We start from the raw sequence: 70,834 nt of genomic DNA, 5'->3' as shown, positions 1-70,834 counted from the left end.
AGGAAATGGAAAGACAGCAGCTGAAGAAGCCAAAACACAGCCCATAGCATTAGCTGGGATGTTTTGCATTCAGGATGAGCTTGTCAGTGATTAATCACCTCTGCAAGGGATGCCTCTGTCAGCCTGGGGCAGTAAGGGTGCATGATAAAAGCCAGCCCAGCTCCTCACTCTCTCATCCACTTCTCTTGTCTCCTTCTTCTTGGGAATCAGGTGAGTTTGAAGCCTCTTCTCTTTCTCTGCTTTCCCTAAAAGGAGGTCTCACCTCAAGGGACCTCTTAGTTGACAGCAGCTTTGTTCTGTGCCAGATCATGGGGCAGCTTGTTATGAGAGAGGGAGCTGAGGAGAAGGCTAGACATGGAGGGAGGCTGGGACTGTAGTGACCTGGCTTCTGGACTCAGGGACTAACCAGAAGTTTCACAGGAGTCGGTGATTCTTTTTAGACCTGGCTCAACAAAGTTAAGAAGCCCTCATAAGTCTTTTCACAGCCTCCGCCTCCTGTCCGTTCATGTTCTTTGGGTCCCCCATGGTGTGGGGCCGGGTTACTCCTCACTCATTCTCATGTTTTGCTTCCTCCCCGCCCCCTCTCCAGGTGCAGCTCCAGACTCAAGACATGTCCTGCTATGACCAGTGCCAGTCTTGCCAGCCCTGTGGCCCCACCCCACTGGCCAACAGCTGCAACGAGCCCTGTGTCAGGCAGTGCCAGAGCTCCACCATCGTCATCCAGCCCGCCCCTGTGGTGGTGACCCTGCCTGGCCCCATCCTCAGCTCCTTCCCACAGAACACCGTTGTGGGCTCCTCCACCTCCGCTGCTGTTGGCAGAATCCTCAGCTGTGATGGAGTGCCCATCAACTCTGGCTGCTGTGACCTCTCCTGCATTTCCAGTGGCAGCAGATGCCCCCCGTGCTAAAGATGCTGGCAATGGCCTCGGCTACGGACCCGTAGGAATTTAGATCGTGATGCCGGACAGACAATCAAACTTCATGCCATTGTTTCCAGATGTTGTTTTCAGGTCATCTCTGGCTTGTCCTTCAAGGGCAGGCTGAAAGGTGTCTTTCTGAACACATGAAAAATGTGTACTTTTCCTCTCTTCCACTCACCCCTTTTTTCTCTTTGTTTTGTGCTCCCCTCAAATACTGCTGTGAGGACCCCAGAATGCAACCTGGAGTGAGCTGCTAAGCTGTCCCCTCTTTTGGAACAGCTGTACAGGAAAAGGGGAACAGATTCTTGGCTGCTCCTGCTCCTGGGCATACTGGGGCCTCCAGCTGGAGTGACCTTATTTCCCTCTTTAGACTCATTAAAGAATTCTGCAAGCCTGCCTGTGTCTCATCTTTCCACCTACATACTGCCTGCTGAGGGAGAAAACCATTGCTTTGTGGAAATCCCATGTGAAGGTCTGGGAGTTACAATTCAGAAAGGATATAAAGCTTCTGGAGAGGGTCCAGAGGAGAGCCATGAATGTGCTGTAGGGTTTTGAGTGGAAGCTGTAATAGGACTGGCTAAAGTCACTATGTCTGTTCAGTCTGGAGAAGACACTGACAGGAGAGCTCATCATGGTCTACAGCTTCCTCACAAGGGGAAGGTGAGGGGCAGACACTGATTTCTTCTCTCTGGTGGCCAATGACAGAGCCCAAGGGAAAGGCAAGAGGATGTGCCAGGGGAGGTTTAGGCCAGATATTAGGAAAAGGTTCTTCGTCCAGAAGGTAGTGGAGCACTGGAACAGGCTCCCCAGGGAGGTGTCACAGCCAAAAGCCGGACAGTGTTCAAGAAGAGACTGGACAACCCCCTCAGACTCATGGTAAGACCTGTGGGCTTACAACTACAGAACAGGTTCACTGGCTTCAACATTAAAGAGGTGCCAGATGTGCCTTGAAGCAAAGCAACTGGTCCACCTGACCCTAAATCACGCATGGCTACCGGGAGGAAGCGGTGAGTGATCCTTATAGGTGATTTTGTGCTGCAGGGGACAGAGACACCAATCTGTCAACCTGGCCTATCATCTAGAGAGGTTTACTACCTGCCAGGGGCTCATGTCTGGGACGATGTGGAGGAACTGCCTAACCTCACTTGGCTCTCTGACTGTTACCCCCTGCTGTTATTCCTTATGGGCATGAATGATACTGGTAGGGGAAACCTGGACAATACCAAAAGTGATTACAGAACTCTACAGAAAGCTAGGCAGGGGCGTGGGGGTCCAGGTGGTGTTGTCCTCAGACAGGCCGGTGTGAGTAGAAGGGAATTGATAATGCAGGTCAAAACTTGGCTGGAGCTACTGACAGGGTTTTAGGTCCTACAGCCATGGGACCCTGTTTGAAGAGCAGCATCTGCTCAGGAGAGATGGGATCCATCTCATCAAGTGGGGCAAAGGTGTGTTTGCCATTAGGATGGCTGACCTGATAAGGAGGCCTTTCTACTAGGAAAGATGTGGGAGGGAGAGAGCATCCAGCAGCCCTGTGAGGGATTGATGGAGACAGCTGATGAGCAAAGGGCCTGGGGCGATGTTCCAGGAAGGGATCACAATATCAAGAAAAGAGAGCTTAAGGAGGCTCATGAGGTTCAGCAAGGCAAAGTGAAGCGTCCTGCACCTGGGTCAGGGCAATTCCCAGTATCAATACAGGTTGGGCAATGAAGGGATTGAGAGCAGACTTCTGGAGAAGGACTTGGTGACACTGGTGGGTGACAACTTGGACATGCGCCAGCAACGTGTGCTTGCAGCGCAGAAAGCCAGTTGTATCCTTGGCTGCATCAAAAGAAGTGCAGCCGGCAGGTGAAGGGAAGTGATTCTCCCAGGTCCTTGGCTCTTCTGACATCCTACCTGGAGGACTTTGACCAGTTCTGGGCTTCTCAATAAAGAAAGACATGAACCTGCTAGAGTAGGACCTCCAGGCGATGGCCACAAAAAAATTCAAGTACTGGAATAGCTGTCTGATGGAGAAAAGCTGAAGAGAAGGCTGCAAAGAGACCTCATTGTGGTCTTTCAATATATTAAGGGGGAGAGAGACCACCTATGTCCTCCTTGTCGCTCGGTAGGAGGCAGAACGAGGCACAGACCAAGGTACCTGGAAGCAGGAGTCAGCATGAGTCCCTCTCCCCACAGGGGTTCACTGTCCCCTTCTCCAAGGCCATGGACAAGGCAAAATGTCTCTGAGAACAGTACCAGCTGCAAACACTCCTACCCAGAGTCAGACACAAGCCTGTTTACCATGATCTTCTCACTAACCCTTAAGGTATTATGATCGTCCCCTTGTGTAGGGATGACACCTCCTGTAAAGGTGAGAAGATCATCATATAAACTGAGGGATGTTTCTGCCTACAGGGAATGAGACTCCTTAGGGGAAGCAGTGAAAATTATTTGGAGAGTGTAGAGGGCAAGGATGTTCATGGGAAGGAGCAGAGACATTAAGAAGCAGCCCCGGGGGGCCGAGGCGGCAGCACCCCCTGGCGGGTCGACCGGGACTGTGCTCCCGCCCCCGTCACACCCGTCCGGCCCCGCCCGCGGCGGTTCGTGTGCGGTCAGAGCCCCGGCTCCTCTCCCCGTGTCTCCCACGGCGCAGTAATACACCGCCGCGTCCCCGCGCCGGGGCCGGGAGAGCCACAGGGCGCTGGACCGGCGGTCTGCCGCCACCGACAGCCGGCCCGGAGGGTCCGACAGCGCTTTAGAGCCTTGAATACCGCTCACGAGGAATGCGGGGCCACGTCCCGAGATTTGACGGTACCAGAGGATGAAGTCAGTGGTCCGTATGTTGGGATGTGAGCAGTTGATGCTGATTTCGGTGCCCTCGATGGTCTCTGCCAACGGTTCCTGCTGCACCTCCGCTCTGCCCACAGCCACTGCCGGGGAGAAAAATAAGAAATACACCTGATAAACTGTACAGCCCTGCCGGCTGTTTCCCAGGACAAATCCCACAGAAGAAGTCAGGAACATAGAGAGATGATGAGGAGAAGAGTTTACAGAAGCTGTCAACATGTGCTGTAACAGAAATGTCCATTAATAGTTGGTCGAGAGATGAATGCGTGAATGATGGGTGGAAGAGTAGAATAATTAAAAAAGCAGAAAATGGGGGCAAAGGAATGATAAAAATAAAATATCATGGTGAAGGAATGACTTCATGAGTTACAAGGAAAGACTCAGAGGAAAGAGGGGAAACGGGGAGTGCTGGACAAAGAATGTAACAATTAATTTTCTAGAGGGAATGTGGGATGGAAGGGAGACTGGTTGGGGTCAGATATCCGTGAAAAAGCCAGAGGAGACGACAGCATCGAGGGACCTGCAGGAGCCACCCCAGGCTCAGCCCCGGAGCCACCCAGCCCCGTCAGCCCCGCGCACCCAGGAGCACCGCGACCAGTCCCGCCAGCCCTGCACCCCGGCACCGCCGCATCCCGCCGCTCCGCCGCCTGCGCCCTGCTCCCCCCGGCTGCCCCAGGGGCTCCTCCTTTCCCCGTCCCTGTTCTTGTCAGTGTCCCTCTCCCTCTCCTCTCCTCTCCTCTCCTCTCCTCTCCTCTCCTCTCCTCTCCTCTCCTCTCCTCTCCTCTCCTCTCCTCTCCTCTCCTCTCCTCTCCTCTCCTCTCCTCTCCTCTCCTCTCCTCCCCTCTCCTCCCCTCTCCTCCCCTCTCCTCCCCTCCCCTCCCCTCCCCTCCCCTCCCCTCCCCTCCCCTCCCCTCCCCTCCCCTCCCCTCCCCTCCCCTCCCCTCCTCTCCCCTCCTCTCCCCTCCTCTCCCCTCCTCTCCCCTCCTCTCCTCTCCTCTCCTCTCCTCTCCTCTCCTCTCCTCTCCTCTCCTCTCCTCTCCTCTCCTCTCCTCTCCTCTCCTCTCCTCTCCTCTCCTCTCCTCTCCGCCACCAGCTCCGCCCCGGAGCTGAGCCCTGCGTCAGTGCTGCTTAGGGTTTCGCTCTCCAAAAACCCCTTTTTGGAGCGGGGTCTCGCCCCGGGGCTCTGCACGGCCACAACTTTGGCTCCTGGGAAATGGGCTCGTCTACTCCTCCAGCAAGAAGAATCCCGCACAGCGCCAGCTGCAGCCTGGGGCAGCTGCAGAGCCCTGACTAAGGAGATGAACCAGCTTCCCAGAGCTGTCTCCAAGCTCAGGGGCGGGAAACACCAGCCACTGATTTCCTGCGGTTGGCAGTGGGGAGGTTGAGAGCCTCCCTTCAGCTGCCTCTGTGTAGTCCCAGCACAATGACGGAAAGTTGTGCTGTGGCAGAGGGGATGTGAGGATTATTGTGTCCATGGACATGAAGGGGTCAGGGAGGGCAGGGGAGGGAGGGGATTACAGATTCAGAATGTAGGTGAGAAGTCACCTCCAGCGGTCTTCTACATCACCCTTGTGCTCAGGACAGATCCCGTTCGATCATGTTGCTTGAAGTCACATTCAGTCCATTCATGAACACCTTTCAGGACGGAAAATGCATAGACTTCTGGGCATATTTACTCTGTCCTCTGTGCATGCTTTTCTTTGTTGGCCTTAGTAACAGAGAGAAGGTGGGGGACAAGTTTGGTTGAAGCAGCAGGTGAAAATCCATCTTCCAGACAGCAGTTATTGTCCCTAGGTCGGAGAGATCCGTATAACACAATTCCTTTTAGGAGGTGGGGGCAAGTTTCGTGGAGGCAGCAGGTGAAGTCCACACAGCAACTATCGTTACCAGTAGTCCCTGGGTTAGAGAGACCTGTGCAACACAATTCTTCTCCTCAGGCTTTTCTCCAAGTCATTGTCGAATTCTTTCTATCAGGGCATCTCTCCTTGATGGCGATGTTCAGGCAAATACTGTTCTTCGGACCAACTCTTACACGCTGCTACAATCCTGCCCTAGAAATCCTGGGGCCTTTCATGCCAGGGATCGTAAGAAACCTTCCCTGGGGAATGGGCATGGAACAAACCTGGAAGTGAAAAGGCAACAGTCTTGGAAAGTAAAGCACAGCCCATCTCATTAGCTGTGCTGGTTTGCATTCAAGATGAGCTTGTCAGAAAAGTGTTACCTTTGCCAAGGATGTCTCTTGTTCCTGTGGCAATGAAAAGCATGTATAAAAGACAGCTGAGTCCCTCCTCCCTCATTCACTTCTCTTGCCTCCTTCTGCTTAGGCACCAGCTGAGTCTGAAGCCTCTTCTCCTGAGCTGAGCTTCTCCAATGGAAATCTCAGCTCATATTTACTTTGTCTTCTGTCATTGGAGAGGGAAGTGAGGAGAAGGTCTACTTAGAAAGGATGGGATATGGTTGACAGGCAGCTGTTTTTCTTCATTGGGAGAGATCGTTCCTTTGCCTGGCTGCTCCTTGTCCAGAGGTCCCTTCCAACCTCAACTGTTTTGTGATACTCTTGTGCTGTGAGAGCAGCTATATGCTTAACAGCTCGATGTTCCTGGCATTAGAAGGGATGTAAGATTAGCCATATTATCATCTCTTTAGCCTGAGTACTAATAAATGGCATTTCAAGCAATGCTTTGGAAAGGCTGAGTGACTTTCTTACAGGGATCAGTCAGTACCATTTCTGGTGTCCCAGCCTCGGTGTTTACAGCCTGTGGGGAGACTGGTTCATCCCAGGCACACCGTGCTCTGCTGCTGTGCGAATACATCACTGAGGCACCACTCCCTCTGCAGAACTGGGGCCCATCCCACAGCTACCTTAAGGAAATCACTAAGGACAGCTGGGAGCATTGAAAGCTGGAGGAGTTTTTGGAATCGTAATATGGGAATCCTTTGTGGCTGCAGCAATACAGATGCTCTCTGGATTTAATGCTATTCCTGACCCACAGACATGGCTGGGTCATGATATGGGGGGGTGGCTAAGCCTGTGTCTGCACATGGACTTCGTTGGAAACGTGTGTGCACCTGCGTCTTTAGAAGTGCACACCTTTGAGCTACTCTTTGGGTGTATAAAAGCCCACATGTGTGGTTGTGTTTGTGTTCACGAGATTGTGTGTGCATGAATATCTGTGTGTTCATGCCTGTAAGTGTGCACACCTCTGTGTGTATACAAGTGTGCATGTGTGTGCCCCCATGAGAGTATGTCAAAGGTCTTGCTAAATCAAGGTACACCCCAGCCAGTGCCCCTCCGCTTCCCCACAGTTCCAGTCACCTCCTCACAGGAAGAAATGAGGTTGATGAGGCGTGATTTGCTCTCAGAAAATCCACATGAGCTGCTCCCAACTCCCTTCTGGTCTTTCATGGGTTTAGAAAAGTCTTCTAAGAGTATTTCCTCCATCTTCCTACCAGGGACTGAGTAAAGACTGAGCAGTCAGCTCATGGAACACCCTTTGTTGCATCTCAAGTGATCCCTTGAACCTGTGTGTGTCCAAATGTTAGTAAGAGCTCCTTAGTTCGTTCTTGTTTTACTGTGGGTGCTGCTTCATTGTCATAGAGTGTATGGGAAGTCTCAGGGATGTGGTAGGCCTGGAGAGAAAGCATACAAATTAAACCTGAGGACAAATAGGCGTTGAGTACATCAGCCTTTTCATCATCATTATTCACCAGGTCCTTCTCCTCACCAGGTAATGAACCCTCATCACCTGAGCCTTCATTTTGCTGCCAATAAGCTCAGAGATACCTTTCTTGATTCACTTTACCCATCTTGCAAGATTCTACTCCACCTGTGCTTTGGCTTTTCTTGTCCCACCTTTCCACATATTGCAGAGGACTGTCATTGTGCTCTGAGAATGCTGTCCTTGAAGGTTTGTCAGCTCCTTGGGAACCTCTGTGTTCCAGGGCAATTTCCCAGGGCATCCTGCCGAGCAGGTAGGTCCATAATGACTTTAAACAGTCACCCTGTCCATCTTGGTCAGTCCTCTGTGGACCCTGAGCTCCACAGTCTCCTGGTCACTGCAGGCAAGGCTGCCCTTGAACTCTACATCACCCAATAATTTTTCCTTATTTGTGAGGAGCAGGCCCAACAGAGCCACCCCCCTACTCCATTCGTGGATTGCTTGCATTAAAAGGTTTCCTTCCATACTCCTCAGCCAATGTCCAGGTTTGCTTCTGCCCATCAATTTTGGTCCCGCAGCCGATGCTGAGGTGGTGAAAGTCCCCCACGGCTACCAAGGCCTGTGACTGAGAGGTTTCCCCAGATGCCTGAAGAAGGGGTCATCTGCCTCCTCTTTTTGAACAGGAGGTGTGTAGCAGACAGGTAACTACACCACAGCTGGGCCACAGGGGAAGTGTGAGAGCCTCCCCTGACATGCTGTCCCCCCTGCATACCACTTCTACTCCTTCTGACATCTCTTCTTTAGTCTCTGGTGGATGTTCCCCTCCAGACCTATTTTAATCTCCTTCTCCCTAATTTAGCAGGTGTTTGCAAAGACTCTCTTGCCTCACCATGCCACATCCCACTGCTGCCATGCAGGCTGCCCAAATGGCCTCTTGAGGGAGGATTCCCTTCTGACTTCTGTGCCTTGCTTTGTGTCTCACTAAATGGAAGTAATTACGGGGTTATGAGCAAAGTGGATCAAGATCCCTTCAGGGGACATGTCCTTCTAGCCCTGCAGGACCAACTCAGATTCCGGAGACATCCTTGTGTGGAGGCTCTTTCAGCCCAGACTCAGTGGCCTGGAGGGAAGGGCCTCACAGGCCAACCTTTGTTACCAACATAATTCATAGAATCATAGAATCATTTGCATTGGAATGGACATTGAAAGATCATCTAGTCTAATTCCACTGCCATGGCCAGAGACATCTCTCATTGGATCAGGTTGCTTAAAGCCCCATCTAACCTGACCTGGAACACTTCTACTGATGGGGCATCTACAATATCTCTGGGCAACTCCTTCCAGTGTCTCACCACCCTCATTGGAAAAATTGTCATCCTTATGTCCAATCTAAATCTACCTTTTACAGTGTACAGCCATAGCCTCTTGTCCTGTCATTAGGGGCCATACTAAAATATCTTTCTCTTTCTCATAAAACCCCCTTTAAGTATTGAATGAGTGAAATCATGTCTCCCTAGAGCCTTCTCCTCTCCAGGCTAAACAACTCCACCTCTAGCCTTTCTTCATAGGAAGGGTGTTCCAATCGTCTGATCATTTTCATGTTCTCCTCTAAACTCACTCTTAACAGACCCTACAGACTCTTCCCAGAGTCTGTGAAGAGACACCAGCTCACATGCAGGACTTATCTCATCCCAAAGCAGTCGTGCACTGTAAATGGGACAAATAATCTTTCTCGAGACACAGATCCTGCAATTGCTGATTGTGGTTTCACTCCAGTTGGTATAAGGTCATGGTCAACCCTACACACCTGCTGTTGGCCTGGCTTGGCTTGCTTCATCATACAATGAGAAATGAACCTACAGGCTGTCCTACCAGAGCCTACAAGCAGTTCCATCCCATGGTTACAGCCCATATCTGTGTCCATGGTACTCAGGAACAGATAGACAGAAGGAAAAGGACTTCTGTGAGGGTGAATGGGCTCAGGCTGGGCACAGACCAGTCTTCCCTCAACCACACTGAATCCCTGGAAACAAGACTTGCAGAAGTTGAGTCTCCCAGTTCCAGTTCCTGTGTGGTGACTGTGCACAGCATAGACAGCTCCACATTGGGTGTCCTGAGGCTTCTCAATTAACTGTAGATTACTACAGGTCTAGATATGTATGTGTATGTATGTGTGTTGCCTGTTGAGTGTATGTCAGGTGTCCCTTACTGGACTCTTCCATCATGGTCGCTGAGTCCTCTGCCCACAATGGTGTGTTTTGCATGGGAAGTGCTTGAGCTTTTCATCCGGTCACACAAAAGATGCCTTCACTAGGGAATGTGCTTGACATACAGTAGGAAATGGAGAGACAGCAGCTGAAGAAGCCAAAACACAGCCCATAGCATTAGCTGGGATGTTTTGCATTCAGGATGAGCTTGTCAGTGATTAATCACCTCTGCAAGGGATGCCTCTGTCAGCCTGGGGCAGTAAGGGTGCATGATAAAAGCCAGCCCAGCTCCTCACTCTCTCATCCACTTCTCTTGCCTCCTTCTTCTTGGGAATCAGGTGAGTTTGAAGCCTCTTCTCTTTCTCTGCTTTTTGTAAAAGGAGGTCTCACCTCAAGGGACCTCTTAGTTGACAGCAGCTTTGTTCTGTGCCAGATCATGGGGCAGCTTGTTATGAGAGAGGGAGCTGAGGAGAAGGCTAGACATGGAGGGAGGCTGGGACTGCAGTGACGTGGCTTCTGGACTCAGGGACTAACCAGAAGTTTCACAGGAGTTGGTGATTCTTTTTAGACCTGGCTCAACTAAGCTAAGAAGCCCTCATAAGTCTTTTCACAGCCTCCGCCTCCTGTCTGTTCATGTTCTTTGGGTCCCCCATGGTGTGGGGCCGGGTTACTCCTCACTCATTCTCATGTTTTGCTTCCTCCCCGCCCCCTCTCCAGGTGCAGCTCCAGACTCAAGACATGTCCTGCTATGACCAGTGCCAGTCTTGCCAGCCCTGTGGCCCCACCCCACTGGCCAACAGCTGCAATGAGCCCTGTGTCAGGCAGTGCCAGAGCTCCACCATCGTCATCCAGCCCGCCCCTGTGGTGGTGACCCTGCCTGGCCCCATCCTCAGCTCCTTCCCACAGAACACCGTTGTGGGCTCCTCCACCTCTGCTGCTGTTGGCAGAATCCTCAGCTGTGATGGAGTGCCCATCAACTCTGGCTGCTGTGACCTCTCCTGCATTTCCAGTGGCAGCAGATGCCCCCCGTGCTAAAGATGCTGGCAATGGCCTCGGCTACGGACCCCTAGGAATTTAGATCATGATGCCGGACAGACAATCAAACTTCATGCCATTGTTTCCAGATGTTGTTTTCAGGTCATCTCTGGCTTGTCCTTCAAGGGCAGGCTGAAAGGTGTCTTTCTGAACACATGAAAAATGAGTACTTTTCCTCTCTTCCACTCACCCCTTTTTTTCTCTTTTTTTTGTGCTCCCCTCAAATCCTGCTGTGAGGACCCCAGAATGCAACCTGGAGTGAGCTGCTAAGCTGCCCCCTCTGTTGGAACAGCTGTACAGGAAAAGGGGAACAGATTCTTGGCTACTCCTGCTCCTGGGCATACTGGGGCCTCCAGCTGGAGTGACCTTATTTCCCTCTTTAGACTCATTAAAGAATTCTGCAAGCCTGCCTGTGTCTCATCTTTCCACCTACATACTGCCTGCTGAGGGAGAAAACCATTGCTTTGTAGAAATCCCATGTGAAGGTCTGGGAGTTACAATTTAGAAAGGATATAAAGCTTCTGGAGAGGGTCCAGAGGAGAGCCATGAATGTGCTGTAGGGTTTTGAGTGGAAGCTGTAATAGGACTGGCTAAAGTCACTATGTCTGTTCAGTCTGGAGAAGACACTGACAGGAGAGCTCATCATGGTCTACAGCTTCCTCACAAGGGGAAGATGAGGGGCAGACACTGATTTCTTCTCTCTGGTGGCCAATGACAGAGCCCAAGGGAAAGGCAAGAAGATGTGCCAGGGGAGGTTTAGGCCACATATTAGGAAAAGGTTCTTCATCCAGAAGGTAGTGGAGCACTGGAACAGGCTCCCGAGGGAGGTGTCACAGCCAAAAGCCGGACAGTGTTCAAGAAGAGACTGGACAACCCCCTCAGACTCATGGTAAGACCTGTGGGCTTACAACTACAGAATAGGTTCACTGGCTTCAACATTAAAGAGGTGCCAGATGTGCCTTGAAGCAAAGCAACTGGTCCACCTGACCCTAAATCATGCATGGCTACCAGGAGGAAGTGGTGAGTGATCCTTATGGGTGATTTTGTGCTGCAGGGGACAGAGACACCAATCTGTCAACCTGGCCTATCATCTAGAGAGGTTTACTACCTGCCAGGGGCTCATGTCTGGGACGATGTGGAGGAACTGCCTAACCTCACTTGGCTCTCTGACTGTTACCCCCTGCTGTTATTCCTTATGGGCATGAATGATACTGGTAGGGGAAACCTGGACAATACCAAAAGTGATTACAGAGCTCTACAGAAAGGTAGGCGGGGGCGTGGGGGTCCAGGTGGTGTTGTCCTCATACAGGCCGGTGTGAGTAGAAGGGAATTGATAATGCAGGTCAAAACTTGGCTGGAGCTGCTGACAGGGTTTTAGGTCCTACAGCCATGGGACCCTGTTTGAAGAGCAGCATCTGCTCAGGAGAGGTGGGATCCATCTCATCAAGTGGGGTAGAGGTGTGTTTGCCATCAGGATGGCTGACCTGATAAGGAGGGCTTTCTACTAGGAAAGATGTGGGAGGGAGAGAGTATCCAGCAGCCCTGTGAGGGATTGATGGAGACAGCTGATGAGCAAAGGGCCTGGGGTGATGTTCCAGGAAGGGATCACAATATCAAGAAAAGAGAGCTTAAGGGGGCTCATGAGGTTCAGCAAGGCAAAGTGCAGCATCCTGCACCTGGGTCAGGGCAATTCCCAGTATCAATACAGGTTGGACAATGAAGGGATTGAGAGCAGACTTCTGGAGAAGGACTTGGTGACACTGGTGGGTGACAACTTGGACATGCGCCAGCAATGTGTGCTTGCAGCGCAGAAAGCCAATTGTATCCTTGGCTGCATCAAAAGAAGTGCAGCCAGCAGGTGAAGGGAAGTGATTCTCCCCTGTCCTTGGCTCTTCTGACATCCTACCTGGAGGACTTTGACCAGTTCTGGGCTTCCCAATAAAGAAAGACATGGACCTGTTAGAGTAGGTCCTCCAGGGGATGGCCACAAAAACAATTTAAGTACTGGAATAGCTGTCTGATGGAGAAAAGCTGAAGAGAAGGCTGCAAAGAGACCTCATTGTGGTCTTTCAATATATTAAGGAGGAGAAAGACCACCTATGTCCTCCTTGTCGCTAAGTAGGAGGCAGAACGAGGCACAGACCAAAGTACCTGGAAGCAGGAGCAGCATGTGTCCCTCTCCCCACAGGGGTTCACTGTCCCCTTCTCCAAGGCCATGGATGAGTCACCTCAAGGTAAAATGTCTCTGAGAACAGTACCAGCTGCAAACACTCCTACCCAGAGTCAGACACAAGCCTGTTTATCATGATCTTCTCACTAACCCTTAGGGTATTACAATCGTCCCCTTGTGTGGGGATGACACCTCCTGTAAAGGTGAGAAGATCATCATATAAACTGGGGGATGTTTCTGCCTACAGGGAATGAGACTCCTTAGGGGAAGCAGTGAAAATTATTTGGAGAGTGTAAAGGACAAGGATGTTCATGGGAAGGAGCAGAGACACTGAAGAGCAGCCCCGGCGGGCTGAGGCGTCAGCGCCCCCTGGCGGGTCGACCAGGACTGTGCTCCCGCCCCCGCCACACCCGTCCGGCCCCGCCCGCGGCGGTTCGTGTGCGGTCAGAGCCCCGGCTCCTCTCCCCGTGTCTCCCACGGCGCAGTAATACACCGCCGCGTCCCCCCGCCGGGGCCGGGAGAGCCACAGGGCGCTGGACCGGCGGTCTGCCGCCACCGACAGCCGGCCCGGCGGGTCCGACAGCGATTTGATTCCTTTTTGAACAAACGTGAGGAATGCGGGGCCTCGGCCCGGGAGCTGACGGTACCAGTAGATGTAGTCGGACAATTGTATGTTGGGGTGTGAGCAGTTGATGCTGATTTCAGTGCCCTCGGTGGTTTCTGCCAACGACTCCTGCTGCACCTGGCCTCTGCCCGCAGTCACTGCCGAGGAGAAAAAGAAGAAAAAAAAATCGTTAGATCCTGCTTTCTGCCCAGCCCTGTCCACTGTTTCTCAGGACAAGTCCTGCAGAAGCTGTTAGGAACATAGATGTGATGTGGAAAAGGTTCCCAGAGGACGTCAACATGTGCAGTAATGGACAAAGAATAGAGTGACGAGTTTTCTAGAGGCAATGTGGAAAGGACAAGATGGTGGTTCGGAACCAGAGATCCATGAGGAAGCCAGAGGGGATGAGAGCATCGAGGGAACTTGGGGGGACACCCAGGCTCAGCTCCGTCCCCCACCCAGCCCCGCCAGCCCCGCGTACCCAGGAGCACCGCGGCCAGTCCCGCCAGCCCTGCGCCCCGGCACCGCCGCATCCCGCCGCTCCGCCGCCTGCGCAGTCCCGGCTCTCTGCTCTGACCGCACCGACTCGACTCCCCTCCCCTCCCCTCCCCTCCCCTCCCCTCCCCTCCCCTCCCCTCCCTTCCCCTCCCCTCTTCTCCTCTCCTCTCCCTTCCACTCCCCTCCCCTCCTCTCTCTTCACCTCTTCTGCGCCAGAGCCACTCGGAGTCTCGCCCTCCAAAAGACCCTTTTTGAAGCGGGGTCTCGCTCCCGGTCTCTGCACGGTGACAGCTTTGGCTCCTGGGAAATGGACTCGTCTACTCCTCCAGCAAGAAGAATCCCGCACAGTGCCATTTGCAGCCTGGGGAACAGCAGGACCCTGACCGAGGAGATGGACCAGCTTCCCAGAGCTGTCTCCAAGCTCAGGGGCGGGAAACAGCAGCCACTGATTTCCTGCGGTTGGCAGTGAAGACGCTGTCTCCCTTCAGTTCCCTCTATGTAGTCCCAGCACAATGCCTGAAAACTGTGTTGTCGCAGAGGGTGTGTGAGGATTATTGTGTCCTTGGACATGAAGGGGTCAGGGAGGGCAGGGGAGGGAGGGGATTACAGAATCAGAATGTAGGTGAGAAGTCACCTCCAGAGGTCTTCTACATCACCCTTCACAGTATCACAGAATCACAGAATGTTAGGGATTGGAAGGGACCTCAAAAGATCATCTAGCCCAATCCCCCCGCCGGAGCAGGAACACTTACATGAGGTTACACACGAATGTGTTCAGGCAGGTTTTGAATGTCTCCAGAGTAGGAGACTCCACAACGCCCCTGGACAGCCTGGTCCAGGCTCTGTCATCCTTACTGAGAAGAAGTTTCTTCTCAAATTTAAGTGGAACCTCTTGTGTTCCAGTATGAACCCATTCCCCTTTGTCCTACCATTGGTTGTCACTGAGAAGAGCGTGGCTCCATCCTCTTGACACTCACCCTTTATATATTTGTAAACATTAATAAGGTCACCCCTCAATCTCCTCTTCTCCAAGCTAAAGAGCCCCAGCTCCCTCAGCCTTTCCTCATAAGGGAGATGCTCCACTCCCTTAATCATCTTTGTGGCTCTGCGCTGGACTCTCTACAGCAGTTCCCTGTCCTTCTTGAACTGAGGGGCCCAGAATTGGACACAATATTCCAGGTGTGGTGTCACCAGGGCAGAGTAATGGGAAGGAGAACCCCTCTCAACCTACTAACCACCCTCCTTCTAATACATACCAGGATGCCATTGGCCTTCTTGGCCACAAGAGCACAGTGCTGGCTCATGGTCACCCTGCTGTCCACCGGGACCCCCAGGTCCCTTTCCCCTACCCTGCTCTCTAATACGTCATTCCCCAACTTATACTGGAACCTGGGGTTGTTCCTACCCAGATGCAATACTCTACACTTTTCCTTTTTATATTTCATTAAATTTTTCGCCACCCAACTCTCCAACCTGTCCAGGTCTCTGGATGGCAGCAGAGCCTTCTGGCGTGTCAACCACTCCTCCCAGTTTGGTGTCATCAGCAAACTTGCTGACAGTCACTCTATTCCCTCATCCAAATCATTGATGAATATATTGAATAATACTGGCCCCAGTACTGACCCCTGAGGCACTCCACTAGATACAGGCCTCCAACTGGACTCTGCCCCATTGACCATGACTCTCTGGCTTCTTTCCTTCAGCCAGTTCACAGTCCGCCTCACTACCTATTGTCCAGACCACACTCCCTCAGTTTAGTTGTGAGGATGCTGTGGGAGACTGTGTCAAATGCTTTACTGAAGTCAAGGTAGACCACATCCACTGCTCTGCCATCATCCATCCACCTCGTTATATCCTCAAAAAAAGGTGATGAGTTTGATCAAACATGACTTCACCTTGGTGAAGCCATGTTGATGGCCCCTAATGACCCTCCTATCTTTGATCTGTTTTGAGATGGCACCAAGAATTAGTTGTTCCATCACTTTCCCACGGATGGAGGTGAGGTCCTCCTTCTGGCCCTTTTTGAAGACTGGAGTGACATTTGCTTTCCTCCAGTCCTCAGGTAGCTCTCCCGTTTCCCAAGACCTGGCAACGATGATGGAGAGTGGTCCAGCAATGATGTCAGCCAGCTCCCTCAGCACCCACGGGTGCATCCCATATGGACCCATGGATTTATGGATGTCTATATTGCCTAACTGCTCCCTAACCCTGTCCTCGTCAACCGAGGCAAACTCCTCCATTGTCCTACCTTCTTCTGGGGCCTCAGCGGTACGGGGCTCCTTAGGACAGCTTCCGGTAGAGTAGACAGAGACAAGGCATTCAGTAACTCTGCCTTCTCTGTATCTTCTGTCACCGGGGCACCCACCTCGTTCATCAGTGGGCCTACCTTGCCTCTGGTGTTAGTTTTATCTGCTACATATTTGAAAAAGCTCTTTCTGTTGTCGTTGACCCCTCTCACCATGTTTAATTCTAAGGAGTCCTTAGCTTTCCTAGTTGCCACCCTTGTGCTCAGAATGGATCCCGTTCGATCGTGTTGCTCAAAGTCACATTCAGTCCATTCTTGAACACCTCTAAGGATGGAAAATGCACAAACTCCTGGGCATTTTTGCTCTGTCTCCTGCAAACTTCCATCTTCTTCTATTCTGCTGAAAGAGTATTTGTAGAAAGGAAGAGTCTGTCCTCTGAGGCATTTCCAAGATGAACAGAGACAGTTCTCTCAGTCTCTCCTTGAATATCATACTCATCAGCTCCCTAATTTATGTGGTGGCCTTTGTTGAACTCAGTCCAATGTGTCAATACCCTTCTCGTGCCAGGGACCACCCCCAGGACTCAGTATTCCAGATGTGATCTCGGAAGTGCTAGAGAGGCAGAATCATTCTTCTGGACCTGCTGTCAGCAATTTGAATAACACAGCTCAGGATGGAGTCAGTCCTGTTTGCTGCAACGGCACACCACTGTCTCATACTCAGCTGGGTGTCTCTTAAAACCCCACATCATTTTCTGTGGATATGTGTGTCATATAGCCAGCCCTGGCCTGCATGACTAAACCGGCCTTTTTTCCCCTCATCTGCAAAACCTTGCCCTTACACTTTTTGGCATTCATGAGGTTATAGTCAGGCAACACATCTAGCCTGTGCTGGTCCTTTGAACAGGTGCCATTTCTGATAATAACAGCCCATTCCCCTTGCTCGTTGTTTTCCACAGATAACAGTGTTCCTTACTTCTCACACCTTATGGTGTTCATTAAAATATTAAACAGTATTGGTCCTACTACTGATCCCTACTACCAGACACCACTAATGTGTGTCAGCCAGTTAGGCTTTGCAGCAAGATCACAACTCTCTGAGCCTCGTAGTCCAGCAGAGTTTCCACTCAACTTGTCATCCACTTACTGATCCCAGTCATCTCATATTTAGCCATGAAGGAAGTACAAGACACACAGTCAAAGGTCTTGCTAAGCTCTAGGTGCACACATTCCCTGTCCTTCCCATGTCCACAGTGCCTATTACCTCATGAGAAAACAATGACATTGGTTGACCTCAGATGCACTAGAGCTCAAAGCAGCTTCTTGGGGAGGGGAATCAGCCCTGGCTGAGCTCATGTCACTGATGTGACTAAAGGGAAGGGGGAGAGTCCTCAACTGCACTACCTGCAAATTGGATCTGAGCTCCAAACGACAGACATTCAGGAGACGAGGCTTAGAAAAGGTATCCACTGAGCAAAAATCTTGTCAGAGAGAGGGACAGTGGTTGACTTTTGGGGATGTGTTCCCAAATCCAGTGTGATCTGTGTTGCATCTCAGAAACCTTCAACAGTAAATTGGAAGCACATCCACCCAGGGGTGGTCAGCACATGGTTGGTTCTGCTTGCCCATAAAGCAAACCCCATCCCTTTGAATGGTCTAGAGGTGGGAAGAGCAGCTCTGTCCTGACCTGGAGATGCAGGAAGGGGAGACTTCCAGACACACCGAGACACTCCCCATGTTGTTACACTGAATTAAACCAAGGATTCAAACTGGATTGAAATCATCCTTGTTGTGACCTGAAATAGGTGACACCAGAGTGCAGGATTTGGAGTGCCTGGAAAAAGAGGACTCAGGAGGCAGTGGCTACATTTCAGGGCCTCTTTCCTAGACAGATCTCTAACAGGCTGGTGCCATCAGCACTCAGCTGCACTCAGGCACCTTCTGACCCTGGGACCCTGCTGCTCTGTGCTCATTGAGATAACAGTGAGGAGCGTCTCTGCCATGACAAGCACATTCCCTCATAATGTGTAGCATACAAAGATACACACACACACAGCCTCATGCATGCCAGTTTGCAATTATAAACAAATTTGTGCTCCCACATATCTGCACAAACCTGTCTGTGTACAAGTACACAGAGAAAAAGAACACCCATAGCAACAACATGATCCATGGTGCTGGACAAGTTCATGGACTCTGTTCAGGACCCAAGGGACTGGGCAGTGTTAGGCAAGATGGAGTCAAAACCAAGCAGCACAACACATGCCCCTGAGAAGGAACCAACAAGGGGTCATAAGGCTGAGCTGAGGAGGCAAGGAAAGATGAGGACTTCACTCATCCTGATGCATGGAAACCCACAAGCATCCAGCTAAGGACAATGGGACCATCTTCCTGAGAACAGTTTTTAAACAAGCCCCAACAGAGTTTCCCAGAATATCATCTTTTGCCCATCTAGACCCCTTCAGCACTTGAGCTGAGACTTCTGCCTGTAGTGTTGCATTCCTGCCCTAGAAATCCTGGGGCCTTTCATCCCAGGGATCAGAGGAAACCTTCATTGGGGAATGGGCATGACACAAGCCTGGAAGTGAAAAGGCAGCAGTCTTGGAAACTAGAGCACAGCCCATCTCATTAGCTGCGATGGTTTGCATTCAAGATGAGCTTGTCAGAAAATTGTTGCCTCTACCAAGGGTGCCTCTTGTCCTGCAGCAATGAAGGGCAGATATAAAAGGCAGCCCAAGTCTCTGCTCTCTCATCCACTTCTCTTACCTTCTTCACTGGGAATGAGGTGAGTCTGAAACCTCTTTTCCTCCTGTGTAAACCTTACGTCTCTCATTGATGGACATCTCTGCTCATATTGGCTATGTCCTGTCCTTGGGCTTGCATCTTCTTGTCATTGGAGAGGGAAACAGGCAGAAAATCTGCTTAGACTGAGGCTGGGGTATGGCAGAGGGGTCTTTTGGTTTACACACTAGGAGAGGGACTCCTTGTGTGAGGCTGCTCCTTGTAGGGCAATGCAGATTTTGTGTCTCCTGGCACATCTGCCAGCTCCCCACTCAGAAGTGGCCTTGGCTTCTTTGCCACAGGGTAACCAAGCTGCTTCTTACACACTTCTATGCTCTGCTTTCTCCCTGCCCTCTCTCACAGCTTCATCTCCACCCTCAGGACATGTCCTGCTACAATCAGTGCCTGCCCTGCCAGCCCTGCGGCCCAACCCCACTGGCCAACAGCTGCAATGAGCCCTGTGTCAGGACTCTACCATCGTCATCCAGCCGGCCCCTGTGGTGGTGACCCTGCCTGGCCCCATCCTCAGCTCCTTCCCACAGAACACCGTTGTGGGCTCCTCCGCTTCTGCTGCTGTTGGCAGAATCCTCAGCTGTGATGGAGTGCCCATCAACTCTGGGTGCTGTGACCTCTGATGGCATTTCCAGCCGCTACTTTGGCAGAAGGTACCTCCACTGTTAAAGTTGCCAGCAAAGCCCAAGGGAGACACATTGAGCAACTCAAAACATGGTGTTGGGCCAAGGATCTAGATTTTGGTTACGTTTTCAGTACAGCTGGATGGCTTTGCATTTCTTTCCTTTTTTTGTTGATTGCTTTGGATTTCCCGTGGCAACGAGTCTCCCCCAGGGCCCTTCTGGTGGGAATCATCTGTCCCATCTTCCTCTATTGAGCAGGCAGATGAACATCATGCACAAACTTCTTCATGACCACGGACTGCAGACTTGTGGATTCCTCTGGGGATTCCTGCACTGCTGTCCTCCACTTGCAGTGACTTTGTTTGCCTCTTTTGACTCATTAAAGTTCTGCTGCATTCAAGCCTGGTCTCCATGTGGTCATTCCCTCTGTGGACACTCCCCAAGCTACCAAAGGAGAAGGGTATGTGCTGGTTTGACTGAAAATGAGTTAATTTTCTTAATGCAGTTAGAAACCTTTCTTTTTCATAGCCAGCGTGGTCATTATTCAGACTTAGTTTGAGAACAAGGAATAACACCCCGGGACAGAGTCTATGTTTTTAATTGTTCTTGTCTGAGAGTCAAGGATATTCTGAGCTCTACCCACACGTGTGGGGCATTGAGAAAGGGGGCACTGATGGGGCAGACCTTAACTGACATCCAGACTGATCAAAAAGAGTTTTTCATCCCATTAGTTTCATGCTTCATATTTAAAGGGAGTTTGGATCTTCTGGTCTCTCTCGCATTCTTCTTGCTTTGCACTTTTTGTCAGACCTGGAGGGGTTCTCTTCCTTAGTTTTGTTAGTTTGACCTTATGCCATCCTGCACATTTGCAGAGGCCTCTGGACATTTTTGCCTCTTTTTTTTTTTTTTTTTTTCCCCTCTTTTATCGCTCTGGGATTGTCTTTGGGACCAGGTGCTGTTTTCTGGGAGTGGTTGCTTGGTGTGGACAGAATTTGTGAGGAATTGCATTGTTTTGTTCTCTATTTCTATTATTATTTTTTTTTTGGTAGTGTATTATTATTGTGTTATTTCATATAAGCTGTATTTATCTCAGTCCAAGTTTCTCCTTTCCCTTTTGATTTTCTCCTCTGTTTGGGGGGTGGGGATCAGTGAGTGAGTGGCTATTGCGGTTGTGTTTCTAGCTCGGGTTAAACCAGGACAGGTGTTACCCTGGGGTGGAAGGGGGTGAGGGCACAAGGAGATCCTTCTCCATTGACAGAGGAATGGGAGGCTGGAACACTCAGCAGTGGCTCCTCTTTTAGAATCATATCTTGGAAAGAACTCTGAATGTTGACCAAGTCAGCATGGGTGGAGAAATAGCAAGGTAGTTAAAGCATTTATCAGTATGATGTTTGAATAGTCAGCTAGGATGAATCAAATGAATGGTCGTGCAGTGTATTCTACATTGAAGTCTGAGACAAGTTGGGATTCCCCTTGGGTAAGGTTGAATGAAGAGCAGTTTGTTTCAATAAGCCTGGATATGTATCATATTATTTTAAGTGGTCTGGAGGAGAAAATGAGGTATAATGGCTCTTGGTTAATGGCACTTAGGGTGTAGGTTTTGCTCAGTGTGATTGTGGATAGGGGAATAATGGCTAGTGGTGCTTCGTAAGAAATGGTTTGTACCACTGCTCATAGTGCTCCAGCTAAAGCATATTTTGAGTTTGAGGCCCAGCTGGACCATAAGGTTGAGTACAGTGCTTAATTTGACAGAGCTGGGAGGAAGAGGAGCCCTAGATTTAGGTCAATAAGAGAAGGGAAGGGAAAGGAGAATTCAGATATTTGGGTGCTAGTATGGGAGTTCTAATGAAGTCTTTAAGAAATAGCTCTACTCTGTCTGCTACTGGTTGTAGTAGCCCAAAGGGCCTACAATGTTTGGACTTTTCAGGCTTGCATGTAGCTTAGGTCCCTCCATTGCACTAGTGATAAGAACACTACAGCGATTAGGATTGGTATGGTGTATGACACGGATATGGTAGAGTAAATTAGGGTAGGAGGTTCATTCGCAGGTAAGTGAGAAGAGTGAGGGAGAAGATTTACCAAACTCTGCCATGCTAGTGGTCCTTTTCTAGGACAAGGGTAGTTGTGGGTGGTCTTTTGGTAATTTGATTGAAGTCATTACTTAGAGAGGAGGCATGCTTGTAGTACTGGCCTCACACTTCCAGCGCTTTCATGAAACCTTAATAACAGCTGTACCATTATGATGTCTTGATTCATAACTGATGTTGCAAACCCCCTCACCAATATGGACTCTTGGAGAGGATTGCATTGTTCTCCCTGGGGAAGCTTAGTCTATTGATCAATTATTTTGTGTCTGGATGCTATTAGAATGCTGAGGGGTTGCTCTTGGTTAAGAGTTGTGTTCTTATGTTTGGAAGGTCTGTTTTTTCCAAAGTCACCCCAAACAAAAAATGTGGGCCAGTGATTAGATGGGCAGTGAGCCCGACAGGATTAACTTCATTGTGTGTTGGCCACTGGTTTTTAAGTTCCACAGGGCCTTCTCATCTTCTGTGTTTATTCCTGCTTTTTCACAAGAAGTACAATTTCACTGATGATCTCTAAGAAACAGTTAAGAGCTCATTTAGCCATTCATGCAAATATCGAATTACGGGACAATGGATTGTGCTACCTTCACACGGTAATGATACGGCGACCGTTATTTCTGCAGGCATCCCGGAGGGAGTGCGGCTGGTGCCGACGCGATCCCGCTGCCGATCGGGCGGCGAAACTTCCCCGGGGCCAGGCGGGACGAGGCGGCCAGAGCGGCATCGCCCCATGGCGGGTCCGGCTGGGACTGTCCCCCGCCCCCGCCACACCCGCCCGGCCCCACCCGCGGCGGTTCGTGCCCGGCCGCAGCCCCGGCTCCTCTCCCCGTGTCTCCCACGGCGCAGTAATACACCGCCGCGTCCCCGCGCCGGGGCCGGGAGAGCCACAGGGCACTGGACCGGCGGTCTGCCGCCACCGACAGCCGGCCCGGCGGCTCCGACAGCGCTTTGGAGCCTTTAAAACTGCTCCCGAGGAGGTCCGGACCTCGGCCCGGGAGGAGACGGTAACACAGGATGAAATTACTGGTCTGTATGTCGGGGTGTGAGCAGTTGATGCTGATGCCGGTGCCCTCGGAGACCTCTGCTGACGGCTCCTACTGCACCTGGGCTCTTCCCGAAGCCACTGCCGGAGAGAAAAAGAAGAAAAAATCCTCAGAACCTTAAAACTCCTCAAATCCCCGAAGCCCTGCTTGCTGTCTCCTGGAAAAAATCCCGCAGGAACTAAAAGAGCTGATGGGAAGGGTTTCTAGAAGATGTGCACACACGAGTAAGGGTAGTGTCCATAACATTTGGTGGAGAGATGAATGCATGAACGAAAGGTGGAAGGGTGAAATCACTTAAGTAAGGGGAATAAAAGACTAATAACGGGGAAGGGGAAGGGGAAGGGGAAGGGGAAGGGGAAGGGGAAGGGGAAGGGGAAGGGGAAGGGGAAGGGGAAGGGGAAGGGGAAGGGGAAGGGGAAGGGATGACTGCGTGAGTTCTAGGGAGAGACACAGAGGCAAGAAAGGAAACAGGGAGGATTGGACAAAGAAAAGAGCGATGATTTTTCCGAGGAAATATCCGACGAAGTGGGGGTTGGTTCGGGGCAGAGATCCAAAAGGAAGCCAGAGGAGACGACAGCATCGAGGGAACTGCTGGTCCACCCCAGACCCAGCACAGTCCCTACGCAGCCCCGTCCCCCACGTAGCCCCGCCAGCCCTGCGCACCCAGCAGCACCGCAGCCGGTCCCGCCAGTCCTGTACCCCGGCACCGCCCCATCCCGCCGCTCCGCCGCCTGCGTCTCACTGCCCCTGCCAGCCCCGGCTCCCTGATCCGGCCGCACTGTCTTTTCCTCTCTCCTCTCCTCTCCTCTCCTCTCCTCTCCTCTCCTCTCCTCTCCTCTCCTCTCCTCTCCTCTCCTCTCCTCTCCTCTCCTCTCCTCTCCTCTCCCCTCCTCTCCCCTCCTCTCCCCTCCTCTCCCCTCCTCTCCCCTCCTCTCCCCTCCTCTCCCCTCCTCTCCTCTCCTCTCCTCTCCTCTCCTCTCCTCTCCTCTCCTCTCCTCTCCTCTCCTCTCCTCTCCTCTCCTCTCCTCTCCCCTCCTCTCCCCTCCTCTCCCCTCCTCTCCCCTCCTCTCCCCTCCTCTCCCCTCCTCTCCCCTCCTCTCCTCTCCTCTCCCCTCCTCTCCTCTCCTCTCCTCTCCTCTCCTCTCCTCTCCTCTCCTCTCCTCTCCTCTGCTCTCCTCTCTTCTCCTCTCCTCTCCTCCCCTCCCCTCCCCTCCCCTCCCCTCCCCTCCCCTCCCCTCCCCTCCCCTCCCTCTCCCTCTCCCTCTCCCTCTCCTTCTCCCCTCTCCTTCTCCCCTCTCCTTCTCCCCTATCTCCTCTCTACCAGCTCCGGCGCCGCTTGGGGTGTTGCCCGGGCTCACAGGGCTCCGGGGCTCTGCACACCACAACTTTAGCTCCTGGAAAATGGACTCTACCCCTTCTCCAGCATGAAGAAGCCCGCAAAGCACCAGTTGCAGCCTTGGGCAGCTGCAATGCCCTAACACAGGAGATGGACCAGCTTCCCAGAGCTGTCCCAGAGCTCAGGGGCTGGAAACAGCAGCCACTGGTTTTCTGGCTCCTCCAGGATGAAGATTACAGAAGGTCTCAGAGAAATTCTTTCCTATTCTCATTTGTTTCTTTTAGCTTGTTGCTTAAGTAGGTCTCCCCATGTTCCAGAGCACTGCTTGTACTTCTGTTGCAGAGGACTTCCACAGTGTAGTCCATCTTTTTCCTTTGAACATGCAGTTCCTGGACTTGCTGGTAACAATTTGGCTAAGAGAGATCCCTGTACTGCCTGTTCCCTGCACTTGGGTGTCATTTCTAAACTTGCCGCATGTGCTGACTTCATTGCTTTGTAAATGTTCTTTCACTCAGAGCACAGCAACCTCAGGCTCCATGTTCCTTCCACTCAATACCTGTTCAAGGTGAGGACTCAGCCCCTGCCTGACACAACACCTGGTCAATGGGCTCACAAGGACATTTGTCCTGGGCTTAGAGAGGAGGGGGGGCTCTGCCACACCCCAGACACCATTGATATAGTATCGGAAGTAGATCCACTCAGTGTTGGCCAGCACATGGTCAGCAGGATCTCTCAGCCTTTCTTCTTACCCATAAAGCAAACCCCCTCCTTCTGAACTCTCTTGCTCTGGGGAGAGCAGCTGTGTCTTGGCCTGCAGAAATGGGGAGGAGGGACTGCTGGCCATGCTGAGACACTCCCAGTTTTGTCACAATGCAGTAAAGTAAGGATTCAAGCTGGAGTGAAACCATCCTTGTTGGGATCTGAAATGAGCAGCAAGGGAATGAGAACATTGGGTGGGCATGAGGGCTCAGGAGACAGGGATTTCATTTCATTGCCTCTTCCCTGGACAGATCTCCAGCAGGCTGGTGCAGTCACCACTGACCTGCACTCAGGCTCCTTCTGACCCTGGGAACCTGTTGTTCTCTGGTGCTCATGGAGAGAGCAGTAGAGAGTTTCTCGGTTGCCAGCAGCACATTCCCTTGTGATTAGTGACACACAAGGACACTCACTCACAAGCTGATGCACATCAGCATGTAATCATGCACAAATTAGTGCTCTCACGTGAATTCACACAAACATAACAGCTCACAACAGCACACATGACAAGAACATACACAGGAAAACAACCAACCATGGAATCTGCTGAGGACGCCTGGGGAAAATTGCAGCAGGGTTAGAGCATTCTGGGGAAGGACAAGGTCCAAGGAAAGCCCATGGCATTGATTCTGTACTCACAGACTACACAGACAGAAACGTGGAAATTATTTTTTCCCTAGAGCAGTGTTAAGCGTGATGGGGTCAAAACCAGTAGCACAATGCACACATCTGGGGAGGAAACAAGAAGTAACCATCGAGGTAGAGCTGAAGAATGAAGGAAAGAGATGGATGTGGCACATCCTCATTCATGGTAACCCTTGGGCTTTCAGCTGATCAGAAGAAGCTTTTATTGAGGAGCAGACATGGCACACGCCTGGAAATGAAAAGGAGGCAGTGATACAAATCAAAGCCAAGTCCTTGCTCCCTCATCCACTTCTCTTGCCTTCTTCTGCTTGGACACCAGCTGAATCTGAAGCCCCTTCTCCTCCTCTTTCATAGTGTGATCTCTCCTCGATGGAAAGCTCATCTCATATTGGGTTTGTCCTCTACTTCCCTCTGGAGTTTCTTGCCGTCGGAGAAGGAAGTGGGGAGAAGGTCTCCTTAGAGAGTACATGGTTGAGGAGATGTTGCTTTTTCTCATTTGGAGAGATCCTCCCTGTGCCTGCCTGCCCCTAGTGCAAGGAAGAGGATGAGGCTCTGGGCACAGATTCCAGCTCCCCACTCAGGATTGGCCTTGGCTTTTTGTGACAAGGAAACGAGGTTACTCCTCACTTCACCCATTTGCCCCTGATTCTCTCCCACGTGCATTTCTGGTCCCAAGAAATATCTTGCTATGACCAGTGCCTGCCCTGCCAGACCTGCAGCCCAATCCCACTGGCCAACAGTCCTGTGTCAGGCAGTGCCAGAACTCCAATGTTGTCATTGCACTGGGCCACAGGGGAAGTGTGAGAACCTCCCCGACGTCCTGTCCCCCCTGCATACCACTTCTACTCCTTCTGACATCTCTTCTTTAGTCTCTGGTAGGTGTTCCCCTCCAGACCTACTTTAATCTCCTTCTCCCTCATTTAGCAGGTGTTTGCAAAGACTCTCTTGCCTCACCATTCCACATCCCACTGCTGCCATGCAGGCTGCCCAAATTAGCTCTTAAGGGAGAAGGGTTCTTTTATGACTTCTGTGCCTTGCTTTGTGTCTTACTAAATAAAAGCGATTAAGGGATTATGAGCAAAATGGATCAAGATCCCTTCAGGGGACATGTCCTTCTAACCCTGTGGGACCAACTCAGATTCTGGAGACATCCTTATGTGAAGGTTCTTTCAGCCCAGACTCAGTGGCCTGGAGGGAAGGGCCTCACAAACCAACCTTTGTTACCAGCATAATTCGTAGAATCATAGAATCATTTGCATTGGAATGGACACTGAAAGACCATCTGGTTCAATTCCACTGCCATGGCCAGAGACATCTCTCATTGGATCAGGTTGCTTAAAGCCCCATCTAACCTGACCTGGAACACTTCCAGAGATGGGGCATCTACAATATCTCTGGGCAACCCCTTCCAGTGTCTCACCACCCTCATTGGAAAAATTGTCACCCTTATGTCCAATCTAAATCTACTTTTTACAGCTTACAACCTGTTGAGGGTTTTGATTGTGGGGTGACAATAAAACCGTGGCAGATGCACTGTTAACCCCCTCTCCCCCACTTTCCCCCTTCTCTTGCCCCTCCCTCTCCCCTCTTCCCACTCAGGACAGGTGATCAGGAGAGAAAGAAGGACAGAGGGAAGAGAGTTGGAAAAATTCAAAATGTTTTCCTAATACTACTAATAAGAATAGAGAAAAGAAATACAAAATATGCATAACCAATCTTCAAAGTCCCAGCAACTGCAGAGCTGGCACCCGAACTCCTGGATGGACTCTGTAGCCAATCGGAGCTGGATTCAGTCTCTCACTAGGCTTCAGTTCACAGGGACGACTAGCAAGGTCCTCTCCTAATGTTGGACATAAGGAAAAGGGAAGAAAGGGACGAGATTCTTGTGATCTCCCACTTTTACATGAAGTATTCGTGTGAATGGAATGTTATACACAGTTGGTCAGTTTCTTGGTCACCGGTTTCTTGTAGCCCCTCCCGCAAGATGTCCATCTGTGCCTATCAATAAGTTTGCATTCCATTGCTATGTTTGCCAAAGCATGTATCTGGTTGTCCAGGAAAATGCAGCTGACATGAAGCTTTAACTGACAGGCAAATTCACTAAAACAGACACTTGTTTTTTAACAAAACCAGAACACAACCATAGCTTCTCCTTCTTTCATTAGAGGACCTTGTAAAATATATTTCTTTGTCTTTCTTATAATCCCCCTTTAGGTATTGAATGAGTGAAATGAGGTCTCCCTAGAGCCTTCTCCACTTCAGGCTGAACAACTCCACCTCTCTCAGACTTTCTTCATAGGAGAGGTGTTCCAACCCTCTGATCATTTTCGCGGCCTCCTCTGAACTCACTCTTAATAGACTCTACGGACTCTTTCCGCAGTCTGAGAAGAGACATCAGCTCACATACAGGACTTATCCCGTCCCAAAGCTGTCGTGCACTGTAAACGGAACAAATAATCTTTCTGGAGACAGATCCTGCAATTATCAATTGTGGTTTCACTCCAGCTGGCACAAGGTCATGGTTAAGCCTGTACACCTGCTGTTGGCATGGCTTACTTCATCATACGATGAGAAACGAACCTACAGGCTGTCCTACCAGAGCCTACAAGCAGTTCCATCCCATGGTTACAGCCCATATCCATGTCCACGGTACTCAGGAACAGACAGGCAGAAGGAAAAGGACTTTCATGACGGTGAATGGGCTCAGGCTGGGCACAGACCAGTCTTCCCTCAACCACACCGAACCCTTTGAAACAGGACTTGCAGAAGGTGAGTCTTCCAATTCCAGCACATGTGTGGTGACTGTGCACAGCGTAGACAACTCCACATTGGGTGTCCTGAGGCTTCTCAATTAACTGTAGATGACTACATGTCTAGATATGTGTGTGTACGTGTGTTACCCTTAGAGTATATGTCAGGTGTCCGTTACTAGACTCTTCCATCATGGGAGCTGAGTCCTCTGCCCACAATGGTGTGTTTTGCATGGGAAGTGCTTGAGCCTTTCATCCGGTCACACAAAAATGCCTTCACTAGGGAATGTGCTTGGCATACAGCAGGAAATGGAAAGACAGCAGCTGAAGAAGCCAAAACATAGCCCATAGCATTAGCTGGGATGTTTTGCATTCAGGATGAGCTTGTCAGTGATTAATCACCTCTGCAAGGCATGCCTCTGTCAGCCTGGGGCAGTAAGGGTGCATGATAAAAGCCAGCCCAGCTCCTCACTCTCTCATCCACTTCTCTTGCCTCCCTCTTCTCGGGAATCAGGTGAGTTTGAAGCCTCTTCTCTTTCTCTGCTTTCCCTAAAAGGAGGTCTCACCTCAAGGGACCTCTTAGCTGACAGCAGCTTTGTTCTGTGCCAGATCATGGGGCAGCTTGTTATGAGAGAGGGAACTGGGGAGAAGGCTAGACATGGAGGGAGGCTGGGACTGTAGTGAGGTGGCTTCTGGACTCAGGGACTAACCAGTAATTGCATGGGAGTTGATGATTCCTTTTAGACCTGGCTCAACAAAGCTAAGAAGCCCTCATAAGTCTTTTCACAGCCTCCGCCTCCTGTCTGTTCATGTTCTTTGGGTCCCCCATGGTGTGGGGCCGAGCTGCTCCTCACTCATTCTCATGTTTTGCTTCCTCCCTGCCCCCTCTCCAGGTGCAGCTCCAGACTCAAGACATGTCCTGCTATGACCAGTGCCAGTCTTGCCAGCCCTGTGGCCCCACCCCACTGGCCAACAGCTGCAATGAGCCCTGTGTCAGGCAGTGCCAGAGCTCCACCATCGTCATCCAGCCCGCCCCTGTGGTGGTGACCCTGCCTGGCCCCATCCTCAGCTCCTTCCCACAGAACACCGTTGTGGGCTCCTCCACCTCTGCTGCTGTTGGCAGAATCCTCAGCTGTGATGGAGTGCCCATCAACTCTGGCTGCTGTGACCTCTCCTGCATTTCCAGCAGCAGCAGATGCCCCCCGTGTTAAAGATGCTGGCAACGACCTTGGCTACGGACCCCTAGGAACTCAGATCATGGTGCCGGACAGACAATCAAACTTCATGCCATTGTTTCCAGATGTTGTTTTCAGGTCACCTCTGGCTTGTCCTTCAAGGGCAGGCTGAAAGGTGCCTTTCGGAACACATGAAAATGTGTATTTTTTCTCTCTTCCACTCACTCTTTTTTTCTCTCTGTTTTGTGCTCCCCTCAAATCCTGCTGTGAGGACCCCAGAATGCAACCTGGAGTGAGCTGCTAAGCTGTCCCCTCTTTTGGAACAGCTGTACAGGAAAAGGGGAACAGATTCTTGGCTGCTCCTGCTCCTGGGCATACTGGGGCCTCCAGCTGGAGTGACCTTATTTCCCTCTTTAGACTCATTAAAGAATTCTGCAAGCCTGCCTGTGTCCCATAGGTTGTCTTTCCACCTGCATACTGCCTGTGGAGATAGAAAGCCATTGCTTTGTGGAAATACTGTGTGCAGGTCTGGGAGCCAGAGTTTGAAAAAGATATAAAGCTTCTGGAGAGTGTCCAGAGGATGGTCTTGAAGTTGCTGAAGGGTTTTGAGTGGAAGCTCTGTGAGGAGTGGCTAAATTCACTATGTCTGTTGAGTCTGGAGAAGAAGACACTGAAGGCAGATCGCATCATGGTCTACAACTTCCTCACAAGGGGAAGACTAGGGGCAGACATTGATCTCTTCTCTCTGGTGGCCAATGACAGAACCCAAGGGAATGGCAAGAAGATGTGCCAGAGGAAGTTTAGGTTGGGCATTAGGAAAAGGTTCTTCATGCAGGGAGTGGTGGAGCTCTGGAACAGGCTCCCCAGGGAGGTATCACAGCCAAAAGCCTGACAGTGTTCAAGAAGAGACTGGACAACCCCCTCAGACTCATGGTGAGAACTATGGGGTTGTCATATGCAGGAACAGGAGTTGGACTCGATGATCTTTGAGGGTCCCTTCCAACACAGGACATTCTATGATTCTATGGATTGGGTGGAAGCATACATAATTCGTCACTCCTAGAAGCACTGGAATGTGGGACACATTACAGTGGCTCCTTTTCCTGGCACTGCCTCTTGAAAGTGAGGAAGACAACCCTGATTACTGCATAGCCAATGGGCACCAGTCCTTGCCTTGTTGCAATTTTGCGAAGAAATACCCCATTGACACTGGAGAATGTCATATGAACAGGAATGCTGACAATTTCTGTCTTCCAGAGAGGATCTGTGGGCATGTGGGAGGCCCCAGGGAGGTCAGCAGTCCCAGAGACTCTTGGGGAAGAGCACTTCTCTTGCTTTGGGCACAGCTGTGCTGGGCAAGGTGGCTCAGAAGAAGAAACTGGCAAAGGATGGCTGGAATTGGGAAAGGGTAAATAGCCTTGGGGATGGCCCCCCGTCTATACTCCATGTGTCCTTTCCACCCATCACCCAATCAGGAACCAAGACCAGCACGTCTGTACATGGACAGCAGGGACAGCATCCCCATGCAGGTGCATCACCCTTCAGCAGAGCATCTGGCATGGCCCACAGGTTGCTGATATTTTCCCAAAACCAGGGTTGTTTCCCGGGGCACAGCTGAACCAGATTCTATGCACAGAGTTGAGATATTGTTTATTACAGAGTTGCACAAATCCAGATACCAGAATAAATCCAGTATGACAGAGAGAAAAATAACAGTTATTACATTTAAAATCTTAACAATGTATCCACACTTTCAGGGTAGTCCTTAAGAGCCAACTAGTTACACATTTCCATATTTGTTACATAACCATTTTAGTATACAATGAGCAACGTTCAGGTAAAGGACACTTTATCTAACAGTCTCAAGATATACATTGAAAGAAGACTCAGTTAATTGTGCAAGCTCCAGAATGTCTAAAGCTGCAAGGTCACTGTAGTTTCTGATTAGGTGTTTTTTAAGTCACTCTTTCCTTTGTTAGAGGAACAGATTGACCTTAATCTGAGAGGGTTTACACATCTAAAGGTTAGCAATTGCTGACTGATACATTCTTTTAAGTGGTAATGACTACACCAACTTATGTAGGGCTGAAGTGTTGACAAGTCAGTTCAGGTATCAGCTGCAGCAGGCCACACATGGGAGTCCCCTGTCCCTGTGATCCCATCATCTCTGTGGGTGAAGGCAGTCCCAGGACAGTGACTGATGCCCAAACTTGCAACAACTGCTTAGTGCTGCCTTGTCTTCTGATTCTCCCCCCATCCCACTACGGGAAGAGCGAGCAGGTGGTTGTGTGGTGCTTTGTTACTGGCTGGAGTTAAACCACAGCACTTCCTCAAGCACAACTTTTCTGAGGCCCAGGAACTCTACAGTCCCACAAGTGTCACAACCCAGCTCTGGCCCAGAAAGGTTCTGTATGAGAGTAGAATCTCCCAGCTTCAGTGGGACACAGCAGTGACAGAGGGATTTGATTCTACACTCAGCAGGATCTGTGAGCTGTCCCTGAATGCACAGGGCACACATCAGCCCAAACACAGGGCACAACTTGAGGTGCTTTCTCTCAGGAACCCAAGTCCTTCAGCATTCCCAGGGCTCTGAGGCTGAAGCGGCCCTTGTGCTCTGTGCAGAACGGCTGCTCTCCACAGACTGGCCAAGGCCTTCCCACAACTGCAGACTCTGTGGTGCTGGGTTTGCCCTGACACAGACCCCACATGCCACAGGACCGAGGCAGAAGACAGAGTGATTCCTGCATGGGGTGAGGACTGGGGACACCTATCCCCAGGCCAGGTTCTGTGGAAGTGAGTGCTGGATCAGATGGTAACACAGGGACAATGATCTTCAGGACCAGGAACTGCTCTTCAGCACTGTGAGGGGCAGTAAAAAGGGTTTTTAAAAATAAGTTAAAGGCAAACAAAAAATAACTTTGGCCCATTACTTGATGAGCATGGGCAACATATAGTACTAAAGACAGAGGCAAAAAAGCATTGAATGATTCCACTTTTACTTCACCCCATCAGTCAAGTGGCCATCTTCAACAAGGATCGGTCCAATGTTTCCTTTAAACTTTGTATTGTTACTACTGTACTTAAAAAAGTCTTTCTTGTTGCCTGAAACAACAGGACCAATTTCAACTCTAATTGAGCTCTGGCTTTTCCTGTCTTCTCCCTGGATATGTCAACCACAGCTCTGTAATCTTCCTGTGAAACACAGGGACTGCACGATTTCTTTTTTCTCTTGAGTTCTACAAGGAGTTTCCTGTTCAACCAAGCTGGTCTTCTGCCCTGCTTTCTTAAGTTAGGACACAATGGAATTGCCTGCTCCTGTGCTTTTTAAAGGTAGTTCTTAAAAACAACCACCACTTGTGGATTCCAAAGCCCTCAAAAGTAGATTCCCAGGGAGCAATTTCAAGATGGAAGCTGGTCACTTCTGGGACCAAGTGGGGGTCCTGCCCCAACCAAGGGCTTACACTTACAGAATAGGTTCACTGCCTTCAACATTAAAGAGGTGCCAGATGTGCCTTGAAGCAAAGCAACTGGTCCACCTGACCCTAAACCACGCATGGCTACCAGGAGGAAGCGGTGAGTGATCCTTGTGGATGACTTTGTGCTGCAGGGGACAGAGACACCAATCTGCCAACCTGGCCTATCATCTAGAGAGGTTTACTACCTGCCAGGGGCTCATGTCTGGGATGATGTGGAGGAACTGCCTAACCTCACCTGGCTCTCTGACTGTTACCCCCTGCTGTTATTATGTGTGGGCATGAATGATATTATTTGGGGAAACCTGGACAATACCAAAAGTGATTACAGAGCTCTGCAGAAAGCTAATCAAGGGTGTGGGGGTCTAGGTGGTGTTGTCCTTAGTCCTGCTGGTGTGAGAAGGGATTTGATAACACAGGTCAAAAATTGGCTGTGGAACTGGAGCTGTTGACAGGGTTTAAGGTCCCACAGCTGTGAGACCCTGATTGGTGGACACAGTTGATGAGCAAAGGGCCTGGGGTGATGTTCCAGGAAGGGATCACAAGATAAGAAAAAGAGAGCTTAAGGGGGCTCATGAGGTTTAGCAAGGCAAAGTGCAAGGTCCTGTACCTGGGTGGGGGAAATTTCCAGTATCAATACAGGTTGGAGAATGAAGGGATTGAGAGCAGCCCTCCGGAGAAGGACTTGGTGACACTGGTGGGTGACAACTTGGACATGCGCCAGCAATGTGTGCTTGTAGCGCAGAAAGCCAATTGTATCCTTGGCTGCATCAAAAGAAGTGCAGCCAGCGGGTGAAGGGAAGTGATTCTCCCCTGTCCTTGGCTCTCGTGACATCCTACCTGGAGGACTTCGACCAGTTCTGGGCTTCCCAATAAAGAAAGACATGGATCTGTTAGAGTAGGCCCTCCAGGGGATGGCCACAAAAAAATTCAAGTACTGGAATAGCTGTCTGATGGAGAAAAGCTGAAGAGAAGGCTGCAGAGAGACCTCATTGTGGTCTTTCAATATATTAAGGGGGAGAAAGACCACCTATGTCCTCCTTGTCGCTCGGTAGGAGGCAGAACGAGGCACAGACCAAGGTACCTGGAAGCAGGAGTCAGCATGAGTCCCTCTCCCCACAGGGGTTCACTGTCCCCTTCTCCAAGGCCATGGACAAGGCAAAATGTCTCTGAGAACAGTACCAGCTGCAAACACTACTACCCAGAGTCAGACACATGGCTTCTATTTGGCAGGAGGACATCCAGCCCAAGCCTCTTTATCATGATCTTCTCACTAACCCTTAGGGTATTGCAATCATCCCCTTGTGTGGGGATGACACCTCCCATAAGGGTGAGGTGATCATAATTGTGAGAGTTGCACATCCCCCTGAGATCTGGAGCCTTCAAAGGGGTAGCACCTTTTGTGCCCTGCTTTTCCTGACCTACATACACACCTAGGGTGGTACCAATGTGCTGATAGTCCCTAGCCTGGGACAGGGTGACTTCACCTCTACCAGCTGGTGGGGCAGGAGCGGTGGGACCCTGAGTCAGTTGACTGGGTCCTTAACAAAGGAGCCCAGAGTAGCTGTGAAGCTTCTGGTCTACATTCTAATGCCCACACCCGTATTTGACCATTTCCCCACTGAAGACCCCCTTGGAGTGTTCTTCTTGGAGCAGCAGGTCTGTGAACTGGAGCCCTCCCCTTAGACTGGTACGTTGTCTAAGGAGGTTATCCGGGATTGAGAGCACCTCACCTCACCTCGTTTGGGTGAGTGGATATTTACTGGATATATCCTTGAATGAGTGCTTACCCAAACCAGGAAAGTGTGAGTCCTTGCCTAACCAGGGAAGTATAAACCCTTGTCTAACCCAGGCGAGTGATTATTTCTTGTGGATAACCTGGAGTCAGAGGGCTCTGGTTTTGTTTCTTGTGAGTGTGTGCGTACGCATTGTGGATCCTCATTATTCTTATGTTGTTGTACCCCAATAATCTCTTCAACTGATATCCAAACCTGTATTTTATATTGTCGGAGTACTCACTACGTGTATAAACCCTGTTCCTTGTCGGTTTATTTGCTACACTTTTCCAGCTAGAAGAAAGTCTGTTTTGGAACTTATCCACCTAAAACTGCCTTTGTGGTGCCTCTGTGACAGTCACATAAACTGAGGGACGTTTCTGACTACAGGAAATCAGACTTCTTAGGGGATGCAGTGAAAATTATTTGAGGAGTGTGCAGGACAAGAATGTTCAGGGAAAGGAGCAGAGACAAGGAAAAGCAGCCCCGGCAGGCAGAGCGGCAGCGCCCCCTGGCGGGCTCGACTGGGGCTGTCCCTCCGCCCCCGCCACACCCGCCCGGCTCCGTCCGCGGCGGTTTGTGCGCGGCCGCAGCCCCGGCTCCTCTCCCCGTGTCTCCCACGGCGCAGTAATACACCGCCGCGTCCCCGCGCCGGGGCCGGGAGAGCCACAGGGCGCTGGACCGGCGGTCTGCCGCCACCGACAGCCGCCCCGGAGGGTCCGACAGAACTTTAATTCCTTTATGGCCGCTCCCGAGGAGTTCGGGACCTCGGCCCGGGAGAAGACGGTACCAGAAGATAAAGTCGTATGATTGTATGTTGGGGTGTGAGCACTTGATGCTGATGCCGGTGCCCTCGGAGGTCTCTGCCGACGGCTCCTGCTGCACCTGGGCTCTTCCCGAAGCCACTGCCGGGGAGAAAAATAAGAAATAGACCTGGTAAACTGCACAGCCCTGCCCGCTGTTTCCCAGAAATCCCGCAGAAGCAGTGAGGAACATACAGATCACAAGGAGAAAAATTTCCAGAAGTTGTCAGTATGTGCAGTAATGGAAGTGTCCATTAATAGTCGATGGAGTGATGAATGCATGAATTATGGGTGGCAACACTGAGGAAAAAAAGGGAACACAAAGGAATGAGAAATAAAATAGTAAGGAATGGCTGCATGGTTGATATAGGTACCACAGAGTAAAGAAACAGGCAGGGTTGAACCAAGAACGCAGCGATGAGTTTTATCAGAAAATGGGGGATGAACGGGAGGCAGGTTCGGAGCCAGAGATACGTGAGGAAGCCAGATCGGACGACAGAATCGAGGGACCCGCAGGAGACACCCCAGGCTCAGCCCCGGCCCCCATCCAGCCCCGCCATCCCCACGCACCCAGGAGCACCGCGGCCAGTCCCGCCAGCCCTGCGCCCCGGCACCGCCGCATCCCGCCGCTCCTCCGGCCGTGCTTCGCTGCCCCCGCCAGCCCCGGCTCTCTGCTCCGGCCGTGCCACCGCCTCCTCCTCTCCCTCAACCTCCTCCCCCTCTCCTCTCCTCCTCTCTCTCCGCCCCTCCTCTCGCCACCAGCTCCGCCCCGGGCCTGAGTCCTGCGGCGGCGCCGCTCGCTGTGTCGCCCGGGCTCACAGGACTCCGGGGCTGTGCACGGCCGCAACTTTGGCCCCTGGGAAATGGACTCTTCTTCTCCTCCAGCGTGAAGAACCCGGCACAGCTGCAGCCCTGACCCAGGAGATGAACCAGCTTCCCAGAGCTGTCTCTGGGCTGAGGGGCTGGAAACAGCAGCCACTGGTTTCCTGCAGTTGACACTGAGGAGGCTGAGAGCCTCCCTTCAGCTGCTTCTGAGTAGTCCCAGCACCATGCCTGAACGTTGGTTTGTATTAGGATGCGTGTGAGGACAAATGTGCCCATGGGCATGCAGGGGACAGGGTGGGCAGGGGACGGTAGAATCATCGAGTCAGAATGTAGGTGAGAAGGGGCCTGCAGGGGGCGTCTACATCATCACTCTACTCAGAACGGATCCCATTAGATCGTGTTCCTCACAGTCACATTCAGTCCATTCTTGAGCACCTCTCAGGATGGAAATTGCAAAAAGTCGTGGGCACTTTCCCTCTGTCTTCTGGGCACTTCTGGAGACGTGGTCCATCGTCTTGTGTTCCTCTGAATAAATAGTTGTAGAAAGAAAGAAATTCTCCTGAGATATCTCTTGTCTAAGATGAACAGACCCACTTCTCTCATGCTCTCCTTGCATGTCATGTTCATCAGCTGCTTAACATGTACAGTGGCCTTGTTGAACTCACTTCCATATGTTGATACCCTTCCTTGAGCAGGGAGGCCCAGTTTGCCAGCAGTACTCCAGATATGATCTCAAATGGGCCAGATGGAGAAGGTATTTAACACAGCTCAGGATGCAGCTGCTCCTGTTACTGCAAGAGCACACTGCTGTCTCAAACTCTGAGGGAGAGGTGGAAACATTTTCTCAGAAAGTCTTTCTAACCTTGCAGGCAGGAAGGTACCAACTGCTTAAAGCTTGGGATGGGCTTCAAGAGCACCCCGTTATGTCACAGGCCATGATACATTAGCAGGAAAGACTTAATATCCAGTGTAGGGGAAATATTCCTTTCATATCTGCTCACCTTGCAGTAGGGAGGATTGTGCCTGTTGGTTGCTGGGTTTGGGGGATGTATGTCCCCATGGGGCTGTGGCTGCACCCCACAGTGTCACCCTGCTGCCACATTGCAGAGGACCATCCTTGTGCTCTGAGGAGGATGTTCTTGAGGGGCATCCAGCTCTCCTGGTGCCCTCTGCACTACAGCAGTTTCCCATGGCGCCCTGCCAAGCAGGTAGGTCCCTGACAAGACTGACATGGGCTCTTCTGTAGTCCAGGGCAGTAGTCGTCCTGTTTGTCTTGGTCAGTGCTCTCAGGATCTTGAGCTCCACAGCCTTTTGGCCAGTGCAGGCAAGGCTGCCCTTGAGCTCTACATCATCCAACTGTTCTTCTTCATTTGTGAGTAGCATGTCCAACACAGCCTCTCCCCTGTTCCATTCATGGATTGCCTGCATCAAAAATTTGCCCTCCATACACCCCATCCATGTCCTGCTTTGCTTGTGCCCCTCCATTTTTGTCCTGCAGCAGAGAATGAGATCATAAAAGTTGCCCACATGCACCTGAACCCCTGCACCCTGCTGGTGTGAGCACTGCCTGACCAAGGCTGTGGTCTGGGTCATCCTCACTCCTGCCTCCCTGCTCTTGCTTTCTTGATCTAGCCTAACCAGTTACATCTGAAATTTAGAAACTCAGGTGCTCCTGCACTGGCTGTCTGGTCTTTGCTTCCTGGGGACTGGGGTGTGCAGCTCCCAAGATGACAAGGATGGTTACACATCAAGGGCACTCAATGTTACAGCTGCTTTGGACAATCTTGACACTTTTCAAAGTTGGTGTGACATTTGCTCCTCTTGGTCAATGGCAATGCAGCCTTTCTCTGGGTTGTGCTGTTGTGCTGGGGTAGGCCTTGTGTTTCCTAAGGGGACAGGGTGTGGGGCCCAGGCTGGCAAAGGCACTGGGATGTCACACGTGTGACCAGGAGAAGCTTGGAGAGGGGTTGTCTGTAAAGCAGAGGCTGTGCTGCATCTCTCCCCCCTGAGCCAGCAGATGGAGGGACAATGCCTGGCCCTGTATGTGGAGTTTCTGCAGCAGCTGCTGTTCATGGAGATGTTTCTCTTGAGGAGCCACTTCTGTGCTCTGGGAAAAACAAAAACAAAAACAAAACAAAACCAAACCAAAACAAACAAACAAAAACCACTCCAACCAACCAACAAAAAAAAAACCCAAAACCAAACACCCATTAGAGAAAGAGAGCAATGAAGTTCATTCCTGATCAAGCAGACACAGGACACTTGCTATCACAAGTGCCAGTTCATAGCACAATATGAGCAGAAGGAACTGACCAGCTCCCACTAGAAAACAGAATGTCTACATAGATTCCTTGGGGTGATGATGACAGAATCACAGAATGGCTGGGGTTGCAGGGATTGTCTACTCCAACCCACCTGCTAAAGCATGGTCACCAGAGCAGATCACACAGGATTGTGTCCAGGCAGGTTTTGAATATCCCCAGAGAAGGAGACTCCACAACCTCTCTGGGCAGCCTGTTCCAGGGCTCTGGCACCCTCAAAGTAAAGAAGTTTCTCCTAATTTTAGATGGAACCTCCTGTGTTGCAGTCTTTGCCCATTGCCTCTCATCACTGGGCATCACTGAAAAGAGCCTGGCCCAATCACCTTGACACCCAAGATTGAGTTATTTATAAACATGAGTAAGATCCCCTCTCAGCCTTCTTTTCTCCAGGTTAAACAGACACAGCTCTCACAGTCTCTCCTCATAAGAAAGATGCTCCAGCTCCCTCATCATCTTTGTGTCCCTCCGCTGGACTGTCTCCAGTAATTCCTTGTCCTTCTTAAACCTGGGAACCCAGAACTGGACACATTAGTCCAGGTGTGGACCCACCAGGGCAGAGTAGAGGGAGAGGAAACCTTCCCTCAACCTCCTGTTCCAGTGGCAGGGACGAGACACCTGCTGAAATGAGGCTGAGCCTTTTGCTGCCTCCCCAGGGAGAACAGGGGAATGAAGACCCATGGATGTCTCATGCTGGGAGCTGCACTTTTCTTTGTCTGTAGTTGTTTTGGTTTATTATCATACCAACAGATAGATGTCGTGGGGGAGCTATTTAGGGCTCTGCTTACTGCAGAGCAATGTTCAGATTTCTCAAAGAAAAGTGCACCTTAAAAGATTTCGGTGACAAGTTCACTGTATTATTTACCGCATGGAGGAAATATGCCAAGCTGAATGCTGCTTCCCTTCTTTCTAGGAGCCTGATACCCATTTGTGTTTTAGACATCCGGAGCCAGACTTTCAGGGGAGGCCTGATGTCATTTCATGGAGGAAACTTTTCAGGAAACCAAATTCTCATAAATAAATTATATATATATATATATATATATATATATATGTATATATATATATGTATTTTTTTTTTTTTTTAATTTAAGAAAAGCAGTAGAATAGCAGGAGGGCTGACTCAATCTGGGTACCTTTGTCGACTTCCAACCGGAACATAGAAAACCATAGACTTTCATATCTTTACAGACCATTCATATCATGTTTCTGTCCAAGAGCAATATTTTAGTTTGTCTTCTTCCTTCTCATTGGATCTTTTTCACTGATCTCACATGTGCCTTTGTTTTGTTTAGCTATAAATATTGCTTATGATCCATAGCCTTGCAGGCACTCTTTTGTTTGAATAAATACTTTTCTTCTCAGTGAAGGGCAAAACAGGCCCTGTTTTGCAGATGTCTGTAATGTCTTGGTGTTAGCCTTGGGATCATTATTTTTTCCTCAGTCAATTTTGTTCTTTCCAGCAAAGTGCGAACTAGACCTTACCTTGTAGGTGTTCAGTGTAGTTTGTAGTTGCTGTTGGTAAATATAAGCAGAACTTTACAGCTTAAGAACTGCAACAAATTCAGCTTACTAAGTAACATGAAACAGGGAGTGTATAAAAAATAACACAAGTGTATACTTCTAGATGATTCATTATATTTAGTGTGCATTTACTTCAGGTAAATGATTATTCAGAAATTTAAATTGTGATCATCCCCTGACCTGTGAGCAGTAAAACCAACTTATTTAGGAAAGAGAGCTCAAAGTGGACTCACACATGCTGTCGTATTTATAGAATAAAGTGGTTGACTTGTAGTCAAATTGCAGACAGTGGGAAAGGTCTGTATGAGGTTCGTGCACCCACAATTTGTCAGTGTTCGTTTGCTATTCTGCTTCCTTGTGGGTTTCCTAAAAGGAGTTATTGGCCTGGCTGCAGCTCAGGCCTCTACCTCCTCTGGAGCCTGGGCCAAAATGCTGCTGGTTTGGCTGGGCGGGGGCTGGAGTGAATCTGTCACAAGAGGGGAAAGAAAAGTTACAGCACCTCTTAAGATCAACTGCAATGGCTGAAGATCGAGAGGGGAATAATACAATGGAACCAGTTTTAAGGTTTCTCCATCTCAAGACAAGACTAAACCAGGTATTGCTGCAGAGGACAGATGTTCCTGTGGTTATGAGCAGTGCTCAAGATGAACAAATTGTTAATATGTCAATACAAATGTTCATGTGTGTGCTGCTTGCACTTTACCAGAAACTGGAGTTTCCCACACATTGACAAGGAGAGGATACTGCCTTCACCTACTGTGGTATGAGAATATTGAATACCATGTGTGCATAAATGATGTCTGGAATGGACAGAAAACATTATATTAGAGGATCTTCCCCTGCAGATCCCTGGGGGCACAGAGGAAGCAGCACTGCCAGGGCACAGCTCAGCGCCCCATCCCACAAGCTCAGCCTTGCACAGACTCATCCCCTCCCTGCCTGGGGTTCTTGCACAGCCAAGGAAGCTCCCTGCACCAGGGTGTCTTGCACAGCACAGAGGTACAAGGCACTGTCAGACACCTCGACTTCCTCCACCTGCAGGACGCTGTATTTCCCCGTGGTGTTCAGAGTTGTGCTGAAACGGTCGCTGCGCTTGAGGCCAGATCCTGCATGATATGAGACCAGCTGGGGAGCTTGGCCTTTCCTCTGCTGGTACCAGAGCAAGCCATTAAAGTTGGGTGTCTGGTATGTGCAGGTTGTTTGGAAGGTGTCTCTCTGCTTCACTGTGACTTGTTCTTCTTGCTGGGTGACAGTGACCTGCCCCATGGTGCCTGGAAGAAAGTGAAGGTCAGGAACTCTGCAGGGAAAGGCTCTGGGAAGCAAATCAGGAATGGGTGCCAAACCCTGCTGGCGAAGATTCCTTGTCCCTTACCCTACAGGAAAATCCTTATGCCTGGGGAAAGGGAGGTGGACAGTAGTTCTGGGCAGGAGGTTGGATCTCACAGGCAAGTGTGGATTCTGAGGAGAGCTGTTCTGTGTCCCTGCTCCTACTGCCCAGAGGACCAGGGAACAGCCTGTCATACCTGACCTTCATGTCTGGGGACCAGCACCCCCCCAGCAGCAGGCTGAGACATCCATGGAGCTGTAGAAAAACATCATCTTTCTTCTCCATACTTCTCCTCTTAGAGGGTTCCTGGCTTCCCGAGTGTATAGAATGCTGAGCCTGAAATAAGGGAACCCTGGCTGTGACAACAACAAAAAGGAGAAAACTGGGAGCCATGGCTGATGTGCCAGCCAGGAGGCAGAATGGGAAACCCTATTAATGTCAATCTCATGAGAGCTTTATAGTCCTTGGGGCAGCTTTGACAAGATCTGCTAATTTCTGTTGAAAATGGAGAAATGTGAGAGTGTAGAGACAGCTGAGATCTCCCATGAAGACAGCATGTGGATCTGAGCAGAGAGACAGAGAGAGATGGATTGAAGGCAACAGAAAAGCAGGAGAAGAGGTCTGAGATCTCTCCCCTTTTGAACAGTAAAAACACCTGGAGAGAGCCAATGTAAAACCACAAATGTGAGCTAATGCGTCCCAATGTTTTCCTATAATTCAAGATTATTTTCCCATATGGACCTGATAAGGCTGGTGAGGGTTTCCACAGGAGAAGAAAGAATGTGCTGAGGAAAACCCAGGACTTACCCAGCAGTTGCCCCAGAAAGGCAGTGAGGACGAGATACCCGAGGTGCATACTGAGAGCAGCCTGCCTGTTGAGTGAGAGTCAGAAAAGCACCTCCCAGCCCCGAGATACCAGAGCTACCGGAAACCACTCTGGTGGGGGAGCAAATGTAGAAGTGGGGAAGACGACTGATCTGTTCTTCCTGTGCCTCAAATGCTCCTTCTGGGTTTCTCCCTCCTCCAGCAGCACCACCTGTGGCTCCCTCAGCCAAAGGCTTTGTCAGCATTTCCACAATGAGGGGTCCTGGGCACTCTGAGAGCCCCAGTCCTGGGAAGGGGCTGTTCCCAGTCAGCTCACAGTGGAATTCTCAAAGCCCCAACTGGAATCGCCTGCAATTCCGCACAAACACTTCTGAGTCATTTAGGAGATCAGAGGTTTCTTTCCCCATGGAGGTTTCACATCTTCCTCTGGGATCCTCAGCTGTCTGGCAGCACTGTTATTTCCTTTGGGAACAGAAGTCTCTTCTGTTTCTCTCTTCTCTCCCCTTTCTTTCCTCAGCTACCTGGGAACAACACCTCTCCCCCAAATCCTCCAAACCAGGAGATTATTTTGCTGTGGAGTTGCCCAGGGGTTCTGGCCGTGTCCTGTTTCTGCTGGGAAAATCCACAGTGTGAGAGAGGAACCTGGCTCTCGTGGGCTTGCTGGGTTCTACAAACCCAGAGGTGACAAGGACAATGTACTCCTAGTCTAGGGAAAAGGGTGAGGGGTCACCAGGGAACAGGGTGAGGGACCAGTAGGTCACCCCCGATTCCCAGGGAGCACATGGGGCACCCATTGGAGTGCTGCACTGTGAGGGCTGGGGATGGGGTAGCCTTGCACCCCAGAGCTGAAAGGGCATGTGAAGGGGTGGGGGTACTGCAGGTGGGGACCCCTACTCCCATTCACTTTCCAAATGATACCAGGCACCAGTAATGGCAGAGCTAACAAACTGCTCATTATCGTTAAGTTAACCTGACCTGAGCAGGCATAGGCCTGTGTTGTGCTGAGCTGTATAGATCACCTGACGAATTTGGCAATGTTGCCACAAACACATCCTTGTGTTGATCTGGGATTGATGCACTGGTCTTTCATATAAATGTCCTTTCACTCAACACTAGAAATTAGGAGTGGTGTATTTCTAAGAATGTCCCATGAAAACTGAAAAGATGACAGTACCAGCAAATCTCTGCATGGCTGGGATTTGCACTATGTGCTAAAACCCAATTTGAGCTCCACATTATGCTCCATAACTCAGGGATCCCACAATTGAAAGGGCGTCACATCACCTGTGCCATCTCCTTTTACACTCTTGTTTTATCTCCAGTATTTTAATCAACATTCTGTGGAGTCAGAGTCTCATTCTAACTGCGATCCATCTCCACCCATGCTCCACCTTTATCATTAAAAAATCACAGTTCCAAGTTTCTAGGAGGAGTTTTCCCTGTTCCCAACCAGGTCCATTGCCTTTTGCGACGTGCTCAAGCAGAGTTTGGCTCCATCTGGCCCCTCATCCTGCAGTCAAGTGTTAGAAGCACCAAAAATCTTTCTCTTCTCAGCTTCTCTTTGGGATACTGAAGAAGGCAAGCTCTCCAAGGATGGACACTCCACAACCACTCTGGACATCCTGTGCCAGAGCTCACTCACCCTCACAGTGAAACAGTGTTTCCTGGTGTCCAGACAGAGTCTCCACTGTTTCCCTTTGTGCCAAGTGCCTCTTGTCCTGTCACTGGACACCATGGGGAAGAGCCTGGCTTCATGTTCTTCACAACCTCCCTTCAGATATTTGTAGACACTGATGAGATCTCCCTGAGATTTCTCTGTGCTGAGCAGTCCCAGGCTTCTCGGTCTATCACCATGTCAGGGATGCTTCAGTCTCTTCATCATTTCAGTGTCCCTTTATTGGACTGTCTCCATGATGCCTGGCTCATACATTTCCATAGCGCAAACACACACCCCCTCACCCTCTGGAGTCACCAGCACAGCTGCATTCCTGCACCCCTCAAATATCGCCATGGGCCCTCAGCCCATCTCATAGTCCTGCCCGGAGCCAGGGCCCTCTGACCCAGCACCTGGGGCTCCTCCTTCTCCCTGGCATGGCCAGTCTGATGTTCACTGACAAAGAGATGCACACAATCACCCACTCGTCTCACAGTTATTTCCACACTCTTGGATCCCTCAATCATTACCACAGCTTGGTAGCATCAGTCTGTTGAGCAGTCATGTGCTGGCCTTGGGCCACCTTACCCACCGCTGGCTTTGGCTTTAGATACAACTTTTCCTCCTGCTCACTGGGCAAGCAAGTTTGCAATATGGCAAAAAATTCCACAAACACACGTGAGCATCAACTTAAATTCAGAAAGAACACCAAAAACCACTGAGATCCCTCCAATGACTTCTCACACATCATGTGTGATGTTGTCCCTCCAGTTGCTGACACAGAGACTGACAGACCCTGTGAGCAGAGGTCTCTTCTCCAGCTGCTGGCTGGAGGCCTTGCTGCACACAGCACAGTCCATCCAGTTACTGGCACCCAGTTCTCTCTTTCACACTACTCTCCCAAACTACTGGCACTCAAACAGGGGACGTTACACAGAAGGATGGTTAAGAAAGGATTTAATAAGAAAGCAGGGGAGCTGTAGTGGTCAGGCATAGGGATCATCCCAACAAATGCACTGAGCAGTCCTGCCTCACGTGCAGGTACCGATTTCTATTTTCTTCCTCCTTTCTATTCAGTCCCCTTGCTCCTCCCCAGTCTTCTCTTTCCCCCCTCCTTTGACCCTTCCCCTACACATGCCTTCAGAAGTGTTCTCTAGTCCTGCACAACACCCCCAAACATCCAGAATCCTCATGTTTCTCTTGTCACTTCCTGTCACTTACAAAGCTCTGCCTGTCCCACTTGAAATCTACACCTGCAGTTTCCCAATGGCCCATCAATTAGAGGCTGCAGAGCTCTGGTCTCCCTCCTTGCATCCCTTATCACTTACTGAGAAACTGGTGTCCTTGTAGGCTTTGTTGATCACTTTTCCTTTTCCTTGTTCTTCCCTTTGAAAGGAAAAGGGACTTGATCAGCCAGCCTTCCCTAAGGCTGGTTCACTAACCAGCTGCTCTCACATTCCACACGCCCTTACAGGGGCCTCTGCTGAACTTGCTCAGGTGAGTGAGTTCCTCAAAATGCTGGAAGTTTCCTGTTTCTGGAGTAAATAAGATCCCAGAAAGACACATCCCAGAAGTACAGCCACCAGCAGTTTTCTGTTGGGCAGGGAACCCACGGGGACACAGAGACTCCACCCCAGCCCCCAGGAACGCACTGGTCAGTCCCTAAGCTGGAGGAGGCACATGAAGAGCAGGGAGACAATTCAAGGTGTTCAACAGAAACTCTTGTCCAGTGCCTGGCTGACGGGTCTTGCTCACATGTTGAGGTTTTCACTGATCCCCAGATGCAGGGTTAGGAGGACACTTTATCTCTTTAGGAATTTTATTTTGGAAAGGAGGTAAAACCACATCTCCTACCTAGAGTCCTCTTTTCCAACAGTGGTCACTGGTGCATGCTGAGGGAAGAGGAAGAGCTGGACAAGCAGCTGGGATGCTTCTCCTGAATACTCACTGCTGTGTCCCGCTCAGTTTCAGCAGCTCTGAGGTGTTCCTGTGTCTGCTGTGGCAATGGACCCTCATGGCAAGGAAGGCCAACAGCAGCCTGGGCTGCAGTAGGAAGGGCATCTCCAGCAGAACAAGGGACCTGATCCTTCCTCTCTACTCAGCACTGGTGAGGCCAACTCTGGAGCTCTGGCTCCAGTTCTGGACCTCCTGATGGAAAAAAGATATTGGAGCAAGACCAGCAAAATAGTGCAGGGACTGGAGCATCTGAACTGTGAGGATACGCTGAGAGGGCTGACAGTGTTCAGCTTGGGGAAGAGAGGGTTCAGGGGGGATCTTGGAATGTGTGTACAGAGCTGATGGGAGGGAATGAACAAGAGAGTCTTCCCAGTTGGACGTCCTCGGGACTTCCCGCTTCTGCCATGAAAAGGCCCTATGGAGAGATCAACTACAGCTTTTTGCTCCTCCTGGAGATCACACCAAGTCCAGCCACCCCCCAGCAAGGGAGAACCGTCCATGGTGAACTTCTCCTGCCATCCAGAAGGGTGAGAATACCATCCTATAGACTCATCAATGTTTCTGAATACAGCAGTATCAGACTCATTATGGGATGCAGTGGGAAAGCATTTGGTGATTTTGCAAGCCTGGAGATGTTTAGGGGAAGGAGCTGAGACCAGGAAAGGTAGTTTGACCTGGAGCAAGTGTGGGAAGACAGAAGGAGGCAGTGAGAAGAGGGGTCAATACCATGTGAGCATGTGACAGATCTGTGTGCTGGACTGGCCATGTCTGTTGCTCTGCCTTATTTGTCCCGGAAACACAGTTAGAAAGTCCAACTGTGACAGGGAGCAGGGCTGATCCTTCACTCTGTGCCTCTGCAGGCTCTGCCTATGGGCTGTGAACAGCTCTGTCAGCTACTCGAGCCACACAGAGGCCCTGGGGACTGGCTGGAGCCCACAGTCTCTTCCCAGAGGCCTCCTGCCAGCTCTCACTCACCTCAGACCTCCAGCCGCTCAGGGCAACTTAGCCGATGTCTTTCTGTCTCACTCTTCAAGGACAAACCTGGCATCACCTGGGGCTGTGGTCAGTGGGACCAGTGCAAGCTTTGTGCTGTCTCCTGGGCCTCAACTGCCAAGCTTCTGACTCCTGACACACAAGCTCCTGGTCTCAATAATGAGCCACTGTGGGGAGTGTTTGGAGGTGCCTGTGACCTTGACATCCCCTGTTCCTGGTTGGTGTGGAGCTTGAACTCCTAACTCCATGCAATGATTTTGTAACACTAACAGGAATTTTTGAAATCTCCCTGAAAGTGTGGTAGCTGGAGGACACAGTTTTAAATTGCATATCTGAGCTTTAACAAAGTAGCAAGAATTAAACCCCTTCTGGTTGTTTTTTTCCAAGTCGAATTTTGCATTAGCACTTTAGCGGGGGAGTCCCTGTGTTTACAGGGCAGAGGAAAGCACCTGCTCAGGGGTCCCTTGGCTGTGCTGGTGGGGAAAACCAAAATCCCAAGAAGAGCTCCCATCTGTTCCATGGGACGGTCGGTGCAGCAGGAGCGAGGGCTGTGCAGCTGCCCGTGGGCAGGAGGATCTCTGATGCCCGCCTCCCTGTGCAGAGCAGAAAGTCGCTGCTCCTCGCCGGGAGTCGGCGGGTGCAGTCGCTGTTTCCCGGCCACCGCCGGCCACCGCCACTGCTTCGATCGCGATTCCACCCTGCTGTGACGGGGTATTTCTGTCTCCGTCCCGCGGGGAGTGGCAACGGAAATGTCAATGGCGATGCCGATGTTGATGCTGAAGCCGGTGCCGGTGCCGCTCGGGCGACGGAACCGCCCCGGGGCCGGGCGGGAGAAGGCGGCACCGGCGGGCGGAGCGGCAGCGCCCCCTGGAGGATCCGGCCGGGGTGGTTCACCCGCTCCCCCCACCCACCAGACCCCGCCCGCGGCGGTTCGTGCCCGGCCGCAGCCCCGGCTCCTCTCCCCGTGTCATCCAAGGCGCAGTAATACACCGCCGCGTCCCCGCGCCGGGGCCGGGAGAGCCACAGGGCGCTGGACCGGCGGTCTGCCGCCACCGACAGCCGGCCCGGCGGGTCCGACAGCCGTTTGGAGCCTCTAAGACTGTTCACGAGGAATTCGGGACGTCGGCCCGGTAGCTGACGGTACCAGGCGATGTAGTCGTACGATTGTATGTTGGGGTGTGAGCAGTTGATGCTGATGTCGGTGCCCTCGGTGGTCTCTGCCGAGGGCTCCTGCTGCACCTGGGCTCTGCCCACAGTCACTGCAGAGAAAGAAGGAAAAAAGACCAAAGATCATCAAAAGTCTCCCAGCTCGGATTTTCCACAATAAATTGTTAGGTAGAATGGCAGTGAGAAGGAGATGGACAAGAAAGGATGGGAAGATGTACCCATGAACACGGATGGAGAGTGGTCATGTGCTGGATGTGTGTGGAGCGAGAGAAGAAGTTTGGGGGGATTTTGGAATTGATGTACCCTGACACAGAAAGAAAGTCAGATTAATGAATGGATGGATGGATGAAGAGGGGATGAAGAGAGAGGAGAATGGGTGTGTTACAGGGAAGTATGGAGGGTTGAATTCAGAAAAAATAATATATGTTGAAAGCATAAGGGGATTAGATTATGTATTTGAATAATGGAGAGGTGCAGGAAAGCAAACTCTCAGAGTGAGAGAACAGAGGGGTCTTCAGAGAGCAGGAAGAGTCGTTACTGATGGAAGTGGCCTGGAGAGATAGGTAGAAAGAGGAGCGGAGAGATGAGTGAAGGTAGGAAGAGTGGAGAGCAAGAGTGAGTGTTAAAATGAAAGTGGGCTGAAATCGGGTAAATAAGAAGTGTTGAATTTACAGAGAAAATAGTGCGTGTATAGAAAGATAGGTGTACCTGTAAGCAGTCTTGTAATCACAGAGACAATGGAAAAGAGGGAGACTACCCAGAAGCGACTCAAAAGAGCTGTTGAAGGGGAACGAGCGAGGACAGAGACAAAAGGTGAAGGAAGAGTTTGTGGTGGGTCCCAAGGGAATACACCGGGCAAAGTCTGGGCGGCCACCCAGCCCCGCCAGCCCCGCGCACCCAGGAACACCGCGGCCAGTCCCGCCAGCCCTGCGCCCCGGCACCGCCGCATCCCGCCGCTCCGCCGCCTGCGCCTGGCTGCCCCCCGCCAGCCCCGGCTCTCTGCTCCGGACGCGCCGCCTCCTCCTCCCCCTCCTCCCCGTCCTCCTCCCCGTCCTCCTCCCCTTCCTCCTCCTCTCCTCTCCTCGCCTCGCCTCTCCTGTCTCTTCTCTTCTCCGGGCTCCGAGGCTCTGCACGGCCAGAATTTTGGCTTCTGGGAAATGGACTCTGCCCCTCCTCCAGCAAGAAGAATCCCACACAGTGCCGGCTGCAGCCTGGGGAACAGCAGGGCCCTGACGCAGGAGATGGACCAGCTTCCCAGAGCTGTCTCTGAGCTCAGGAGCTGGAAATAGCAGCCACTGGTTTCTTGCGGTTGGCAGCAAGGAGGCTGAGAGTCTCCTTCCATCCGCCTTTGTGTAGTCCCAGTACAATGCCTGAAAGTTGTGTTGTGGCAGAGGGAGTGTGAGGAGAAATGTGGGTGTGCAGGGGTCAGGGAGAACAGGGGTAACATGGGAGTTATACAGTGAGAATGTAAGTGATAATGGACTTCCAGGGGTCATATAGGTTGGCCCTCTGGTGGAACAGGTTCCTTTAGACCGAGTTGTTCAAGGCCACATTCATTCCAGCCTTGAACACCTCTAAGGAGGGAGATTGCACAACCTCACTGAGAATCCCGTTCCAGTTCTTTTTTCTTTCAGCCTATTGCTTAGGCAAACTTCTTCCCATCTCATTTACTGGTCTATTGCCTCTACTCTTCTTACTGTGCACTTCTGAGTCTTGGTCCATCTTCTCTCCATCTTCTGATGAAGAAGTTGTAGAGGGCAAGAAGGTCTTACATGAGACATCTCCAAGATGGGCAGACCCAGTTCTCTCAGCCTCTCCTCAGTTGTGAGGTTTGGCAGCACACTATGCCCCTTGGTGGCCTTTGTTGGACTCCTTTCTGTATGTCGATAACCTTCTTTGACTGGGAAGCCCCAGCCTGGCAGCAGCACTCCAGGTGGGTTCTCAAATGGACAGAGAGGTAAGGACAGTTTCCTGCACTCGCTGCCAATACTTTGGTTGTCAGAGTTCAGGATGTGGTTGGTCTTCTTGGCTGCAAGGGCACATGCTGTCTTGTGTTCAGCTAAGTGTCTCCTAAAAACACACATTGTCTTCTGTGGATCTGCTTCCTAGCAGTGACACCCCAACATCTGTTACTGCATGGTCTGGTTTCTACCCCAGAAAAAAACCTTGCCCTTGCTCTTCTTGAGCTTCATGAGGTGCCAGACAGACACATTCTTCATTTTAACACAACTTATCAGCTCCTTAATGAAGACATTCATGCTCCACATGTACAGAAGAGGGTGTCAAAGGTCCTTTCAAACTGCAGGTACACACCTCCCCTGCACTTCCCTTCTCTACAGTGTTGGTTACACCATGAGAAATCGATGAGGTTGGCCCTTGGCTACACTAAATCTTCAGCTCAGAGGCAGCTCCACAGAGAGGAGAATCAGCCCTGGGTTTGCCAGCAGAACTCCCTGGCACTGGTCTCACTGCGGTCACTGGAGGGAAGGAGGGAAGCTCTCGATTGTGCTGTCTCCAAGTTGGACCTTAGCTCAGGCAGACAAACATTCAGGAGGGGAGATGGGCTCAGGAACTTTATTCACTATGCAGAGCCCTTCTTGGAAAGAGGGTCTCTTCTGTTCACCCCTGTGGGAAAATACCAGGCTTTGGAGGATGTGTCCTCAAAGCCAAAGTCTCTTCCCTTCCACGGACAGTTGCTGCGCACTCAGACTGAGATTCCAGTGCGGGACATGGTGGTCCTGGGTGCTGAAGTCCAAAGCAGTTATCAGTTCTTTGTCTTTCCTGTGCAAGCCACAGGGTCTTTCCTTCCACTCACAGCACAGCGACAGTAGACTCCACGTTCTCTTCATTCAATACCTGTCTCATCCAAGGTCATAGTCCCTGCATGGCACAGCACCTAATCCATGGGCTGCACAAGTACCTTTGACATTGTCCTGGACACAAGCGTGGGCTCTGTGCCGTCCCAGACACATTCAGCAATGCATTGGAAGCACATCCACTCAGGGATGGCCAGCACATGGTTGTGCAGGATTTCTCAGTCTTTGTCCTTGCCCATAAAGCAATCCCCACCCTCCTCAGCTGTCTTGTGGCTGTGCCCTCACATGGAGGGAGATGTGGAGGGGACTTCCCACTGTGCTGAGGCATTTCAAATACTGTTACTTGTAATTAAATGAAGGATCTAAACTGGAGCGAAACCATCATTGTTGTGGCTGGAAATCAACAGTAGAGGAGGGCAAGTTTGGAGGGGCAGGAAAAGGAGGGCTCAGGAGACAGGTGCTGCATTTCAGCGCCTCTTGCATGGTCAGATCTCTAGCAGTTTCATGCCATTGAAGTGCACTTGGGCTCCTTTTGACCCTGGACACATGTTGCTCATGAACAAAGTAATAGAGAGTGTCCCTGCTGTGAGCGCCTCATTTCTTCCTGATGAGTGACAAGGACACACGCACACAGGCTCATACACACAGGTGTGGAATCACGCACAAATTTGTGCTCTCAAGTGAATTCACACAAAAAGAGCTGCTCACAATAGCACACAAGACAAGAATACATGTAACAACACAAGAAACTGTAGATTCTATTGAGGACACCTGGGGGGAACCACAGCAACGCTAGAGCATTCTGGGGAAGGACAAGGCCCCAGGAAAACCCATGGCATTGTCTGTGTACTCACAGACTGCACAGAGAGGAGACCAGTCAAAACAGTCCAATAATTTGTCCTGAGGGCAGTGCTGGGCAGGATGGGTCAAAACCAGCAGCATAATGCACACACCTGGGGAGGAAAAAAGTGACCATTGGGGGTGAGCTGAGGAGGGAGGGAAAGAGATGGATATGGCATGTCCTTATGCACAGGAGCATCTGGGGATCCAGCTGAGGATCCCTGGAGCTTCTTCCGGAGAGCGACACTTCAGCCCCAACAGGATGTCCCAGAATGACAACATTTGTCTGCTTCATTGGGGAATGGGCATGACACAAACCTGGAAATGAAAAGACAGAAGTGCAGGAAACCAAAGCACCACCCATCTCATTACCTGTGATGGTTTACATTCAAGATGAGCTTGTCAGAAAATTGTTACCCCTGCCAAGGGTGCCTCTTGCCTTGCGGCAATGTAGGGCAGGTATAAAAGGCAGACAAGTCCCTGCCTGCTCTCTCATCCAATTCTCTTGCCTCCTTCTGTTTGGGTGCCAGGTGGGTCTGAAGTCTCTTTTCCTCTTCCAAAGTCAGATCTTTCCTCAATACACCTCTTAGCTGAACTTGGCTTTGTTCACTTCTTGGTCCTGGAACTCCTTGCCATGGGAGAGGCAAACGTGGAGAATGTCTGCTCAAAGAGCTTGGGTCTTTTGGTTTATTCACTGGAAGAGAGGTTCCCTGCTCTTTGTAGAGACCTGGCAGGCTGAATCAATGAAGACTCTGTGTCTCCTGGCACTGCTTCCATGTGCCCATTCAGTAGTGGCCTTTGTTCCTTTGTGACAGTGTAAGCATGCTGCTCTTCACCCACCTTTGTGCTCTGCTTCATCCAGGTGCACATCCAGAGCTTTAGAGCATGTCCTGCTATGACCAGTGCCTGCCCTGCCAGCCCTGCAGCCCAATCCCACTGGCCAACAGCTGCAATGAGCCCTGAGTCAGGCAGAGCCAGAACTCCACTGTTGTCATTGAGCCCTCCCCTGTTGTGGTGACCCTGCCTGGCCCCATCCTCAGCTCCTTCCCACAGAACACCGTTGTGGGCTCCTCCACCTCTGCTGCTGTTGGCAGCATCCTCAGCTGTGATGGAGTGCCCATCAACTCTGGCTGCTGTGACCTCTCTGGCATTTTCAGCTGTTATTGTGGCAGAAAGTGCCTCCCCTGGAAAAGCTACTGGACGTGGCCCTTGGGAAGGCTCCCCAGGAAGTACAGACATAGGGCTGGACAAAGAATGAATCCATGAACATGAACATGGATCATGTTTCCTTATCCCTCCCTCCCTTCCTTCCTTCCTTCCTTCCTTCCTTCCTTCCTTCCTTCCTTCCTTCCTTCCTTCCTTCCTTCCTTCCTTCCTTCCTTCCTTCCTCTTCCTTTCTTCCTTTCTTTCTCTTCCTTTCTTCCTCTCTTCCTTTTTCCCTTTCTTCCTTCTCTTCTGCTCCCCTAGCTGCAAGGCTCTCCAAATCCAGCCTTCACTCTTTGTGAAATGCAGTCAGATACTCTGTGTGAACTTTAAAATGGCAAAGGGGTGGGACTTTCCTCCATGTGCACCCTCCCAAGCTGCTCAGGGAAAACAAGCTACTGAGACCCAGTGCACTGGACCTTTTTGGGGCACTTTCCTGTGACAGTATGGAAAACAACCCGGTCACCACAGAGCAAGTGGCAATCAGCACTCACCTTGCAGTGTCTTGGCCCAAACATACACCCAGAGTTCCTGCAAACAAGAAACACAACCTCTGTTATCCTCAGGTGCAAAGCTATTACTCTGCAGGGGGCAATGGAGGCAAGACACCCTGCAGGCTCCTGGGCATGGGACACCTCTTGCTCTGGTCACTGCTGTGCTAGGGAAGGAGAAAAGGACAAAAGGTGTCCCCAAGGGACAGCAGGAGAGTGGATGGAACAGCTTTGCTCGAGACCAGCACCCCCGAGGTACTGCTATGTCAGGACCAGCTCTGCTCTCTAAAAGCTCTGTGCAGGAGCTGATCATCCTAGTCCCCTTGAGAAGTGCAGGTGGCAATGGAACACCCGTGAGATGGTTGTGGCAGGCAACGTTCATTCACAACCATCCCTCTTGTTTGACCAATGCTACTGGGCACTGATTTGATCAAAAGAACATCTGAGGCCTCAGCCAGGGTCAGTGTGATGAGCAGAACACATCTGTCCATCCACCCATCCACCCAGTCAGCCAGCCAGCCATGCACCCATCGACATACGGGGCTGTGGATATTGCCCTTTTCCCAACTGGTAAGTTCAAACACTGGCAGAGATCCTTTTCTTGTGGAGGGACAGTTTCCAAAGTCCTTCATCAACATCACCTGCTCTTACCCGACTGTCACGGTTTAACCCAAACCAGCAATATAACCACAATAGCCACTTGCTCACTCCCCCACCTCCCCGACCCGAACAGGGTAGAGAATCAAAAGAGAAGGGAGAAACTCACGGACTGATTTAAACACAGTTTAATAAAATAACTTTAATAGACTGCTACTAATAGTACTATATATAAAATGGAAATAGAAAATAAAGGTACTCAATGTAATCCCTCACAAACTCTGCACTGCACAGCCAGTCCCAGGAAGCAATACTTTAGTCCCAAACAGCCGATCCCAGAGACAGAAGAGAGAAAAAGGCAGAAAGGCCCAGAGGCTACTGCAAAATGTCAGGATGGCCAAAGTTTGAACTAAAGGAACTCATGAATAGCACTCCACTAAAACAGAGCAGAACCATAACAGGTCTTCATCCCCATCCATCCTGACTCCAACCCAAAACCTAGCTGGAAGATCCCAACCATCCTTAAATATGAAGCACAATGTTAATGGCATGGAATATTCTTACTGATCAGCCTGGGTGTCAGTCAAGGTCTGGCCCATCTATGTCCCCCTTCCCAGCTGCCTCACAAAAGGAGAAAGAGTGCTCTGAAAGTCCTTGGCTCCCAGATAACAATTAAAAAACTTTAACTCTGTCCTGGGGTGTTATCTTCTTGTTCTCAAATTAATCCACATGACCATGCTGGCTACAGAAAAAGAAAGTGTTCTAATGGCATGAAGAAAATTAATTCTCTTTGAGGCAAAACAGCACACTGATTAATGATGAAGTGGGGTGACAGAGGTTTTCAGCTATTGATATCATTTCCCTTGCAAACAGGGTTGATAAGGACTCTGTAAGCCAAGCTCTGCAGGTCTCAGTGACACGAAACGTCTGTCCCTTGAGCATTCCTGAAGCAAATCCCCAATTTTCAGCAGCCTTCCACAGCTTACAGACGGTGTCCCTACAGAAAGTTGGCTTTTCAGGGTCCCACAGCTTGTGAAGCTCAAAAGAGGGGTTCAGGCACAGAGGACCCAACAGATTAGGCAAAGTTCCATGCACATTCCTCCTGCTTGAGACCTGGGGCAGAGACACTGACCCTCTCCATCTCTTTGGCCACAGGACACATTCTTGCCATCTCCAGAGACAAAGGCCTCCCCTCCTCCCACACCAGACCTGCATCACTACCACTGGGGTGAAGTGCCAGCATCTGGGCAATCCAGCTCCTCACCCTGCCTGGGACTCCCAGAGTCCTCCACTCTCTCCCTGCCCCACAGGCAGCCCCAGGGCACAGCACCAATCCTGCCCTGGGGATACAGTGGAACCTGCAGACACCAGCCCAACCACAGAGTACATGCTGGGACATCCCCCACGGGCACTCAGCTGCCCAGCAACTCCAGCACCCCTGAGCCAGGCCAGGCTACAGCTCTGCTTGTGGAACACTTGTCCCAGCACAGGTGTGGTGGGTTGACAGAAACCACTTGACTCCCTGGCACCCGAGGATCTGGTCCTGCCCAAACAAAACCCTACACTCTGTGGGAGGAGAGGAACTCCCCACAGTGCACATAGGGAAATGACTGGAAGAAGGGAGGGACGGGAGGAAGGTGTTTGAGATTGGTTCTTCTTTCTTATTATCCTACTCTCATTTCATTGGTAATAAATTCAACTGATTTCCCCGAGTCGACTGTTCTGCCTGTAATAGAAATTGATGAGTGATCTCCATGTCCTTATATTGATCCATAAGCGCTTCTTTGTATTTTCTCCCCCTGTCCAGCTGATGGTGGGGGAGTGATAGAGCAGCTTGGTGGGCACCTGGCATCCAGTCACGGTCGACCCAGACCCAATTTACCATGCCCATGTTGGCCCGACAGCATGGTAGAAATAGTCAACAATGTTCTTGGTACAGAAAGGAGGCTTCAAAAGCAGAGCCACCTGGGAGAAGATGAGCACAAAGCCCATGCTCCCAGCACCAGCAGGAAGTGGACTTTCTTTGTCATGATAGAGTGTTTTACAGAGTATTTGCATATTGTGATATAACGATCAAAGAACATGGTTGAGAGGGTCATAAACTCAGTCATGCTCATGAAGACGTGGAAAAATGACAGCAGGAATCTGAAATGGTAGGCCTGGTGCCAGAAAAATTCTCCAGCATTTTGAGGACAAGGGTGGTGGTGCAGGAGATCTCCAGGAAGGAAAGTCTGCCAAGGAAGAATTAGATTAGAACTACAGGGACTGCTCACTCCACACAGTGACAAGGATGAACCCATTCCCACCACTGTTAGGAGACCCATGGAGAAGACTAAGTCACATGCCACTTTGGGTTCACCATGTTTTGCTATATTTGTGCTTCATTCAGGGCAACGTACTGCTCTGTTTGGAACAGCTTTGTCATGTCTGGAAAGAATCAGCTACCCAGCCTAGAGAGAGATACCAGAGATGTCCTGGGATAAATCCCTTGTGTCTGTTGGTGTTGGAGAAATAAAATCAATCACAGCTGCAAGGCAAGGTAACCACTTGAGTGCAGATGAAAGCCTGGCCCTGCCAGGGCTGAGGAGCAGGTGGCAAACCACAGTAAAGAGAACATGGCAGAGCTCTGACAAACATTTCTGGTTTGTTGGAATGGGTCTTTGCCATGTACGGGCTGACTCCCACTGCAACTCTGAAAACTCCTCAGGGCATTGGTTTCTTCATTGCATCATTCCTAATTGCACCATGTGAATGCCCAAGGATCCTATGAGTGTTTCTCCATACGTAGGGTTGAGATCCTTGTGTGTATCCTTGGGAAGGGACAAAACACTGGGCGGGATCTGTTGGTGTGTTTTCACAAGGGAGATAAGCGCTGATGAGACACCCACTACGCTGAGCATCTCCTTGAAGGACTTGGGGTCAGTTTGCTGTGACACCATGATCTCCCTGTGCCATGTCCCCGTGTGAAGGACCTACAGCTGTCACTTTGCCTTCCTAAAAGGCAAAAAGAGCTCAGCATTCTAGGTGGGAGGAGGACAGAGGCAAGAGGAGGACCAGGCTTCCATGGGCTGGAGGGGAATCGGTGACCTCTGCGATGCATTTCTGAGACAATGCTGCAGGTCTTTACAGACAGGCCAAAGGATGCCACGTTTCCCAGAAAGCTCTGAGCCGTTTCTGGGGAAGCAAGAGAGCTTGTGGAAAGCACCCTACTCCCCTCCCTGCCTTGCACAGACCGTCTCAGACTCCACATGTAGCGCTGTCCAAGCACAGCTCTTTGCTGCCTTCAGGAGCACAGACCCGCAGCAGTCATCGATGAGAAGAGGTGCTGAGCCCAGACAGCGACTGCAAGGAGGACCAAGAGATGCTGAAGCCGGTGTCGGTCGGGCGGCTGAACCGCCCCGGGATCAGGCGGGGCCGGGCGCCCCCTGCGGGCAGAGCAGCGGCGCCCCCTGGCGGGTCCGGTCAGGGGCTCTCCCCTCCCCCCCCACACCCGCCCGGCCCCGCCCGCGGCGGTTCGTGCCCGGCCGCAGCCCCGGCTCCTCTCCCCGTGTCTCCCACGGCGCAGTAATACACCGCCGCGTCCCCGCGCCGGGGCCGGGAGAGCCACAGGGCGCTGGACCGGCGGTCTGCCGCCACCGACAGCCAACCCGGCGGGTCCGACAGCGCTTTGGATGCTTTAACACCCCACACGAGGAGTTCGGGAGCTCGGCCCAGGAGCTGACGATACCAGTAGATGTAGTCGGTTGTCTTTATGTTGGGATGTGAGCAGTTGATGCTGATTTCGGTGCCCTCGATGGTCTCTGCCGACGGGTCCTGTTGCACCTGTGCTTTGCCCACAGCCACTGCCGGGGAGAAAAATAAGAAATATACCTGATAAACTGCACAGCCCTGCCTGCTGTTTCCCAGGACAAATGCCACAGAAGAAGTCAGGAACATAGAGAGATGATGAGGAGAAGAGTTTACAGAAGTTGTCAACATGTGCTGGAACAGAAATGTCCATTAACAGTTGGTGGAGAGATGAATGCGTGAATGATGGGTGGAAGAGTAGAATAATTAGAAAAGCAAAAAGGGAGGTCAAAAGAATAATGAAAATAAATTATCATGGTAAATGAGTGACTTCATGAGTTATAAGGAAAGACTCAGAGGAAAGAGGGGAAACAGGGAGTGCTGGACAAAGAATATAACAATTAGATTTCTAGAGAGAATGTGGGATGGAAGGGAGGCTGGTAGGGGCCAGATATCCGTGTAAAAGCCAGAGGAGACGACAGCATCGAGGGACCTGCATGCGCCACCCCAGCCACAGCCTCAGCCCCCATCCAGCCCCGCCATCCCCACGCACCCAGGAGCATCGCGGCCAGTGCCGCCAGCCCTGCGCCCCGGCACCGCCGCATCCCGCCGCTCCGCCGCCTGCGCCCTGCTCCCCCCGACAGCCCCGGCTCTCTGCTCCGTCACCGCCTCCTCCTCTTCCTCCTCCTCTCCTCTCCTCTCCTCTTCCTCCTCCTCTCCTCTCCTCTCCTCTCCTCTCCTCTCCTCTCCTCTCCTCTCCTCTCCTCTCCTCTCCTCTCCTCTCCTCTCCTCTCCTCTCCTCTCCTCTCCTCTCCTCTCCTCTCCTCTCCTCTCCTCTCCTCTCCTCTCCTCTCCTCTCCTCTCCTCTCCTCTCCTCTCCTCTCCTCTCCACCACCAGCTCCGCCCCGGACCTGAGTCCTGCGTTGGTGCCGCTCGGTGTGTCACCCGCTCACAGGACTCCACGGCTCTGCACAGCCACAACTTTGACTCCTGGGGAAAGTACTCTGTCTGTCCTCCAGCAAGAAGAAACCCACACTGCACCAGCTGCAGCCTGGGGCAGCTGCAGAGACTTGAGCCAGGACATGGATCAGCTTCCCAGAGCTGTCTCCGAGCTCAGGGGCTGGAAACAGCAGCCACTGCTTTCCTGCGGTTGGCAGTGAGGAGGCTGAGAGCCTCCCTTCAGCTGCCTCTGTGTACTTCCAGCACTATGACTGAAAGTTGGTTTGTGGCAGAGGAGGTGTGAGGTCCTATGTGCCCGTGGTTGTGCAGACGTCAGGGAGGGGGGACCCAGATTCAGAATGTATGTGAGAATTGACCTGCAGAGGTCATCTACAAGAGATCCCATTACCGGACATTTCCCCTGTTTCCTGGGCAGTTCCGTGGATTAGGTCCATCTTCTTGTTTTCCTCTGAACAAGTCATTGTGGAAAACAGGAAATTCTCCCCTGAGACATCACTAAGGTGAACAGATCCAATTCTCTCACCTTCTCATGGCCCCTAATTTATGCGGTGGACTTTGTTGAACTCCCTTCAGGATGTCACTACTCCTCTTGGAGCACAGACCACCAGCCTGGATGCAGTACCCCAGATGTGGTCTGTGATGGGACAGAGGGACAGGATCATTTTCCAGCACCTGCTGTCAACAATTTGAATAATACAGCTCAGAATACAGTTGGTCCTAATTACTGCAAGGGCACACTGCTGCCTTATGTTCAGCTAAGTGTGTCCTAAAACCCCATCTCATTTTGTCTTGATCTGTTTCCCCGGCAGCCAGTCCCAGCCTGCATGACTGCAGGGACTGATCTCTCTGTCATATGCAAAACCTTGCCCTTTCTCTTTTTGGCATTAATGAGGTTCCAGTCAGCCCATTTCTTCAGCCTGTCCAGGTTCTTTGAACAAAAGCCGTGTCTCACAGTTACTTCCCATTCCCCTTGCTGGTTGTTATCCACAGACTTCCTGTCACTCATGGCATTCATGAAAACCTCAAACAGTATTGGTGTCACTACTGATCCCTAATATTAGACCTCACTGATGTGTGTCAGCCAGCTGGGCTTTGCACTGTGGTCACAACTCTCTGAGCCTGGTAGTCCAGGCAATTTTTTACCCTACTTATCCTCCTTTCACTGAACCCATTCATCTCATGTTTTGTAATGACAGTAGAGACGCTGCCAAAGGTCTTGTTGTGCTCTAGATACACACATCCGCTCTCCTTCCTGTGTCCACAGTGCCTGTTACCGCATGAGAGAGCAGTGAGATTGGCCACCCCCAGATGCACTAGGGCAGCAGCTCAAAGCAGCTTCATGGAGAGGAGAATCAGCCCTGGCTGAGCTCTCCCGGCAGAGCTCCCTGGCACTGATCTCACTGAGGTCACTAAAGGGAAGGGGGAAAGCCCTCAACTGCACTGCCTGCAAGTTGGATCTGAGCTCCAAATAACAGACGTTCAGTGTGTTTTTGCCTGTGAGTGTTCAGATCTCTGTGTGCTTATAGGTGTGCGTGTGTGTGCACCCATGAAGGTATGTCAAAGTCTTGTGAAAGTCAAGGTACACCAGAGCCAGTGTCCCTCCCCTTCCATATAGCGCCAGTCACCGCCTCATAGAAAGTATTGAGGGTGGTGAGGCATGATTTACCCTCAGAAGTCCCATGTGAGCTGCTCCCAGTTCCCTTCTGGCCCTTAATGAGTATAGACGAGATTTCTGAGAGTATTTGCTGCCTCTGCCTTTCAGGGACTGAGTCCAGTCAGCTCCTTGAGCACACTTGAATGGGTCTGGAAGTGAGCCCTTGAACATGTGCATATCCAAATGGTAGTAAGAGCTTCTCTATTCCTTCTTCTACTGTGGGTACTGCTTTATTCCCATAGCATCTGTGGGGAGGTTCAGGGGTGTGATAGGCCTGAGGAGAAGCCATATGAGAAAAAACTGAGGAGAATAAGGCACTGAGTACATCAGCCTTTCTCCTACCATTTTTCACCAGGTCCCTTTCCGTACTAAGCAATGAACTCTAATTGGCTGACCCTTCCTTTTGCTGCCAATAGGCTACAAGATTCTTTTCTTGGTTCCCTTCACCCCCCTTGCAGCTTTCCCCTCCAGCTGTGCTTTTTCCTCCACATGGCAGAGGACCATCTTTGTGCTCTGACAGGGCTGTCCTTGAAGGGCAGCCAGCTCTGCTGGGACCCTCTGAGCTCCAAGACAGTTTCCCATTGCAACCTGCCAAGCAGGTAGGGCCCTGATGAGACTGAGATGTGCTCTCCTGGAGTGGGGGACGTAGCAGTCCTATTTGACTTGCTCAGTCCTCTGTAGATCTTGAGCTCCACAGTGTCCAAGTCACTGCAGGCAAGGCTACCCTTGAACTCTACATCATCCAATAGTTCTTCTTCATTTTTGAGTAGCAGGTCCAACAGAGCCTCTCCCCATGTCCATTCATGGAATGTCTGCATCAGAAAGTTGTCTTCAATACACCCCATCCATGTCCTGGTTTGCTTGTGCCCATCCATTTTGGTCCTGCAGCAGAGATAGAGTCATAGTCACCCATGGACACCTGCACCCTTGCACCCTGCTAGTGTGGGCACTGCCTGACCTGGGCTGTGGTCTGGGTCATCCTCACTCCTGCCTGCTGCTCTTGCTTTCTTGCTCTAGCCTAACCAGTTGCACCTGAAATTTAGAAATTCAGGGGCTCCTGCTATAGGTTCAGGTCACTGGCTGCCTGGTGTTTCCTTCCTGGAGACTGGGGTGTGCAGCTCCCAAGGGAACTGAGGATGGTTGCACATTAAGGGTACAGAATGTTACAGCTGCTTTGGACAATCTTGACACTTTTCAAAGCTGGTGTGACATTTGCTCCTGTTGGTCAATGGCAATGCAGCCTTTCTCTGGGCTGTGCTGTTGTGCTGGCGTAGCCTTTGTGTTTGCCCAGGGGACAGGGTGTGGGGCCCAGGCTGGTACAGGCATTGGGCTGTCACACATGACAATGTGAAGCTTGGAGAGGAACTGTCTGCAGAGCCGAGGCTGTGCCACATGTGTCCCCCTGAGCCAGCAGAGTGTGGGACAGTGCCTGGTCCTGCACTGGGAGTTTCTGCAACCGCTGCTGTTCATGGAGATGTTTCTCTTGAGGAGCCACCTCTCCCCCCCCCCCAAAAAAAAATAAAGGACAGAAAAACCCATTAGGGAAAGAGAGCAGTGCACACCATTCCTGATCCAGCAGATACGGGACACTTGCTACCAGAAGTGCCAGTTCATAATACAACAAGAGCAGAAGGGACTGACAAGCTCCCATGAGAATTTTTAATATCCCCAGAGACACCATGGGACCATGTTCCAGTGGCAGAGATGAGACACCTGCTGATATGTGGCTGAGGCTTTTGCTGCCTCCCCAGCGAGAACAAGGGAATGAAGATCCATGGATGCCCCAAGCTGGGAGCTGCCTGGAAGGAGCTTTTCTTTGTGTTTGTTTTGGTTTATTGTCATACTAAGAGAGATCAGAAGGTAAAGGTAAAGCACCTCAAATGCAACTGTCATGGCTGAAGTTCAAGAGGGAAAGAACGTAATGCAATCAGTTTTCAGTTGTCTCCATCTTGAGATAAGACAAAACCAGATACTGCTGCAGGGGACAGATGTGCCTGTGGCTATTGCTAGCGGTCAAGATGAACAAATCACTAATATGTCAATGCAATGCCTCATGTGTGTGCTGCTTGCACTTTGCCAAAGAGTGGAACTTCCCATGTATTGGTAGGAAGAAGATACTGCCTTGACTTAGTATAGTATGAGAATATTGAAGACCATGTGTGCATAAATGGTGTCTGGAATGGACAGAAAATGTTACATCACAGGATCTTTCTCTGCAGATCCCTGGGGGCACAGAGGAAGCAGCACTGCCAGGGCACAGCTCAGGGCCCCATCCCACAAGCTTGGCCTTGCACAGACACATCCCCTCCCTCCCTGGGGTTCTTGCACAGCCAAGGAAGCTCCCTGCACCAGGGTGTCTTGCACAGCACAGAGGTACAAGGCACTGTCAGACACCTCGACTTCCTCCACCTGCAGGACGCTGTATTTCCCCGTGGTGTTCAGAGTTGTGCTTAAACGGTCGCTGCGCTTGAGTCCAGATCCTGCGTGATATGAGACCAGCTGGGGAGCTTGGCCTTTCCTCTGCTGGTACCAGAGCAAGCCTCGAAAGTACGAAGTCTGGTATGTGCAGGTTGTTTGGAAGGTGTCTCTCTGCTTCACTGTGACTTGTCCTTCTTGCTGGGTGACAGTGACCTGCCCCATGGTGCCTGGAAGAAAGTGAAGGTCAGCAGCTCTGCAGGGAAGGGCTCTGGAAAGCAAACTAGGAATGAACGCAAAACTCTGCTGGAGAAGTCTCCTTGTCCCTTGCCCTGCAGGAGAATCCTGATGCATGGGGACAGCAAGGTGCAGAGTAGTTCTGGGCAGGAGAGAAGAGCTGGACTCTGAGGAGAGCTGTGCTGTGTCCCTGGTCCTGTTCCTAATGCCCAGAGGACCAGGGAACAGCCTGTCATGCCTGACCTTCATGTGCTGGGACCTGCAGCCCTCCAGCAGGTTGAGGAGCCTGCAGAGGTATGACAAAAAGATTCATCCGGATTCCTTGTCATCTCATATGTTCCTGGCTCCCTGAGTCAACGCACAGCTGAGTTGAATGTTCGAAAGAGGGAGCCCTGTCTGTGTCAACAACTAGGAGATAACTGGAGGTCATGATAGCCCAGAGGTAGAATGGGACACCCTGTTAATGTCAATGGGATGAGAGCTTTAAATTCCGTGTAATGACTTTGACAGAATCGGCTGTTAATAATTGGGATCGTAAAGGGAGAAATGTGGGAGTACAGAGAGATCCGGGATCGCCTGTGGGGACAGCATGTAGGTCAGAAGAGAGAGGTAGAGAGAGATCGATTAAAGGGCAGAGAAAAAGCAGAGAAAGGATCTGAGGTATCTTTCCCTTCTCATTTCCAGCAGTAAGAGAATAGAGAGAACCAGTGAAAAACCAGAAATATGAGGTGACATTTCCCAGCATTTTGCTGTTATTCATGAGTAGTTCTCTGCATGACCTTGACAAGGTTCATGGGGGTTTCCTTGGGAGAAGAATAAGAATGATGCATTTATAGAAAACCAGGACTTACCGAAGAGTTGTCCCAGGAAGGCAGTGAGGACGAGATACCCGAGGTGCATGGTGAGACCAACCTGCTTGTTTATCAAGTGAGAGTCAGAAAAGCACCTCCCAGCCCTGAGATACCAGAGCTACGGGAAACCACTCTGGGGGGGGAGCAAATGTAGAAGTGGGGAAGGGAAGTGATGTGTTGTTCCTGTGCCTGAAATGCTCCTTCTGGGTTTCTCCCTCCTCCAGCAGCACCACCTGTGGTTCCCTCAGCATTCTGGACATTTCAAAAATGAGATGTCCTGTGCTCCATCATGAGAATGCGCTGCTCCTTGTCTGCTCGCAGTGAAGTCCTCAACTCAGGGATGTGCTGGACCTACTCATAACTTAGAGAAAGGTTCCTAGAGGTGTGGAGAGTCTCCAGGCTGAGACAGCCTTTCCCTTTCTCGCTTAAAAAGGATTTAATAAGCAGGCAGGGAGGACTGTAGTGGGCAGGCACAGGGCTCACCCCTAGAAGTGCACTGACCAGTCCCTGCTTCAGTGCCAGCTCTCACCTCAGACCTCCAGCCCCTTAGGGTAGCTTAACCAATCTCTTTCTGTCTCACTCTTCAAGTAGGAACCTGGCATCCCTTAGGGCTGTGGTCAGTGTGACCATTCCAAGCTTTTACCCTGTCTCCTGGGCCTCAACTACAAAGCTTCTGAATTCCGTCACGCAAGCTCATGGTCTCAACACAGCCACAGTTGGGAGTGCTTGAAGGTGCCTGTGACCTTGACATCCCCTGTTCCTGGTTGGTGTGGAGCTTGAACTCCTGAACCGCATGCATGCAGTGACTTCGTAACACTAGCAGGACCATTTTGAAATCTCGCTGAAAGCTTGTATATGGAGGACACAGTTTTAAACTACATATCCAAGCTCCAACAAAGTAACAAAATGTGAACTCCCTTCTGGTTGTTGTTTTCCAAGTCAAATTTTGCATTAGCATCTTAGCATTGGAGTCCTTCTGTATGCAGACCAGAGGAAAGCATCTGCTCAGGGATCGCTTGGCTGTGCTGGTGGGGAAAGAAAAAAGTCCAAGAACAGACTCCTTCTGTTCCATGGGAGCAGTGGCCGGTCGATGCGGCAGGAGCGAGGGCTGTGTGGCTGCCCATGGGCAGGAGGATCTCTGCTGCCCGCCTCCCTGTGCAGAGTAGAAACTCGCTGCTCCTCGCCATGAGCCAGTGGTGCAGCAGCTGCAATTGCTCCTTCCTGGGCACCACAGGACACTGGCACCGCTCTGGTCACAATTCCTCCCCCCTGTGGTGGGGTATTTCTGTCTGTATCCTGGTGGGAGTGGGAGGGGGATGAGAGGTGGGAGAATGTTTTTGCCCAGTGTGAGAGTCTGGAGAGGTGTCTGTGGATGACTCCAAGGCCTACGAGGCGCAGAGGCAGCTGTGACACCCCTGCAGTTCTGATGCTGGTGCTAGTCAGACGACTGATGAGGTTTAACAGGGGTCAAGTGTAGGGTCCTGCCCCTGGTACCCCAGGTACCAGTACAGCTTAGAGGTGGATCTGCTGGAAAGCACCATTGCAGAGAAGGACTTGGGAGTTCTGGTTGACAACAGGTTGACCATGAGTCAACAATGTGCCCTTGTGGCCAAGGAAGCCAACGGTATCCTGGGGTACATAAAGAGTGTGACCAACAGGTCAAGGGAGGTTATCGTCCCCCTCCCCTCTGCCCTGGTGAGGTTGCATCTGCACTACTGCGTCCAGTTCAGGGATCCCCAGTTTAAGAAGGATAAGGATTTACTGGAGGGAGTCTAGCGGCCAACTACGAAGATGATTAGGGGCCTAGAGCACCTTTCTTATGAAGAGAGACCGAGGGAGCTGTGTGTGTTCAGCCTGGAGAGGAGAAGGCTGAGAGGGAATCTCATCAGTGTTTATAACTATCTCAAGGGTGGATGTCAAGAGAATGAGACCAGACTCTTTTCCGTGGTGCCCAATGATAGGATGAGGGGCAACGGGCACAGGCTGAAGCACAGGAGACTCCATCTGAATACAAGGAAAAACATCTTTACTTTGAGGGTGCCAGAGCCCTGGAACAGGCTGCCCAGAGAGGCTGGGAAGTCTCCTTCTCCAGAAATATTCAAGACCCACCTGGATGCATTCCTGTGTGATCTGCTCTGGTGAACCTGCTTTAGCAGATGGGTTGGACTAGGTGATCTCCAGAGGTTCCGTCCAACTCCGACCATTCTGTGATTTCGCGGGGTGCGGTGGTGCCGGCGGGCAGAGCGGCAGCGCCCCCTGGCGGGCCCGGGAAGGGACTGTCCCCCCGCCCCGCCACACCCGCCCGGCCCCGCCCGCGGCGGTTCGTGCCCGGCCGCAGCCCCGGCTCCTCTCCCCGTGTCTCCCACGGCGCAGTAATACACCGCCGCGTCCCCGCGCCGGGGCCGGGAGAGCCACAGGGCGCTGGACCGGCGGTCTGCCGCCACCGACAGCCAACCCGGTGGGTCCGACAGCGCTTTGGAGCCTTTGTGACCGAGTGCGAGGAACGCGGGGCCTCGGCCTGGGAGCTGACGGTACCAGTAAATGACCTCGTTTGACTGTATGTTGGGGTGTGAGCAGTTGATGCTGATGCCGGTGTCCTCGGTGGTCTCTGCTGACAGGTCCTGTTGCACCTGAGCTCTGGCTCCGGCCACTGCAGAGAAAGGAGAAGGAAAGACCAAAGATCACCGAAGATCACCCAGGTCTGATGGCACTTTCCCTTGAGAAATCTTTAGGAACAGTGTCAGTGACAGAGAGCGAGACCAGAAGAATTGGGGAAAATATACTCCTTGACATGGTTGGCAGATGATACTTGTGTGGGTCTGTTGAGCAAGAACGAAAGGCTGGCATGGAACCTGAAACTGATGCATTGAGAGACCAAATGACAGTCATGTGCACAGATGGACGAAAGATGGCAGGGAAAGGCGATGGGAGATTTTGGTGCGTTGCAGTGAAACATGGAGGGCTGAATTCAGAAGAAGAATAATTGCTAAATGAACAGAGGAATAGCATGATGTATGGTGCAGTGCAGAAAAGCAAACATGCCTACAGATGTAAAAAAAGCAGAGGGACAGATGAGAAAGGCGTTTCAGAGAGTGTGAAGAGGGGTTCGTGAAGAGCTAGTTGACGCATGGAGAGATGGGTCCAAAGATGAGTAGGTCAATGGAGAAGAGAGGAAGAGTAGAGAGGGAGAACAGGAAGGGGGGACGTGGAGGGGTGGGAAAGGATCATAAAAGATGTCAGAGAGGCAGGGAGAGGGGAAGGACACGTTGAAGGAGAGGGAAGAATTGGTGCTGAGGTCCCCTGGGAACGCTCCAGGCTGAGACCCGTCCCCCACCCAGCCCCGCCAGCCCCGCGCACCCAGGAGCACCGCGGCCAGTCCCGCCAGCCTTGCGCCCCGGCACCGCCGCATCCCGCCGCTCCGCTGCCCGCGCCTCGCTGCCCCTGCCAGCCCCGGCTCCTTGCTTCGGCACGGCCGCCTCCTCCGGCTCCTCCTCTTCCTCCTCCTCCTCCGTCTCCTCCTCTTCCTCTCCCTCTCCCTCCCCTGAAACATCTCCAAGAAGAACGGACCCAGTTCTCTCGTTCTCTTTGATATGCATGTTCATCAGCCCCTGAAGAGACGTGGTTGTATTTGATGAACTCATTCCCTTTGTGGATCAGGCAATCCCAAACTGGCCGCACTACTCCACGTGAGACCTCAAATGAGACAGGGTCATATTCCTGCACCTGAGGGCAACACTTTCACTAATACAGCACAGGATGCAGTTGCTCCTTTTTGCTGCAAGGGCGCACTGCTGTCTCATGCTCCTCTGGGTCTCCCTTAAAACCCCACATCCTCCAGGAGACAGCAACGGGGTTCACCCTCAGAATCACTAGAGCCACAGGTCAGAAGCAGCTTCATGGAGAGGGGAATCAGCCCTGGCTGAGTTCTCCCAATAGAGCTCCCTGTCACTGATCTTCCTGAGGTCAATAAATGGAAGGGGGAAAGTTCACAATTGCACCTTCCACAAGTCATATCTGAGATCCAGCTGATGGAAATTCATGAGCGGAGGCTTAGAAAATGCACCCACTGAGACACAAACCTGGTTAGAAAGAGGGACTGTGGCTGGCTTTGGGGATTGATTCCCAAATCCAGTGTGGTGGGTTGTGTTCCATCTCAGACACATTTAAGAATGCATTGGAAGCAGAGTCACTCAGGGATGGCCAGCACAAGGTTGTGCAGGATTCCTCAGCCTGCCTTCTTTCCCATAAAGCAAACCTCATCCTTTTGAACTCTCTAGCACTGGGGAGAGCAGCTGTGTCCTGGCCTGGAGATGCAGGGAGGGGAGACTGCCAACCATGTTGAGACACACCCAATGTTGTTACATTGAGTTAAATCATGGAATCAAACTCAAGTGAAACCATCCTTGTTGTGGTTTGAAATACGTGGCAGAGGAGCAAGAACTTTGGAGTGGCAGGAAAACGATGTCTCAGGAGACGGCGACTGCATTTCAGAGCCGCTTCCCTGGACAGATCTCCAGCAGGCGGGTGCCATCACCACTCAGCTGCACTCAGGCTCCTTCTGACCCTGGGACCCTGGTGCTCTGTGGTGCTCATGAAGGGAGTAGTGGAGAATGTCCCAGCCACCAGCAGAGCGTTCCCTCATGATGTGTAAACCCAAGGACACACACACACACATAGAGGTTTATGCTCATTAGCATGGAATTATACATAAATCTGTGCTCCCACATGCATCTGCACAAACCTGGCAGCTTGCAAGTACACACAGGAAAAGAACACCCATAGCAACACCATGAACTGTGGTACTGGAGAAGGTCGTGGACTCTGCTAAGGACCCCAGGGACTGGGATGTGTTAAGAAGATGGGATCATAACCGAACAGCGTAGAACACAGGCCTGGAATGGTATAAAAAATGAACCATAGTGGTGATCTGAGGAGGCCAGGAAAGATGAGGACTTGGCACGTCCTCATGCATGTGAACCCATGGGCATCCAGCTGAGGAGGATTAAATTTTCCTGAGAATGGCAGTTCAAAGAGACCCAAGAGAGTGTCCCAGGATGACCTCATTTGTCTGCTCTAGACCCATCAAACTCTTCAGTTGAATCTTCTGCCTGCATTGCTTCATTACTGCCTGAGAAATCCTTGGGCCTTTCATCCCAGGGATCATAAGAAGCCTTCACTGAGGAATGGGCATGGAACAAACCTGGAAATGAAAAGGCAGCAGTATAGGAAACTAAAGCACAGCCCATCTCATTAGCTGTGATGGTTTGCATTCAAAATGAGCTTGTCAAAAAATTGTTACCTTTTCCAAGGTTCTCTCTGGTCCTGCAGCAATGAAGAGCAGGTATAAAAGGCAGCCCAGGGTCTTGCTCTCTCATCCACTTCTCTTGGCTCCTTCTTCCCAGGAACCAGGTGAGTCTGAAACCTCTTCTCCTCTTCCAATTTGGCATTTCTCTCACCAATGGACATCTCAGCTGATACTGTCTATGATCTCTCCTGTGAATCGCCTCTTCTTGTCTAGGGAGAGGGGAGTGGGAAAATGTTCTGCTTAGGAAGAGGCTGGGAGGTGGCAGAAGTGGCTTTTGGTGTATTCAGTAGGAGAGAGAGAGCCTCTCTGTGCCAGGCTGCTCCTTTTAGTGTCATGAAGACTGTGTGGCTCCTGGCACAGCTTCCAGCTCCCCACTCAGTAGTGGCCTTGGCTTCTTTCTGACAGGGTAACCAGGCTGCTTCTCGCACACTTCTATGCTCTGCTTCCTCCCTGCCCTCTCTCACAGCTTCATATCCACCCTCAAGAAATGTCCTGCTACAACCAGTGCCTGCCCTGCTAGCCCTGTGGTCCGACCCCGCTGGCCAACAGCTGCAATGAGCCCTGTGTCAGGCAGTGCCAGAGCTCCACCGTTGTCATCGAGCCCTCCCCTGTGGTGGTGACCCTGCCTGGCCCCATCCTCAGCTCCTTCCCACAGAACACCGTTGTGGGCTCCTCCACCTCTGCTGCTGTTGGCAGAATCCTCAGTTGTGATGGAGTGCCCATCAACTCTGGCTGCTGTGACCTCTCTGGCATTTCCGGCCGCTACTTTGGCAGAAGGTACCTGCGCTGATAAAGAATCTGGGAAGGGCCCAGGGAGACACCTTGAGGAACTCAAAACATGGTGCTGGGCAAAGTGTTTTCAGTATAGCTGAATGTCTTTACCTTTTCTACCTTTTTCTTTGATTGCTTCAGTTCTCCTTGGCAAAAGGGTTCCCCCAGGTCCAGCCTGGTGGGAATCAGCTGTCTTCTCTCACTCTATGGGGTGGGCAGATGAACATCATGCACAAACTTCTTAATGACCATGGACTGCAGACTTGTGGATTCCTCTGGGGATTCCTGCACTGCTGTCCTCCACTTGCAGTGACATTGTTTCCCTCTTTTATGCATTAAAGTTCTGCTGCACTCAAGCTTGTCCTCCATGTGGTCCTTCCCTCTGTGAACTCTCCCCAGACTGCCAAAGGAAAAGGGCGTTACTCTGGGGTGGAAAGGGGGTGAAGGCACAAGAAGGTCTTTCTCCATTGATAGAGGAATGAGAGGTTGGGACAGTCTGCAGTGGCTCCTCTTTTGGGCACCTTCCCTTGGACCTGAGGAAATCATCCCTGGCTACTCTGCTGTCAGTGACCACCAGGCCTTCCCTTGCTGTGCCTCTGCCCACGAATGCCCAGTAAGGCAAGAGGCCCTGAGGGGTCAGCAGCCCCCTGAGCTCTTGAGTAAGGATGTTCCCTTGCTGTGGCCAGAGCTGTGCTGGGGTGGCAGGGAGTGGGTGTGGGGCTCTGGAAGATGATTTGCTTTGCAGAATGGCAAGAGCAGTAAAGCTTGGAACAGCCCTTGGGATGGCCCATAGCTGCTACTGCACCTTCCTCTCCCCTCCATCACCCAACGTCAGGGTTATGGCCCGTGGCCATGGCCGGGAGTAGTGGGGAAAATTGACACCCACTGTTGAATGTGTCA

The 70,834-nt window shown here is 51.3% G+C and overlaps 4 gene segments (V, D, J or C); all 4 read right to left on the bottom strand.

The window, feature by feature from the left end:
* Positions 1-1,294: 1,294 nt before the first annotated feature.
* LOC136111731 (T cell receptor alpha variable 4-like) lies at positions 1,295-4,376 on the bottom strand. The segment is given in 3 exon segments: positions 1,295-1,356; positions 3,538-3,828; positions 4,325-4,376. Coding segments are annotated over 3 exon segments (405 nt in total).
* Positions 4,377-13,057: 8,681 nt separating this feature from the next.
* On the bottom strand, positions 13,058-13,953 carry LOC136111729 (immunoglobulin heavy variable 5-51-like). The segment is given in 2 exon segments: positions 13,058-13,578; positions 13,902-13,953. Coding segments are annotated over 2 exon segments (573 nt in total).
* Positions 13,954-32,294: 18,341 nt separating this feature from the next.
* On the bottom strand, positions 32,295-36,041 carry LOC136111728 (T cell receptor alpha variable 4-like). The segment is given in 4 exon segments: positions 32,295-32,324; positions 33,682-33,706; positions 35,170-35,521; positions 35,990-36,041. Coding segments are annotated over 4 exon segments (459 nt in total).
* Positions 36,042-57,417: 21,376 nt separating this feature from the next.
* LOC139829643 (T cell receptor alpha variable 4-like) lies at positions 57,418-58,346 on the bottom strand. The segment is given in 2 exon segments: positions 57,418-57,797; positions 58,295-58,346. Coding segments are annotated over 2 exon segments (432 nt in total).
* Positions 58,347-70,834: the final 12,488 nt, after the last annotated feature.

This window comes from Patagioenas fasciata, chromosome 22 (assembly GCF_037038585.1).
Source record: "Patagioenas fasciata isolate bPatFas1 chromosome 22, bPatFas1.hap1, whole genome shotgun sequence".
Classification (NCBI taxonomy): Eukaryota; Metazoa; Chordata; class Aves; order Columbiformes; family Columbidae; genus Patagioenas; species Patagioenas fasciata.
The sequence above is the reverse complement of the archived record's forward strand: the minus strand, read 5'-3'. Positions and strand labels throughout refer to the sequence as shown.